Raw genomic sequence first — 72,089 nt, forward strand, 5'->3', positions numbered from 1 at the left:
AAAGACTAAAATGCTTAAGGTCTGACAGAGGTGGTGAATTCATTTCTCATGAGTTCAATAACTTTTGCATTGAAAGAGGAATCAAAAGACAAGTTTTAGCACCTAACTCCTGAACAAAATGGAATAGCAGAAAGAAGGAATAGATCCATCATGGATTGTGCAAGAAACTTAATGATTGAGAAAGACATTGCTATCAAATACTGGAAGGAAGCTATCAGCACTGTAGTTCATACCTTGAACTGAGTACAGCTGAAAAAGGACTCATTCAAAACAACCTATGAGTTGTGGTATGGCTACAAACCCAATGTAAGTTATCTAAAAGTATTTGGAAGAAAATGTTACATTTTGAAAGAATCTAGAAAAGGTAAATTTGATGTAAAAAGTGATGAAGGAATATTTTTGGGATACTCTTGCAAAAGAAAAGCATATAGATGTTTGAACTTATCTACTCACAAAGTCATAGAAAGTGCACATGTAAAAGTTGATGAGTTTGTAGAAAGAACAGAAGAAGAAAGCAAAAAAGAACCTGAAGACTATAGAAGATTTGTTTACATTGAACCTGATACAATGCCAAGTATACCTATTAATCGAGAATTCTCAACTCCAGAGTCTTCATTAACTAAGTCACAAGAAGTTCAAACTAAGTCAGTACCTACCGAGCTATAAGAACCCAAGTTGCAAACAGAAGCTATTGAGTTAGCATCTATTGAGCTTAAGCAACTAGAATCGGAACCAGAAGTTGAGACATAAAAGGATAACAATGCAAGTCATTCAAAAGGAAAGGAGCCCGTGTTAGCCAAGTATGTCATAAAGCATTATGCACCAGATCAGATCATTGGAGATAAATCAAAAAGAACAATGACAAGAATTAAATTTAAAAGGCACTTGTTTACTTGCTGATTTTGAACCTAGAAATGTCAAAGATGCACTAGACAATGAAAGTTGGATTGAAGATATGAATGAAGAGATAGAACAGATAGAGAAAAAAAAAATATGGGCTCTTGTACCTAGACCCAAAGATAAAAATGTGATTGGAACAAAGTGGGTATTTAGAAACAAACTAAATGAAGATGGTAAGGTATCAAAGAACAAAGCTAGACTAGTATGCAAAGGATACTCTCAAGAAGAAGGTGTAGACTATGGAGAAAATTTTTCTCCTATTGAAAGACTGGAAGGTGTCAGAACCTTACTTGCATATGCTACATTCAAAGGATTCAAAGTTTATCAGATGGATGTCAAGTCAGCATTTCTCAATGGCATATTGGATGAAGAGGTTTACATTGAACAACTTGAAGGTTTTGTTGATCTAGATAAGAAGGACATGGTCTGCAAATTGCATAAAGCATTATATGGTCTGAAATAGGCCCCTAGAGCATGGTATGAAAGATTGCATAACTATCTTATTCAGATTGGTTTTCAAAGAACTAATGACAATAGTAGTTTGTACATAAAGGAAGGATCATATAATAAGACTATTTTGGCAGAAATATTTGTAGATGATACTCTGTTCATAGGAAATGATGATCTTTGCAAAGGATTTTTAGAACAAATGAACAAAGAATTTGAAATGTCAATGTTTGGTGAAATCAAATTCTTTGTTGGTCTTCAAATTCAATAAAATAAGAATGGAATCTACATTAGTCAATCTAAATACATCAAGGAGATACTAAAAAAGTTTGGTATGGAAGACTGCAAACTAGTTGAGACTCCTATGTGTACTAGATTAAAACTTACCAAGGATGGTGAATCAAAAGAAGTAGATTAGACATTGTATAGATCTATGATTGGAAAGTTGCAATATGTACTGCACACAAGACTAGACATTGCCCTTGTAGTAGGAATTGTAGCAAGATTCTCAACAAAACCAAAAGAAAATCACATGATGGAAGTAAAAAAGATCATTAGATACTTAAAAGGAATTGAAGAATATGGATTATGGTATAAACTTGGAAGAAAACTAGATTTAAAGGTGTTCACTGATGCAGATTGGGTAGCAAATATTGATGACAGGAAGAGCACAAGTGGAGGAGCTTTCTTTCTTGGAAAAAGGTTGGTTTCTTGGACAAGCAAAAAGAAAAATTGTACATCTCAATCCATAGCAGAGGCTAAATATGTTGTAGCAGCAGTAAATTGCTCAAACATTGTATGGTTTAAACAATTATTGAAAGGTATGAAGCAAGAAATCAAAGAAATTGTTGTTATGTTTTGTGATAACAAAAGTGCAATTAACATCTCCAAGAATCTAGTGATACATTCAAAAACCAAACATATTGCCATAAAAGTATCACTTTGTTAGAGAATTGGTCCAAGAAAAAGAAATAAGATTAGAATATGTCCATACAAAGGAACAAATTGCTGACATATTCACAAAGCCTTTACCTAAGGATGCATTCTTGTATTAAGAGGTAAGTTAGGGGTCATTCCCCTATCTGAAGCTCACTAAAATATAGTTCTAGTGATGCGTCAACAGAAACAAAATTGAAAATCTATTAGTTGATGCAACACACCAATGAAGACATTCAATATGAATTAGTACATCAGGTACAATGCTATTCAGTTGTTTTGAGTTGTCTTTGGCATGTGTTATCAAAGAGGGAGAATATATTGTCATATCTTTCTAAAATTTGCAAAATAATAAGAGTTTGTGCAAGAGGGAGAGATTATTATGAAAGAGTGAGTTTGCTATATTTGAAGAAGAAAGTGAAGTATTCTGTTAGTAAAAGACTTATTTTCAAATTTCATTCTACTATGACATGTTGTGTTGCCATCAATGCCAAAGAGGGAGATTGTTGGATACAATTGTTCAATTGTGTGTTGTCTTTGATGTCACACAAATGTCATATTAGTCATCAGATAGTGTCTATTGAGCTTAGAAGGTCAGCAAGGCAAAGGACAATGTCTACCGCTCATAAGGTCAGCAAGGCAAATGACAGTGTCTACCGAGCTCAGAAGGTCAACAAGGAAAAGGAAAAAATCTACTGAGCCCAGGAGGTTAGTAAAGAAAACTTGCAGTATCTACTGAGTAAACAATTCTTACCAAGCTAACTTAGTCATCAAAGGAAATGTGGCAGAAACAGTTCTTATCGAGCTCACTCGGTCATCAAAGGAAATGTGGCAACAATAGTTTTTACCAAGCTCACTCGGTCATCAAAGGAAATGTGGAAGAAGCAATTCTTATCAAGCTCTCATGAAGGAATTCAGTTCTTATCAAATAAACTCGGTAGCCAAAGGATTTTATGGATATTGCAATGTTAACCGATTCAAGAAGGTTAACTTAGGAAATTTTTGGAAGCAACATTTATCGAGTAGGGTCGACTAGTAAAGGATTTCATTGTTTTATGAAATAATGTTTATTTGTTTAGAGTAATATTTGTAGTTGACTGATGTATGGTTTATTGGTAAATGTAACATGTAAATGGGCCGACTTGACAATCTGAATGGTATAAGTAAGAGGTCATTTTGCAAATTCTAAGAGTGTGGAAGTGTGTGGAATGAATGTAATATGAAGACTGATTATTGTGGAAGCAAATTGGAAGGATGATCAGAGATCATTGAGGAACAACAAAGCTATATTTGATCAAAGAGGATCTAATGATGCTAAATAGAGACCTATAGCCAACAAATTTAGTTGCATCTTATTTAGGTCATTTCATTGTTGCTTTCTAACCATTGTAGCAGTGATTTCAAATCTCTTAGCAGAGTTAGTTTAACAGCCATTTTTTAAATCTTCTAACAAGCTGACAGTTTAGTTGAATTGTTCTAAAGACCTCTAGCAAGGCCACTCCTAATAGGGTGATTAAATCCTCTAACAAGATCACACCTAACAGTGTGTATTGTAACCTTTAACAAGGTTGGCTCCTAATAGGGCTCACTTTAGAAGAGTGAAAAATTAGTGACTAGTTACTTGGTGGTTTTTCCCATATTGGGTTTCCATGTTAAATCTGTTGTCTCTTGTGTTCGTTTTGTTTTCAATTACATGCATGTTTGCTGGAAGATAAGTAATAGTGTTATTTATCGAGTTACAACATTTTTGTTTTGTTTATCGAGTATCAACAATAATTGAATCTTTAAGACATCTAAGGGATTTGTGGATGAATTTTTGTAACTAATTCACCTCCCTCTTAGTTACTCTACCTTTAATTCCAACAAGTCCATCCATTCTTGGAGATTTTTCATTGGCCATAGCTTTGATAGCCTCTTAAATCTCTTCTAGAGAGATTTTTCTACTTAACTTATCAATTTCACTATCAGAAACCTTCTTAGGGATCATCTTCAAACATTCTCCTAGTTGCTCATACTGTTCTTGATCAAATTCCAAAGAGAACAATTTAGAGTAAAAACTGTAAAATGCTTCCTTAATAACCTTTTGGTCATTAGTTTTACCACCCTCAGTTTGAATATTATTAATCTTTTCTGCCTTTTGTTTAGCGCTAATAATGTTAAAAAATTATTTGGACACTATATCACCATCTCTAAGCCAATTCATTTTTACCTAAATCCTTTACCCTTGAATCTTATATCTATGAAGAAATCCTAGTTTATGCTTGATGGAAACCAAAATTTTCAACAACATTGGGTCATCTGGATAATTTTGAAGAGCAAATTCAGCTTCATTAAGATTGAATTGAAGATCATTCTTTTCTTCATTCTTAATCTTTGGCTACTTTTTTCCCAATAATTTGATAACTTTTTTTCCAAGATTCCACTAGATGGCACCACTATTTAACTAGTCTTACAGACTGATTACATAATTTGGATAAAAAAGTCACCACTCTAATAGCCTCTTTATTATCAGGGTCTTTCAGCAAAGAGGTATTTAACTTAAAACTTTTTCCTTTTTTGCTCTCTCTATTAACATTATCAACCTTATTAATCAACATCTTTACAGAAAGAAGAGAATGATCTGACATTGTAGCAGGAGACACAGTAATAGGAGAATGACCCTCTTCAGTCTGGAAGGAGAAAAAGGAAGAATCACAGTATATCCTCTCCAATCTACAATATACTCTATTCTGCCCCCCTTGACTATTGCACCAAGTGAACCAAATGTCATTAAAGTTCTCTCTATTATTCTCCAATGGATTAATCAAGTTACATCTTTTAAATTTACACCAAAAAAATTGCTCATTGCCTTTCTATTGATGCTTTAGACCTCATTGTTTATCACATCTAGGTTCCACCATGTTAAAATCTCCTACAAATATCCAAGATGCTTTTGGAAAGTTAGAAGAACACCAATCCCATAACACAATTCTCTCCCTATAATCATTTGGGGCATAAATGTTACATACCCCAATTATATCCTCCTCAAATTTAAATTTCACCTAAAGTGCCCTTTGACATCTTGAGTATCCATGTTGCATGATGGATTCAACCCATTTGGGCCCAATTAACATGGCCACTTCACTTTTCCTTTCTCATGCTTAGAATGAAACCCTAGAGCTTTATCCCATAAAAAATAATTAATACAAGATGCTTGAAAACTGACAACTTTAATTTCTTGCAAACATACAATATCCTTATCTTTTAACTTATTACACCACTTCCCAACAATATATTTCCTATCAGTCATTTCTAGACCTCTAACATTCAAGCTATGAATGTTTAACATCATGAAGGGGGTTGAATAGAGGGAGTCTTCAAAGCTTTATAGAGCCTATTGAAACAATTTAGGATGACATTCTTACCACTAGAACTACCTGAAATAGACCTTTTCTTATATGTTTACTTTTTCTTTTTAACAACATCAATGAATTGTCCCCCTGCCTCTACATCAAGAGTTTTTTGAACCAAAAGTGAGGGAGAACTGATCTCTTTATGGATACCAACATTATTATTAATAACCTTTGCCTTTTCTTTAATGGATATGATAGAAAGTTGTTGAGCATTCAATCTGGTAGGGATCTCACCAATACTAGCCTCAGCCACCTCTGGTGTTAAAAAAACTTGGGCCATGGGATGAACTTCACCAGGAATATGACTGGCATGTATAGCTGGAATCACCTCAAACTATTTATCATATAAAGGATTATCTAAAGAGACAAACCCACCACATTCCAAAGAATTAGCTTCAAAAGGGATTTTTGACAGCATGGACTGATTAGACATACTGCCATCCAATTTTCCCTTTGGAGTAGATGGTAAACCATCCTTGTCTGATACTTCAACAAAATTAACCCTCTCCAAGATTTTTTTGTTGGTATTATCAACATTCACCTTAGCTTTCTCAAAATACATATTGCAAGTCAGACAATTTTTCTTAATGCGACCATTAAGTTTACAATGAAAACATGCATGTAAATTACCTAATAGAGAAACTTCCCAAGAGAATTTATCTTCTTCTAAAATTAGGGAGATAATATTAGGAAGAATCACATCTGGGTCTAGGGCCACAAGAACATGCACATTTAAATGTGGAAGAGTAACCCTAGACTCTTCAATTTGCAAAACTGACCCAAGGCATTTCAAAATATGAGAAACAAATGGCCAATATTTGGCTTGGAGATTTTTAATTTCCACCCAATAAGGCATGGATTTTTTTATATAAATTCATCAAAATTACCATTAGATGACCAAGGATATGCTCTAAATAAAGAATGACCAACATTCCAAAAACCCTTTTTAAATATTCTTTCCTACATATTATGGGATTTTAAAAAATAATAAAGATCCCTTTTTGAATCATTCTATAGAAGTTAACATGTAACCAAATTTTGTTTCCCCACGTATAATTTAACCAATCATCAATAAATTTACCTGAAGGCAAAGCATTAACATCTAAACAAACAAAGAATATGGCAATATTTCTTAAACTAGTCTAGTATGCTCTAACAACTTTAACCATATCTTCATTGGGAGACAAGGTTAGGGTTTTCAAACCATCAGAAGGGCTCCTACCATCTTCATGTTCATGAATGGATCCTCCACCATCTTCGGCATCTCATCTATCTCCATGGGTTGTGGTCCTCCCACTTCCATTTGAACACTCAAAAATTGGAATCCTTTCAAACCTACTCTCAAAACAAGTCATCTCAGGGCAAATTGGCACATAAGTCTACGTAAGGACTACCTTATATGAAGGCTTTTAACTCTTATTCTCTGAACCACCATTTCCCATGATACCTTTACTAAAATCATCCTTTCCATCATTACTAGAGATCTTCAATTTATCATTGTTTGAAATATTATCAACCCTCAAACTTTCATCATTATCACACATTGGTTCACCTTATGGCTCACTTGTCATGACCACACCATTACCTTCCATCAGCCCTTGTCACACATGCAAGCCAATGTTAGAGTTGAACAAACAACTAAAACTGGCAAAGAAAAAAATGCAAAAACCACACATGAATTCTAGGATAGGGCACACAGGAAAAAAAAATGGCCTAAGGTACACAAGACCAAAAAATATGAAAAAGAACAATATAAAAAGGACACGAGAATAATTTCATGCAATAGGGCAAGCCAATAATGCCACATGATTATAATGCCCTATAATCGTACAGAGTTGTAGACTGCCCAATCTCCTCTCAATGAAAATTATTCTTTCCTTTCATCATTTCAACAATATGACGAGTCTCTTCAAAAAATTTACCTTTTCGAAGAAAGAATGAACTGTTGTTTTACTTGATGGTAGAGATAATCTTTGAATTTTTAGCACCCTTTTAGGATCAATTTTAATACCTTCCTTTGACACAATGTGTCCTAGAAGTTTTCCCTCCATCAAACCAAAAACTGACTTTTTGGTATTCAAGGACACACCATGTTGTCTACATCTTTCTAAAACTTGTCAAAGATGAAAGAAATGATCTTGACATTTCTTAGAATAAATAATCAAGTCATCCAAGTATAAAAAAATATTTTCTTTGATCAAACCATCAAAAGAGAGAGCCATTTCTCATTAAAAAGTTGTTCCAACATTGATAAGACCAAATGACACCTGACTATATGCAAAATTTCTCGAAGGGGTAGTAAATTCTATCTTATATTGATCATCTTCATGCACCTCAATTTTATTGTAACCAAAAAATCCATCTAACATAGACAACATCTTAGAACCAGTAACAACTTGTAAAACTTGATCTATGATCGGAAATAGATAATTATCCTTGAGAGGTGCTTGCTTAAGATTGTAAAAATCCACTCATATGTGAATCTCTCCATTCTTCTTTCTAACAAGAACTTTATTGGCTACCCAAGATGAATGGTGTATAGGAAAAATGATACCTTCTTCAAGCATCCTTTGAATTTCAACCAAAATAGTACCTAAGATCTTGGGATTATATTGCCTTTTCTTTTGGCAGAAAGGAGATGCACCAAACTCTAGAGGAATATCATGTTCGACTTCTTTTGGATGGAAAGACTTGAGATCTTCATAAGAATAAGATAGAACATCTTTGTATTTGTGAAGCAAAGTAATAAATTTTTCCTTCTTTTCCTCTATGCACCAATTACCAATGTTAACCAGCTTTGGGTCTTCTTTCGTTCCAATATTGTATTTCTCATACTATTCCATAGACCTGGTCCTTGTCTTTTTCTATTCTTTAATATATCTATCATGTTTGTCAAAAAGCTTTCTAAGGAAACTAAACCTTTTAGAATCTTATTCCCTTTAAGCTGAATAACTTCATGACCAATTTTAGGATCTATTTTAGAAAGAACTTCATTTGAGGTATGTTCACCTCCTCTAAAGTACATCTTATCAAAACTCTTCCCTGTTTCAAGAAAGTTGATTATCTAAGTATCATCATTAAATAATTGCCAATGTTCACAATTATTTGGAATACTTGGTCAATAGACCAATTGTATTTCATATATATTATCTTCAAAATCTTGATGTGGAAGTAGCAGAGTAGCTGAAACAACAAGTGCATCAACTCTATCATTTAGTTGTCTAGGAATCACTAAAATATTAAAAGAATCAAACAACTTGATGTAATCCCAGGGTAAATCATGCTAGTGTCTAAGTCGGTCATTTCTTACTTGATATTGACCCTTGAATTGACATACTACCAACTTGACCTCTCCTTTTACATGCAAATTCCGAATTCCTCTAGCTTGCGCCATGTTCAAACTCAATATCAATGCTTCATATTCAGCCATGTTATTGGTGTTAGGAAACTATATCTTCTAAGAAAAAGGGAAGAATTCACCATCAAGAGATATAAAAACAACTCCAACACCAAATCCCATAGAAGCACAACTAGCATCAAATTCCATAATCCAAACAGTAGTAGAACTACTTGTACTTGCACTAGAATAGTTAAGAATGATTCTCCCTTCAAGACAATCAGTGGAATCACCTTTGGAATGAATTTATTCATCTTTAAAACAACCCATAGGATCATCTTCAAAAATAGATTTTTCTTTAGGAATAACATCTTTCTCTATGGATTTGACAACATTGACAAATCTTTCATTGTTTGATAGTAGTGAGGAACTTCCATAATCAATCTAGTCTTTGGAAAATTTGGACATTTCATCAACATGTAGGTAGTAATTACCCATCCCCGCTAATTCAAAAAGAATCTAAGCATGTGGATCATTGGACTTGACTACCACATACTTCTTTTCTCTTTTAGGGTACAACTTCTACATAACACCTTTAACAGGTATTATGGCTTCCATCATATCCATATTGAGTTATCCTCCTACATCTTTGCAGAAATTATGATCAAGTAACATAATGTAGGAGGTTGGTACATTAGTGACTAAGATATTCATTTTGATCTTTTTATTTAGGAAAGATGCAAAGGCAAATTGGGCATCTTTGATCTACCCTTTCAAAGGAACTTGTTTGTTCTCTATAGAATAACAACTACCAAAAGACTTAGTTAAAGTAAAACCTAAAGCATTTGCAACCTTGGTTGGCATAACATTATCTGAGGCACCATAATTGATAACATAGTTGCTTAAAATGAAACCATTGATCAAAGAGAAAGATAAAAGGCTCAATCTTTTTTGGAACTAAGGATGGAATGGTTACCAAGCTATTTGGCATATTTTTGACTTCAAGGGCAACCAAATGAGTTTGAGTAGGCTGGGATTCTTTGACAAATTTATCAAGTCTATCTAGCTAACCCAGATAGGCTTTTAGGTATTCTACTTTAGACGTCTAAATTTTAGTTTTCTTATCATGGTCTATGATATCAAAAACTTGGAAAGAATTTGCTAAGAAAAATTGAAAATTTCAGCCTGAGTTTTAGCACTACTATTAAGCATACTAGACTTTGAAACACTAGATGCAAGGGTAGTTTGATCAAAACTTACTTGATTTATAGCTAGATAATTAGGTAGGTTGGGTAATACTATCCCTCTCTTTGCAATAGTCACAAGAATTTGAGGAATGTTCCACTTCTTTTTAGCCTCCTCTTATTGTTGAGCTAGCTTAGTTTGTAAACGTGTCATCACCGCATAAGCTTGTCCAAAATAAATTTCATTATTTTCATCATTATATTGTACGTAACCAATAGTAGAGTCTCCAACTACTTGAAAATAGTCATGGTATAGAGTATAATTATCCTTGAAAGGATATTCATCTTGATTATCATTCATTAGATTAGCTTCAAAGTAATCAGTAGTTGTGTTACTTGGTGGTGCTTTGAGTGCAAGCCTCTCTGGAGGAGGAGGAAGCTTATTTTTATTCTTAGATGCATAATTATTTGTAGCATTAGAATAGGGTCACCTTGGAATATAATTGTAAGGTGTTGCATATGAACCTTGAGATATCTGCTTCTTGAGAGCAAGAAGTTCATTTGCCAGCTTCTGAACTAGTGAATCAGATGTACCTGACGAAGAAGATTCTAGGACGGAATTGTTCTTAAATCAGTTAGCATCTTTGTGAATCTTCCTTGCAAGTATAAGATCATCTTCAATCTTAGTTGCCAAAGATTGTATGAAAGCCAACATTGCAGAAGCAACCCTTCTCAGTAAAAAGATGACTTCATGAAGTTGAGTGTTAATGAATAAACACTTCAAATTTGTGGTAGTGGGCTAAGAAGTAGTAGGAATTCTATTAGCTAATTTATTGAACTTAGCAATAAATGCCAACAGTCCATCATTTTCTCCCTTCTTCATTTGTGTGAGTTGTGCTAGGAGGGCATGCTCATCTTCTGAAGGTTTGAATCTTTCAAGCAACTTAGTATGCAAAGATGCCCAATTTGTGATGGAATTAGGTTCTAGATTATAAAACTAATCAACTGCTATACCTTGTAAAGTGTTGATAAAGATCCTTAGATATATGTATTCATGTTCAACACCAAAGAATCCCACAATAATGTAGAAGGCTTTAATGTGTTCATCTAGATGTTGCTTACCATCCTCGTATAATTTGGGAATTTTTTTTATGAGAACCTTGATGTAATGCATACAATGGTGTTGCAAGATTTAATGAACCAAAAGCTACTCCCCATGGACCAACATCCTTATTGATGACTAGAGGATTAGTACTATCAAGATGTAATTGTGTCGTAGATACAAGGGAATTGAGGAAAAATTAGGAATCTTCACTAGGTATAAACGTCTTTCTTTTAAAAGGAGGGTAGCTTGTAGAATGGGAGAGAGAAGGAATTTTGGTAAGAAAATCAAAATGAGCTTTTTGCACCCAAAATGATATAGTAGAACTTGAAGAACTATCACCCTTCTTTCTCCATGCACATGCTCAAAACTTGCCAGTGTGATAATCGGTAATGCCAATCAAAATAAGGAACTAAACTTCAAACAAAAGCAAGAGGCTTCCGAATGTGTTTGTATCCCAAATAGAGTCACCAAAAAATTGTTGCATGGATATTTTGCAACCAACTATTTTGGGTAAAAATTCAGTCACAAAATAGGATGACCAACGACAATGTGTGAGATAGAGTCTCTCCTACCTTAAAGGGAAGGCTCCCCCTTCTCATCGTTCCTTCAATCAACCCAAGGTAAGCAAGAAGTCAAGAGATTTTATAAAATGGGTGTTATCAATATCCTTTCTGCTTATCTTTCAAGAAAGAATCCACTTACGCATAGAGCGAGTAATGGGTAGAGTGAATCTCTAACTATACTTCTATCAAGAGCTAGAAATAGTGATACCAATAAAACCGTCACTAATTCAAAGGCTAGCTAAAAATGTACCAGTTTGGTTCTAAGTCCAGTCATACTTTTATATGAAAAGCTTTACAATTAGGGAAAAAAGACTCCTAAAAGTAAGAATAACTTAACTATTTTCAAATTAAGAAAGAAGTATAAGCTACAGATAAATCTTCAAGCTATACACTTCCACAATTGCTTCTGATCAAAGCTCTGGCTCCAATTGCTTCTTAACTCTTTAATATTAAATTCATGAGATAAAATTACCAAGAACACAAGATAACTTAGATGAATTATATAGAAAGCTTATAACTCATACAAGTAATAATCTCACTTAATCAAAGTTAAGTCTCAAATGCTACTTTGTATTCACTTTTCTCTCAAAATAATGCTACAAAAACAAAGTCCCGCTGGCACAATTTCTCCAGAGCTCTCTTGCATAAAGACAAAGATGATTTTTAAAATGAGGGGGCACTTCTTTATATAGGCACATGAGTTGATAAAAAGGCGGAGGAAAAATTGGGAGCAACTCAACCAACTTTGACCTAGTCAAATTAGAAGAGAAATTATAGGGTTACATACAACTGCACGTGTAGCTCACATTACCTGCAATTACACATGTAAGTCATATTACATGTAGTTATGAATTTCTATGTAATACATTCTCTTCAATTAAAAATATGAAAGAAGAAGAAGAAGAAAGATAGAAGAGAATTGAAACAATCCTAGGGATTTTCCTAAAAGGCCTTGTACTTGGTGATGTTATCCTAGATGATAACAGGATCGAGAGTTGCTATATTTTCTCTCACTGCATTCACCTTGATAGCCATGGTCTTGCATCTTTTGATAACCTCCAATTCTCTTTTATGAATTTTTAGTTGTCATTTGAAATCTTGATGTGATCAAACTTTTTCTCATTCAAGTTGTGATGAATTCTCCTTTGCAGATTGGCACATTCTAGATTCTTCGACTCTTTGAAAACCATCTTGATGATGTCCAGATGTAAACTCAAAATAAATTTCCATCAGAAACTTTAACTCTTTTTTTTAAAAAGTTAAGTTCTTGGAACATGGGAAAGCATGCAAATGAATATTGCTGATTTTCAAATGTGACTTAGGGTTTTCAAGATGTTATTGCATGAAAAATGACTACATGTAAGTGAAACATGCAAAGGGGAATAAAAAGTGAGACGAGATGTGAATGTAGATGGAGGATGCACTTTACATGCAAGTGCGATGGAAGATGAGATGTGAAGCATGGAAAGATGTGGAAACATGCATTTTCTCATGAAGGCATGAATGCAATTGGAGATATGGAAATGGAAAATGGAAGAGGGACAATGATCTTGTAGTAATCTTTGGTGAAAAGACAAAGTCAAAGTACATGAAAAATGAAAATGACATCTTATTGACTTTTCAAAAAGTGACTTTAAGTCAAAATCGAGCTTTTGATATGCTATTACACGTAAGGCTTTTGAAGTAATCATGTCGTACGAGTGAACGTGAAAAGTGAGATGAGTGAGCATAGAAGTGGAAAATGGGATTACATGCATGTGCATATAGTGAATGAGATGGAAAACATGTAATCACATTTTTCGGATGAGATGTGAAGTGTTGTGACATGGAAGATGGAAGTGAAACGTGATGATGCTTTCGCGTGAAGTGAAACAACAAGAAGTTCTTAGGAAAGAACTTGTAACTTCTCCAAAGTGGAGAAAATTGGAAAGCAAGCACAAAACAAAAAAAATCAAAAAAAAAAAAAACTTTTGGAAAGTGACTCAAATATATCATTATGCAAAACACTTCAACACAAAATTTCAAATTTAGAGTTTGGGAAAAAACCAAAAACTTGAAAATGAACAATTTCTTCATTTTAAAAGGAAAAATGCACTTTTCATGGTATTGATTCCAACAAGTGGCGATATTCAAGAAATAATGTGCACAAAATCAACAAGAGAAGCACAAATTAAACAACAAGAAAGAATAAGTCCACTTACATGAAGATTAAGTGCCAAAAATAGTGGAAAAAGATGCTCCAAAGTTGAAAAAATTTTCAAAAAATTTGAATCTTTCAAAATTTTGCAAATTTAAATGGGATAAGGTAGAAAACAAGGTGTTTTAGATGGAAGATGCCAAAACATGCCCTATTCTTGCTCCAAGATCCAACATTTTTGGAATGCATGCATATGGGACATTTTTGTGAAAAACATTTTTCACCAAGGCACATGATCAAAATTTTTTGATCATTAAACACCAAAATAAGTTCCAAGATGTAATGCAAACACTAAAGGAGACCAAATTGACTCCTCTTGGAACAAAAGAGTGGGCAAAAAATGAATCTGTTTAGAGTTTTCACCAAAAATGTGCTCTAGGATAGAGCTCAGAAAAATGTATTTTTGCTAGATGAATCCATTTTTGATGTTAGAAAATCTATTTCCAAGCAAAAAAACCCTATTCAAGAAATTATCATGCAAAACCATCAAGTGAATCTCTCATAATCTCCAAAATCGGGTTCTTAAAGGCCCATTACATGTGTTCTTCCAAAATCATACTTTTTAGGAGGCACAACATACTTTAAAATATGCACAAGGTTGAAATTGGATCTTTTAGGGAGGAATGCATATTTTAAGTGAATGCTCATGTTTTTGATGCAATGACACATTTCAAGTGAAAGCTCACATTTTTGGTGTAATGACACCAAAATGGTCAACTTTTGATAGTCTTATATTTTTAAGTTGAACTTTATATGCAGTGACATGTAAAATGTCCACTTTTGATAACTTAAAGTTATTTAACAAATATATATCAATTTAAATTCATTAAAATGTTACTTTAATGGGACATTAACCATATTTAATGCCGATAGGCATTCTACAATGGTAGAATGGGGGAGTGAGATGGTGTGAGGGTGTTAATGTCAACTTTTATTCTTCTAGGTTAAATTTGACAACCATCTACATGTCAAAAATTAAAATCTTATTATAAATAGAATATACTTTTAAAAACAATTTAATAAACACCAAATAAAAGATCCATTTAAATTATAATAATTGGAGATATAAATCATCCATTTTTTAAGAAATAAAAATAAAAAGCTTAAGTTAGTATAAAACTAAATAAATGGAGATAAAGGGAATATAAATAATTTAAGATGTAGTAAATTAAATTATAATTATTTTGTAGTGGATATCTATCAACATTTCTTTAGATAGATTTATTTAAGATATCTATACTAGTTATATATCATATTAAAAATATAACATATAAATATCATTTAAAAAGTAACATTTAAATGAGCATTTGATTTAAATGTCAAAAATTAAACTAAAACTATATAGTTAATATAGTCACTTTAAGTGAAAAATCAAAAAGTAACTCAAATTAAAATTATAACATAAAGTGCACTATAGTTACTTTAAGTGAAAATTTTAATGATAAAGTAACTTAAAAACATAAGATAAAATGAATTTAAGTTATATTAAAAAAAAAGTGAATGTCAAATTAAAAATATAACATGATATTTTTAATTTGCGGTGTTGCATAAAAAAGGTCCATTTTTGAGGCACTAAAACAACCATAACTCTTGACTGACAACTCTGATTACGCTCTCAGTTAGACCAAATCAAAGGGGAAATTGAAAACCATGACATAGAAAAACTAAATGACTAAAAACCAAAAAACACAAACTCAGAAACAAAGAAAATGACAATGAAGGCTTCAAAAAATCAAGCAAAGACTCGATAGAGAGAAAAATGAAAAAGATTTGACGAAAGCCTTTAGTAAAAAAAATTGAAATATGAATTGGAGTTGATTGATCGATCAATATTGAGTAATTGAATACAAAATTCAACTTAGCGATACGCAAAACTAGCTTGAAAAAGTTTTGTGTTGTTACCAACATTTTGCGGTGACAAAATGCATGACAACAATAGTCAAGTCAACATCAAGATACGCAGCTAATTTAAAAGGAAATGCATTGGTTGTGCCTATGATAGGGACCTCTCTTGCATCCATAGCTCTAAATCTACCTTGTTTGGTATCTGCTTTCATACCAAGGGCTTCCATAATTTTGAAAGGCATGACATTATTTGATGCTTTTGAGTTAATCATACAATTTTAATTTTTTTTTTACCATTTATGACCAGGCTAAGAAGGGGTCAATGTTTTCTATATAAGCTATGGATGAATTATCCAAATATATCTGAGGTATTTGGGACTCCTTTGCCTTCATTTTCTTTTATTACAAATGGCATCTCATGCCCTAATGGTGACTCCTGTTTAACAACATTACTACTTCCTATTCCTCCTAACCAAGAGAGGGCCTTGTTTTTGTGTTCTTCTATCCTAAACATCTGAAATAGGGGAACTTTAACAGTGATTTGTGACAACATGAAAATCATGTCAACAAGATCATACACAATAGGCTTAGAAAGATTACCTCTAATTGCTTGTGCTTGAACAATAGGCTCTTCCACTTATTTAATGACATTAGGATTTGTTTTCTTCTCTTGTACATTGACCTTGATTGTCTCTACACCTTAGAATTGAACTTTCTTTTTTGGTTCCCATCTTTTACTCTTACAGTTTTTGATTTTAAGTATCACTGGATTGTCCTCCTTATTTCCATCATCCATTTTATAAGTGATATCTTTGATGAAAATACTAGATGCTTTTCCAACATAATTATTCACTATTCTAGTTCTAAGATTGTAAGTGCTATGAACTTGAGCTACCATCTCAATAGTTATTCTATCTATTACTTCATTAGATGGTTTACCAAATTCATATGCTTGACCTCTAATACCATATTGCATGTCTTATCTTCATCTTGATTCTCATCATCTAAAAATACCTACTGATGATGTAACTAATATATATTTCTTTGATTGTAAACATCAATCTCTAAATCTTCCAAGTTAGAATCTTCACTATTGTCATATAGATTAATCATATTGCATGCCACATCCTCATGGTTCTTTTATTCCTCTCCTTCTTCATTCTAGGCTTTTTGGTTTGCTAAAAATGACTGGGCAATAACACAATAATCAAGAGAATGAGGGGATTAGCATATAAAACATGCCAAGGCATATCTTCCATCACATTTACATAATTTCTTTGTAATGGATCTAGTGTACCTTGGGTAGGATTAGGGATGGGTTTACCATCTTTCTGCTATGTAGTGTAAGGATAATTTTGCATTCTGGTCTACTTATTATAACTATTATTGAATTGGGGCTTCTTACCAGTATTTGGCTTGTGTGCATGATGTGTCGATGGATTTAGTTTTTTAAGAAAACTTAAAAATTGATCCATTTTATCATCCTCAGGTTTCTTAGTTACAACAAGCTTGTCAACTTCTTTCCTATTACCTCTTGGATTGAACAACTTTGGATCATCTATTCTCCCTAGCTTACCAGATACTTTTCTATTATTTTTAATGTTTACACCCATCTTATAGGCATCCCTCAATGTTCTAGGATCCTTATCTCTTAAGAATGTAGCCATCTTACTGTCAAAGACATTGAAATAAGTTGTAAGACATACATATCTCCTAACCTCATCACTTGGAACAACTTGTACATTCCCTTCAAAAATCTTACATTGAAGTCAAATGTTGGTTCATTTGAATTCTTTTTTATGTTATTGAACTCATTTAGCACAAAAATTACATTGGTGTTATCACTGTACTGTTCCTTAAAAAGATTTTCCAAATCATTCCATGAGCTAATACTGTCATCAAGTAACCTCCTAAACCCATCTCTAGAATCTTTTGTAAGAAAATGTACAAATAGTTTCATAACTACATCCTCATGTTCTACCATATAGTCATTCAACATGTCAATAAATTTCCTAAGATGCTCTTTACTAGTTATAGCATTGTTGCTAGAAAAGTTGATGAGTTTGTCTCTTAAATCATTAGAAATGGGATGAGGAAAATTAGGTATGCCTATAAAAGACATTTGCTTATATTTTTCCATAGAAATAGGTCTTCTATGAAAACCTACAACATTTGAAGTGCTTGGTCCAGCCCCTTGGGTTTTCATAGGGATTTGAGCTTGTTGGGCAAGAGGTATTTGGCATATTGTTGTGGAATAAGAAGAAGGTGTTGACTGAGACAAGTTTTGACTAGTTGTTGTAGGTCCACATAGAGGAACAAAAGGCATAGCTTGTGAAGGCTAGTTTGGCCAAGATGCTAGGGAAAAAATGGATTTAATAAAGTGTATTTTCCTTTTGGTTTCTACAACCTAAGCTTCATTTTCAACCTTTCAAGCTCCTTAGCTAAATCTTCTTTTTCCTTTTTTTCCTTTTCTAACTCTAAGTCAAGTTTAGACATAATAGGCTTATTAGAAGGCATTTGGGATTCATTAATTTGGATTCCTACTAATTTTTGTTTCCCTTTATCCAGATCCATCATAGTCAAATCTATTGTATCCTTCTTAATAGGTTTGTAAGGTTGGATTTGAGAAATAACAAACCCTTCCTTCTCTTTTAGAAGGTGTTCTTGTTCTTCAATATTGGATCTCAAATCTTCAACATCTCCAAAGATATCAAAATGTAAAGTAGAGGATCTTTCTTCAATCTTTCTATTCTATTATTTCAAGGCCTCCATCCTTCTAAGTAGAGCTTCCCTTTCTATTATAACATTCATTTTGATGGTTGCATTCTCTTTTTCTAAACAAATTCGTTTAGTATCCTCTTCTACAACCTTCTTCCCAAGAGTCTCAATTTCAAACACTAACTCATTTGGGTCTGTAGAAGTATTTTCTGAATCAACTGAGTCATCTAAGTCTATGAAATTTCTCTCAAAATATGGGATTTTCCTAGGATTAAATCCAACATCCAGAGTATCTTTATATCCCCACCTATGGTTCACTTTTCTTGCCATGTTAGGCCTAAGAGAGATGTCTCCTATAGAAGAAACAATTTTATCTTGGTACATCCTCTATTTTGGTAATGGGGTGGTGAATATCTCTCCCAAAAGTCTAGTAGTCTCTAATTCAAAATTTAGGGAAGAGGATTCTCTTTCTACCGCAGGCTGGTATTGTGAATGGACTGAAACACTACCCATAGGCTTCCATGTAGGGTTAAGATCTTCTTTCTTTTTTTCTTGGTTCTTCCTACCCACACGAGGTAAGTCTATATATAGAGGCACTTCCAAATTATCTTTTGTGAATGCTCTTGTATTATTCCTTTCATCCACCATTTTCAAAAGTGAGAAAACTTAGAATGTATAGCACTAGCTACAAAAAATTTGATTGAGTCACCACCCAATAAAGGGAAAATACTTTTAAATGGCTTTGAGATAGACAAATATCATGGGAAAAGAAAATGATTAAAGACATATATGACATAAAACACCCAATCACAAAGAAAATTTAATAGTGTATATTTTGGGAAATGTAACTCTACTTTGCAGACAAGGCACCATTTTAGGCATAAAACCTACATCATGTTTTTCCCATTGATTTGGAATTTTCTCTTTAAATTCTCAAGGTTTTTTACTAGAAAAGAACTAGTACAATGACGAGAAACACACAAGAGACTGTAATGATCTAGAACATGAATTTTTTCAAACAATTCCCCAGAAGAGTCACCATTTTGTTGGCTCTTGATTTGATAGAATTTAAACTACCTTTTATGATATCAAAAAACCTAAGAATTAGATAGAAACCATAATGGGTGTTCTGAAAACAAAATAAAAGAACCAACTGACAAGACATTAGAGTCTTCTACACTTTGAACTTTGTAAGATTCAGGTGAGTTTACCTTAGGAATTCAATCTCATTTACTTTAGACTAAAATTCTCAACATGACCTCTAAAAATAACATATTACTTATCCCTCTTTTGTCTAATTCAATGGCAATGAAGATATGATAACTAACTATTTTACCAAACCCTAGACACCATGAATCAAGTATAGGTTGGAAATTATTACTCATACAAAAAAAATTAAAAGATGATTGAGTATAATTTTTTTGCATTGTACAAAACATTTTGATCAAATCAATTCACAAGGATGGCTAGTGCCTTATCCATTGGGCTATAACTCATAGAGATTACATAGTTACTTTTGAATCTTAGCTTAACACTTTGTGTTAAGATTCATCTATATTCATTTCCAGATCTGATACTTATCACATATTTTCTTAAAATAATAAGGGTCTTTCAATTTACATCAAGCATTTACACAATCCATTAGGTTATCATTTTTTTTTTGAAATATAACTCAAAATGAATTACAATTGAGACTTAATAAACTTTTCTATCACACCTCAAAAAATAAAATAGAGAGAAGCAAAGAGACAAGATCTAGGATGAAATCAGTTCTCTTTGTATTTGTATTAATGCTTTTGAAATTGTATACAATTTTAGTGACCATCTCTACTAGAAATAACACACATAGACTAGCAACTATAAATTTTGTATTTAATTCTGGAATCAATTTATAGTATGTGTGGACTGACTCAAAATTTACATAGACTCATGCAACAAAAGAAACTTAGACCCTCCTCTAGCCTTGGGAACTCACTTGCATAGTATGAGTTGCAACAAGCTTAAGGCTTAGAGGGAAAGGACAACTATCCTTAAAATAAAAAGAATTACAAAAGGACAAAACTATCACCATCAAAATTTGCATGAGAAGAAACAAAATTTTTGGTCTTTTGCTTAGTAACAAAATAATTCCTTGATTGGTCACTTTGTGGTGGGGCCAATTCTATTGTAGCATTTTCTTGCACATCCACTACACCTGATGATTGATCTTCCTCCTTTTGTTGTTCTTTTGGTTGTGGGACCACTTACTCTTCTTCTTTCATGCTAGGATATGACATTTGGACATCTATTACATGTCATTGATTATCTCCCAAATCATCAGTTTGGGTGGCTATATCAATTGTTGCATTTTGTTGATATGTTTCTATGTCATCTATTTGAACAACTTCATCAATTAACTATATTTTCTCTATGATTATTTCATTTCCCATAACTCTCTCTTCAGTTTCCATATGCAACAATATATTGCTAGAGAGTATTTTTCCATCCACTTGTTGAAAAGTGTGTCATCTGGCCATTTATAGCTCAATATTTCTTTCTCTATTTTCAAAATGTCTTTCCCTAATTTCTTTATCTCAAAAAAAATCTCGTTTGAAAGAATAGAAAAAAATTGGACTAGTACAACTTCTTTAGTGGTTCTTGCAAATCAGATGTAATTCTCTTTATTTACTACATTATCCATTCTTACACTCATTAATTCCTTCAATACATCTCCCCGTTCCTCTTTAATTTTTATAATAACGAAGCCTTTGAGTGCATGGGGGAAAAGATCAAAATCTTTACTAAGATATTTAGAGAGACAAATTTTTAGTCTTCTCTACAATAAGTCCCTTTTATGATCAAAATTTAGAAGATCACTAGCCTAATCAAAAGTCTTCTCTATCTAGTCATCAAAGTTGTCAATGACGGAGAAACACAAGGCAGTGATAACATTATCTTTGTTGATCCATTTATTCAAAATTGGTCTCAAGGTGGCTTCATTATTCTTCAACTCTTTTCATATATCTACCAACATTGGTAATTCTAAATGAAAGAGAGGCCAATTGATTCTATCCACTACAAAAATTATTGTATCTCTAATCCTATCCTCATGTGGGATTCCCAACTCCACATGTAGTGACTAGATTTTGATTTTTCTCTCATTTAGCTCATCAGTTGTATAGAACTCTGGTTATTAATGTGTGCTTAGAATTTCCACAATAGGACAATGACTAAAAGGTGGCAATGGAATAGGAGCAACTACAATTCTAAGGTGGCTAGACTCCATACCTACTTTCCTCTTTCCAAATTGTTTTTCTATATTTGCAATCTTGTTGTCCAATTGGTTGATTCTTTTGCCCCTTTCATCATAGCCTTCTAACACCTTCTAAAACTTTTCATTCAGCTCTAGGAATTTATTTTTATCTTTAGCAACAACCACTACACCAAAATCTGCTACCTCTTTATTCATTAGAGCTACCTTTTCATTGTCTATTTCCTCCCCCCTATACACCATGAGGTTTCATGTATGTTCAGAATCTGAAATGTCCTAGATTCTATCCTCATCTCTTTTCTAGATTGACCACATGACTATGATTAATGGATACCACTGTATTTTACCCCTTTATGGGGTTGCATTACTTCATCTTTAGTCCTAAATTTAGTTTCTTTCTCCTTTCTCACTTCATCAAAAATCATTGCATTAGCAATGTCCCATTTTGGCAGTATCATGACTCTCAAATCTTTCAGTAAGTGTCTTCTCCCTATAGGGGTTATTTGATTGAACTCTTCCATAAGGTTAGCTTTAAATTCCTCTTTAATATCAGAGTCATGTCTAGAAGGTTGCTCTACTTTTATTTTCTTGCACTTAGCCTCAAAATTTTCAATGTTGTTCCTCCACAAAATTTGAATAAATGCCCTAGATTTTACAAAAAAAATTATCATCTAGAAACTTCTTTGTTTCTTGCTCCACAATAGGATCAATCTCCTTCCCTCTAAAATCCTCCACTGTGAGGGCTAGGAGTGGTATAGGGGGCTCTTCAGGTGCTCTTTCCTCCCACCTCTGCTACAATTATTACAATATCACATTGGCCTCCCATTTGTTTTAGCTGCTCCCTCAAGGAGTCTTCATCATCAATATGAATGGGGTATGTGAGGGGGAGTACTCCTCACCTCTAGATTAAGAGCCCCATTTTAACTTCTTCCTTTTAGTACTTGGTGCTGAGGGATGGCTTAATGAAAGTTGCCTCTTGTATAAAGGGATAGGTTGTATATTCACACTTTTGGCCACAACATAGCATGCCTTCCTTTGTAAGGTGTATTGAACCGGGCTTATGATGACTCTATTTGTTAGCCTCTTCTCAATTTCTATGGCCTGGTCTAGGTAGACTTGTATCAAAATTATCATTTTCTCATATAGGGTTTACATGAACCCAACAAAATTAGCCATAAGATCATTGATCTTATCTCCCCAATACTTAATATTAGCTAAGGGATCATAATTCTTATCTAAAGCATTAATAAAATAAAAAATCCTACTATACACTTTTTATTTTTTCTTTTTTACTTCTTGTTCTTGCAATGAAAATTCATTTCTAATAATGTCCTGAGGAAAGTAAACAAAATGCTCATATGATCTAGCTTTGGTTCTATCTTTGAACATATCGTAAAAACCTTCAAGATCAATGAAACATTAATGAGATTGAGCTATTTGGTATCTATCCAAAAACTTACCTAGATGCCTCCAACTTCCTTTCATAGGCACAAAATTATGGATGATAGTGAAGTTTGGGAAAAGTCTACCTCTAGACCTACCCACCAACTCCTTCTAATTCTCCTATTTTCCATAAGAATTCTGCAATTCCAACCTTCAATAGCACTTGATATAGAAGGACATGTGGCTTCCCTTAGAAGCCATACACTTTGAAGACAATGGATACTAATTATTGGATGATATCCCCCTAGTTGCAGCTCACTTTCAATCCCTTGGAATGATCTTTGGGCTTGATTAGCTCTAGTAAAGGATGGGGCATTCTTAGATTATCTCCTACTAGCAAAATCCTCAGCTTTAGGCAAAGTATCTGTCAACTCTAACAAAATTAGCATCAATGACCTCCCAAGTCATGCCAGTTCTCCATAGTTGAATTGGTAATTTTTTCCCATCCTTCTCCAATTCTAGTTTCTTCTCCTTAGAGAAAGAAGAAATGCTTTATGTAGACACATGTACATCAACATTGGATACCAACATAAGGGCTTCTCAAATTTGGCCTTACTTATACCAATTAATCCATTATGAATTTCTTCTACAAGATATGAGGAAAAATAAAAAATGTAACTCATACCATATTGTAATGTCTAGGCAATAATGAAAACTATGGATTCCTAGATGTGATCTTGTTCATCAATCCCAAAAAGTTTGCAAAGGGAGAAGTACAACGCATGTGCCCTTGGGTTAAAGTATTTCTTTAACAATGGCTCTAGGGTATTAGCTGTCACTAATGATAGATGCCCTATCTTCACAAAATGTTATTGCAGTGACCCTCTCCATAGGTATACCCTCTAAGCATCATATCATGCTTGTAAATCATCTAGGTCAATATTTTCATGTAAAGCATGGTTAGGGTTTAACATGAAGACCTCCCTAATTACCTTAGGTGTAACCCTAAAGAGGTTTTCTCCCGCATGATTCTTCACTACCCTCAGTACTAGATCATACCTCTTTGCTATCATTTTTAACAAATCATCTTCAAAGAAGACACCAGGAACAATCAATTTTCCAATGTCAAATTGCCAAACATTACTTAAATGAGTATCATGCTTCCTCTCAGAAAACCATTTTCTAAATAGCTTCAAACCACCAGTAGATGTTTGAGCATCCCTCAACCAATTTATCGTAAAAACCAATGTAACTCCAGTACTTCAGTATGTTGAGACAAGGGGATGTTGGGACAAGTTTTTGGGATGGGGGAAAAATGAGCCTCATTTTTAGGATGACAGGGGGACAACCAGGGGATGCCGATAAGGGGAGAACATGGTAGGGAGGAGTGTTGTATAGTATACATATAGAACTTGAAATGCTTGTTATGAAATGATGTTTTCGTAGAACATACCAAATTAAAATACTTGAACATAGAAAAATTGCAACATGAACTAGAACCATTGAACATTCAAAATAGTAATATATTACATACCCAATAGTAACATTCAAAAATCAAAAGTCAAATAGAAATCCAAGTCCCCATACTAGTGGCAACATGGTTGCAAAATGACAAAGGTGGGGGTACTTGGGTATGCGAGTACCCAGTGTGGGGATGTTTTAGAGACATGTACATCAAGGTTTGGGAGGGGGTGCAAGTCCCTGTGTAACATTGGGAAAAACCCTCACTAATCAACAATCTAGGATTTTTGGGGACTAATTCTTTTCCCTTAGCTACTTTATTAGTGGAAAGAGGCAATTGTTCTAGAAAATCATTCTGCACATTCCTCTATTGGTAATCCACTTTCTTGAAAAAATCTCTTCGTGTAGGCATCTTAGTAATTAAACACAATTGATACTAGAAATTCTCAGTTAATCAAGAGTTTCAAGTACTTACCCACAAATTTCTTTCTTTGCAATAATTCGTTATGTGAGGAAATCAAACTCTGAGCTCTGGTTCTTTATGCTTGAAATTTCTTTCACTTGGTAACTGATTATGAATTAAATTGCAAGTTTTATGCAAATTTCCTTCACACGAGCTCACATGGATACACCATTAATGCTTTAATAGTCAGATTATGTGTTGCACCAAAAATTTAAAATTTGGATGTTGACTTGGGCACGATTGAATGGTGTTATTTTAAACTTTAATGACTACATCACTTTTTGGCAAGTTGGACATGTGTCACATCCTCATATTCTTTCTTTGGCTAAACAACAAGTACTGTCATAATGTGAGAATATGACTTCCATTGATCCATTTGCATCCTACGATCATGAAACATCTTAGCTATTTTTGCATTTCTTTTAAGACCCAAGCCAACTAAACCATGTGGCATCTTCTCGCAACATCACTTTGGTTAAAGGTTGATCACTTCTATTTTGCAAGGTTATGACAACCATTGATCTTCTAAAGATCTACGACTATAAAGATGTGTTGTTTTATGACTCTTTAGAACATTGCATGGTCCCACATGTACAATTGTCAACATGTTGTATTGTTGCACTTTTTGACCACCTTGCATCTTGAATCTGCCAAAATACAAGAACCCTTGATCTATAACCCAATCAATGGTTGGGAAGCATTCTTCTTATTACATGCTTTGGGGACCCAAAAGACAGGTGTCTATCTATCATATTTTCACACCTTTTATTTAGTGAGTAACTTCAATATGCAACTATATGACAACCTTTGATTATGATCTAGATTAATGATTAGGAAGAACACATTTTGGCTTTAGAAACAATCTAGATATGACAATTGAAATATTTCAAAGCAATACTTTACGGACCCCACCAGGACACATGTCAGTATGTTACATCTTCATACTTTTTAAACAAAAATCAACTTCACTTTGTGAGGATGCGACATTCATTGATATGAAAGGAGATCAATGACTGTTATGAAACAAAGAACTTCTGCACTTCCTTGGTTCCCACTGGATAAGTGTCATGTTGTCACTTTCTTGCTTTAGTTAAACATTTTGCATCTTCAATTTGGGAGAAAGCGACATTTGTATATTTAGGAAGAGATCAAGAACTCAAAAAGTAACTCATCCAAAGGTTTTCAAACAAGGAAAAACAACACGCGGGCTAATGAGAACTCAACTTTGGGGTTAAAAGATGGGTTATGAGCTAGGGCAAAATGGAACTTATGCGAGAAATTTTGAAAAGATTGTAAAGATAACCTTATAAAAAAGAAATTTCAGAATGTATCAAGGCTTTTTCTTATCTCTTGCGTAAAATTCAAAAATAATGCTAAAAATTTTCAAAAAAAACCTAAGGCATAAATGATATTAGGGTATAACAATTAGGCATTTTCTAGGGCACAATTAATCAAGAGACATACACACCCTAATCATAAAAGGACAACTGGATTTTTTACAATGAATTTTAAGGGTTATTACTAGTTGAAAAAATTAGGCCAACACCTATTGTGTTCGAGCTCCTTTTACCTTTGGGCTTTTGAAATCCAAGGATCCTGTAATGCCTTTGTCATTTGTCACCACTATTCATATACAAAAAAGCTTGGCTTCTGTATAGAAGGATGCAACATGGTTGGAAAGGGTATCATGAATTCACAATCAATAATCAACTCTAAATCTATTTGACTAAAGACCCGAAGACATACTATTGATTCCATTTATTCAACCTATTACATGCGTATGGATGTAATATTTAAGACATGTATTCAATTGGGTGTTATAATATTATAATAATAATCACATCAATTATATTTATAATTATATATTTCTGTATGGCTTATTTGAGTATTTGTGAACCATCAGTTAGCATTTAATATTTACCTCAAATATTATATTATAAAATGATATAATTTTGTATATTTCTTACATTTCTTTATATATATAAGCACACCCAAAACCTCTAAATTTTTTTTTATGCCATGGGATTCTCATACTTGCATCCGCATGTGCACTCGAACTTTGATTAAATATATATTCCTTTTGGTAAACTCTTTATTATATGACCTTTTGTTGATTGCTAGTGTCTCATTTTAATTAGCCTAAGTTATACTTTAAGGGCCGTGATCATGATTTAATAGTGACTAAGTTTTTTTTTGTCATTTTTGTGATGTACTTTCATCAGAGCTATAATCTAATAGACTTTTTTGGTGGGGCATGGCACAACATGTACATGAGCTCCCAATTGTTCAAATGAATCTCTTTACTTGAAATAAATTTAGTGTGAACTACTTTAATTTCTTTTACATTTTGATACATGACCCCTAACTCAGAAATTGATATGGAAAATGTTGTCATTTTGGTGCTTGCATTCCATAAATATTCCACTTTTAGTTTAAAGAAACAGGTGTCCCATTTGGCCACACAACTACTAATTGGTAAGTGTTTAAAGTTGATTTATGATTTCATTTTGGTGCTTGTATTCCATAAACACTCCACTTTTATTTTAAAGAAATAGGTGTCCCATTTGGCCACAAGATTGCTAATTATTATGTTTTTTAAGTTGATTTCCTTGAGTTGTTGTGTGAAAATTTATTGCAAGGGATGCTTCTAGATGCAACCTCTCAGTGGTTTCATAAAAATTTGGTGAGTTCCTAGGCCCCATAGTTTTAAAAAAATCCTATAATCTAGACTTCAAATTACATGCGATTTCATGCAAAAGGCTATGTATGATCTTTCATCTCGGACATTATATTTCCATTTTTCATTGTAATAATTTTTAACACTGTTAAATGTACTTGCATTTCCTTTTTCATCCATGAAAAGTATGTAAGCAATATGTTCACTCATTAATAAGGCTCTGACAGCATTTCCCCAAAAAAGTTGTTCTGTAAATGACACCTTTCATGTTATTCTCTTCACAACTTTTATACAAGAAGAGTTTTACCCACTTGACGCTACAAAGGACATTTTCAGGTATTCTTTATTTCTAATTTCTCTCTTAAAGTGATGCATAAGTGGAGACTCATGTTGTTAGCCCTCAAAAACTTCTTGGGTGCATGTATTGCATGAATACTCAATGTAAAGGGATGATTACTATGAAGTATGTGGTTAGATTACTCAAAATTTCTTTGCAAAGACAATGACTGGCCAATGGATCCAATGAACTATTAGGAACATTGTGACGGTCATTTCCCAACCCAAGCTGATGCAAGAGCATCTTGGGTTTTCTTGCAATCTTGCATGTTTGAGAGGGATTTTGGTTAATGGTCTAGGAGCTCGGCATGGTCTTGGGAGCTCAGCATGGTCTTGGTTACTCGGCATGGTCTTTTGCTGCTTGGCATGGTTTGGAAATTTGGTTCCTGTTGCAAGTTGTGTAACTAATTTTCTATAATGATTTAGAGGATTAAAATTTCAATAATTAGAGAGAGCCTAGATTTTTATCTATGGTTCAAAGCACAAGTTCTAATTCATCTATAGCTAGGAGATATCACAATTTTACTAAGACATTGATTTTGGGAATTTAATTGTTGTAGGAGGCCAACTTTGGCATTTAATTTATGTATTTGTATTTAATTTCTGTTCTGCACCAACCTGTGGCTTAGATTGGTATAAGTAGGGGTTGTGGGGAAGTCTTTAGGCATAATCATTTAGAAGGAGAAGTAGAGGAGATTAGAAGAACAAATTTTGAGAAGGGCTAGTAGCCAGGATTTGGGATTGGATCTTGAGGGATCTTGCAGAACTATTACTTGCTTTGTATTTGGCCATAATCGGGAAGGCCTTATAGCTCGACACATTGCATGTAATTAGTTATATTTAATTAATATATTATTATGATTTGGTATCAGATCTTGCATTATTGCTCCTTGTCCTTGCATTGTTGCTTCTTGTTATTATCTTTTTGATGCATGGTTGTATAGCTAGGAGCTAGGACATCTCCTTTGGGGATTCTCCTCCCTTGCACTGTGTCAGGTGGTATCAGAGTAAAGGTTGTTCCTGAGTGTGTGGACAGATTGCCGAAGTTGAGGCAATTTGCACCAGGACTTGGGTTGAAGAGGTAGTATCCCGATTCACAGGTCTATGAAACTGCAAGCAGGGTTGCTAGGGATGGACACATATTTAAAAAGTGTGAACTCATGGTCACCAAACTTAAGACTAAATTGAAGGTAGCTTATAGTCAACCTGTCTTTGCTTGCTACAGGTAGCTTTGCATCCTATCTCACCTCTATCTGTACAAAGCTTAGTTGCTGATTTGTGAAACAAATTCTATTCAGGTACGTGAATCAGATCCGTGGATTCAAGTTTTTTTTTTTTTCAATAATGATCCATGGAGGATTCATATATATACACACACAAAAAAAAAAAAAACTAGGAGAAATCATTTCATAGTATGAATCTATGAATCTAGTATACTTGATAATTGATCTATTTTCATGATTAAAGAAAATCACCACATTCACATTCATGATTTTATGTTTTTTTTCCTTGTATTGCCATGGATTCATGCTTGGATGCTTGAGGATCCTAGCAAGGTCCTTGATTAGATCCACAGGCAGAATCAAGGATCCCACCTAGATCCTCAAGGATCCCAAATCCAAATCTAGATCCGACCTATCCGGCACGAATCCCGCTACTAAGGTACAAAGTCATAACACCCTATAAAATGGAATATTTAGGTTTGACATATAGAATTTGGTGAAAATGAATTTTCCCTTTGTATGTTTTGTCCTCTATTTTTTCATCATCATTGAAATTGCTAAAAATCCTAAAAAAAAATCCTATATTATTGTAGTCTATATTGATGGGAGTTTTGATTTGTAAAAAAGTTTTTAAAATTCATTGGGCTCATGTTTTTGGAAAAAGAAAAGTAATTTTACAAACAATAATAACCACAAGTTTACAGCTCAACCTCCAATAATATATCATCACATTGCTTTGTTAAACTCAGTATTAAAAGTGAATGCCACAAAAGAATAGAAGAAAGACTTCTGCAAATCCCACCCTTTTGCTCATACTAGTTAAATATGTAATCTAAATCTGATTTATGTGAACAGAATGTAATCAATAGTACTAACTTATCTAAAATTTATTAACTTTGCAGGTTTTAGGAAGCAGAACAATCAATAATTTTGCAGTTAACAGTTGGATGGGAAAAGATGAAAAATAATATATTGGAAAATGTCTTCTTTTTATGCTATAAAAAAAAAACTTACCAATTTTGTACTTATGAGGGACATGTAAATATATAATTTGCAACTATTGCCAAATCTCAACTAAAAAATCAATTCTGTTGTCAAGATGTTTATTTATATACTGAATTTTCAATTGAGTTCTTCAATATTAATTTCTTTTCATCATACATGTAAAGATGGATTTTGCAAATTTTGGACTATATTAGAATAATAAATCACTATTCCAGGCAATGTTACATTCAAATTGACAAAAAGCTACGAAGCAGTGCTCCATGGGGATGCATCCCCGACCTTTTTTGGCCCAATCGCATCCTAGGAATGGATTTTTCCCATCTCCGATGCCATCCCCAATTGGCCTTTGTTGGAAATAGTTTTTGAAATGACATTTTGAACTTAGCAGGAAATGGCAAAACACATCGCTGTATCGGGTACAGAAACCCTTTCCCTCGCCCATCCCCGAGATGGAATGTTGTCCTTGATTTCCTAGCAGGGATGGGATGGCATCAAAATGCCAAAATTTTTTTTTTTTAAATTATTTTATTTCATAGCCAACCCCACATTGTTTCTAGAGGTTTCTAAAATATGTGAAACCCTATTGTGACCTTCAAAACACTAACATTTCAACTTCTTCTCATTTGTAGTTTTGACAAATTTGCTAAGAGGAAGAGGAAAGCATATAGCAACAATAATAGTGAGCTAAGATTATAGTTTGAAGTTGCAAAGGGAGGTTTTGCATTCATTCTAGGTATGTATTTCATTTTCCTTTTGCTTTTTTCAAACTATGTAGCTATTTGTTTATCATTTTCCAAAATTTTCATCTCAAAAAGAGGACATTTTGAAGGAAACACACACACACATATATATATATATATTTTAATGACTTGCAGCATTACATCACATTGCAAAATCTAAAAATATGAGCAATAGTAGTGGGAGTGATTATGAGGGAATCAGTGCTAGTCATAGCCTAGAAGTTATGGAAGAAACTCATAGATCACAAAGAAAAACTAAAAGATCTAGGGCAGCCATAGGGGCTTCAATTAATGTGGGTGATCATCCAACAACAACCTCAAATCCAAATGCATAAGCTCTCAAAACATATGTCACAAGCCCATTTGACCCAAAGAAACCTCTCCTACAATTAGCCACAAAAGTGGACAAGGATAAGAAGAAAAATATTGGGGTAGTAGGGAATGGGAGTGCAATATATGTCACACACATTATTTTGGGAGTTACACTAGAGTGTATTGCCACTTTTTATGGATAGGTGGACAAGGGATGAAAGGATGCAAATTGATCACATGAGGAAAAAAAATGAGGCCATTAGATTGCACATTGAGTGGGAGGGACTAAAAATGGGGAGTCCAAGAAAGAATGTGCAAGCCACATACCTATGAGTAGGACAACCCCCATGGGCACAACAACTAACACTACTGGAGGAAAGGGAAAGAAGAGTAAAAGAGAGACTAATGTTGCTGATTTGTTTAATGTGGCTGCAAAAGAGAAGGCTAAAGAATCTATTGGTAGGTTCCTTGTTGCTCATGGCACACCATACCATGTTAATCACTCATTTTATAAAAAAATGTGCAAAGATATATATGTGGCTGGTTCATCATTTATACCACTCGATGAGACAAAAATACGCACCACTATCCTTGATAAAGTAATGAAAAGTAAGTATTTCAATGGTGGAAATGAGACAAATATGGATGACTGATGGATGCTCTATCATCATGGATGGCTGGACCGATATCAAACATCAGCCAATCATCAATATTATTGTCACTAGCATAATAAACTCTCATTTTTTAGAGCTATTGATTGTTCAAGGAAAAATAATGATGCATCCTTTCAATTTAAGATTTTGAAGGATACTATAGAAGAGGTTGGACCTCAAAATGTTGTGCAAGTAGTCACTGATTCAGCTCAAGTGTGTCAGCTAGTTTGATGGTGGAGAGTACTTATAGACGTATTTTTTGGAGCCCATGTGTGCATGTATTGAATAACAACTTGAAAGACATTGGTAAAATTGATTGGATTAAGGCTTTGGTATGTGAGGCTAGAGCTACGTAAATGTTTGAATGCAATCATCACACATCTTTTGCATTATTTAGAATATTTTCAAAGAAAGAATTTCTCAAGCCCATGGAGACTAGATATATTATCTACTTTATTTTGTTGGAGAGGATGCTTGAGGTCCAAGAGGCCTTACAATCCATGGTGGTCAATGCAGAGTAGAATGGGTGGCATGAATTAAGCACCTCAGATGGAAAAAGTGTGAAACAAAAAATCTTGGATGAAAATTGGTAGACCACAATGAGGTAAGAAGCATAGATAAATTAATATTAATAATTGTTATTATCTAATTTGATAAAAATTAAAATTATTTCTGATTTTAGCATTTTCTGATTTTATTATTTATGATGTTTCTCAAATGTAATTTACTAATCACTAATTAATTGCATTTTTAGTTACATTTGCTCCTCCATTCAGCCTATTGTAGAAATCTTTAGATTTGTTGATACTAACTCTCCCGACCTTGGAAAGATTTATGAGACATTTGATAGCATGCTTGGGCAGAACAAGCATGTTATTCATGCCAAGGACCCCAATTTGTTGTTTTATGAGGAACAACTTAAGCCCATTGTGATGAAGAGGTCGAGCATAATGAACACTCCACTTTATATGGAAGCCTATACAGTCAATCCTAAATGGTATGCACCAAGTCCCGAGAGAGTGCCTCCATCTAGGGATGAGGAGGTGAGTCTCTTTTATAAAATCTAAAGTATTTAGTTTTAGTTTTTAATTTAAATTTAAATTTCTAATTGCTTTAGTTGACATTTGGTAATTTTACTAATGTAATATGTTTTTTATTTGTTCAACATAGGTGAAGGAGGGCATCTTCAAGACCCTAACAAAAATGTTTAATGACACTGATGCTAGTATTCTTTGGGAGCAGTGGCTTGACTTCACCAATCTTTGTGGTCCAACATTTGGCAGGCCTAAGGCCAAGATAGATAGAGCTACATTAGCTCAAAGGGACCCTATTGGATGGTAGTCGTAACATGATAGAGATACACCTGAACTAAGGGTTTTTACCATTCATCTTCTTTCACAGGTTGCAAGTTCCTCTACTGTTGATAGGTATTGGTCTACATATAGCTTTATCCAATCAGTATAGAGGAGCAACCTTTCCTCTATATGATTAGAGAAGTTAGTGACTGTTTATAGTGTCTTGCACCTATGTGATCAAAAAACTCGTCAGTATCATTAGACTCCAGTACTATGTTGGGATGTTAATCCCGGGGATGCTATGCAAATTAAGGAGGATGGCCCACACCTCCATGATTGGTTGGGGTTCCATTAGATGAGGACCCTCTGCTATAGCTACCTATGACTTAGAGGATGATGATGCTAATTTAAATTTAGACATAGATTTAGATTCGTAGAGGATAGCCTATAAGCTGCCATATATTTGGAAATGGAATTTATTATTTGACATTTGCAAATACATTATGGACTTTATTTTTGATTTCATGAGACATCATATTAGTTATTACTAATTACTATTTTTTAGTGTTTATCATTTATTTCATGCATGATACTTGGTGCCTTTGGGAATTTTTGCTACATTTACACCATATATATTGATATGATTTATGATTTATGAGGGACTTTGTTAGAATATACAATCCACCAATATAACTAAGAGCTAGGGGAGGGGGGGGTGGTTGGTTGAATCAGCTATCCAACTATTATTACAATTATCAACCTTATTAAACCTTAACCATATGAGCAATATAATTAGCAACCATAGCAAGATACTCATACACAATAACACCAGATATGTTAACTAGGGAAACCCTTAATCAGAGGGAAAACCCCAGTGGGGATGGTACCCACAAGATGATGTACTAAAATAAATATTCCTTTATAGAGTATGGACCCTATTAGGAGTCTATGAAATACATTTAGTACATATCAGCCCTTGTTATGAGACTTTGAATCCCTGTTAGGAGATTCCAACTCTGTTAGGAGTTGTGCCAACCCTGTTAGGAGTTGTAGAAGGCAAATGGATCCACTATCCAAATAGCTTCAATGAAAAGATAAATTAACCCACTACCCAAATGATCTCTGTATTATTCGTTGCAGAATAATAGAATAGAATTGTACTTCTCCTTCCTCTTCCTCTATCCTGTCAACCAGACTCCTGCTCCTTCTGACCTTGAAACTAGATCACCAACTTTGCATTCAATAACCCCTTGGATCACTTACTTGCATTTAAAAAACAATAATCTTTTTTGCACTTCCTTGATTACATTCACATATAATCCTCTTTTCCAAACAAGGAAAACATCTTTCTTTCTTATACTATGTCCTCAAAACAATGCCTTGAGGCTTTCCCAATTAATTATACAAGGACCACATTAAAATAATTAAATATTTCACAATCACACAATACTATCAGCTCACAATCTTTATAACTTTTCACATGTGCAACTCCAAACCTTGTGTACTTAGTGATGTCATCATCAAACTATCCTATATCTGTATAACTTTGCATACTCTGATTTTATCTCGGTTAGGAGATATAATACAAACATTAGAAGCTTCTTTTCAAGTACTTTATTTTTATGCTGCTCTCTATAAATTAAACAGATCTTCTGTACGTCTTTGACTTATGTTACATACACTTAACTTGATCATCAGGACATAATGTAGAACATGTCCTTAACTGTGCTTCTCTTGAACATCAATCCTCTATCCATATGACCATGATATCTATCTACTACTTTTTTGGTCTTCAATTAATTACTGCTATGTTGACATCAATGAAAAACACAATCATGAATGTAACATGTCAATACTGCCACATGCTGTCCAATACTTAGGATACTCATCCAAAGGAATATCATCAATATTCATGCTAGCAATCTCCCCCTTTGGCATTGATGACAACATATATGAAAAACATCCAAGCTCTAAGAATACCAAAACAACACTCTACTGCAACCACTATTGTACTCATCTTTTCAAATCCTCCTCATCAATCAAATCTAAAATCCTCTAGAACACTACTCTGTTCTACATCTTCTTAGGATTGAAATTAGTTGTTCACATGCTAAACAACTCTCATATTCTCTCCCATACACCAATTTGTACTTATCTTTCCCTTTAGGCATTAATAACTTTTCATGCTATTTATCTTCCCCATAGAGATATTCCTTCTTATTGTTTACACGAATCTTACTAAATTTGCCTATTATACATCTCCCTCATTGGTATACATAGATATTTTTTTTCATGTACACATCTCCCCCATTGACATCAATGACAAGGCCTCATTATGTCAACATCTGCTCCAAGTCTTCAACCAGCTCAAGTGTCCAAAGACATAGTTCAAGACCAATTACCAAGATTGCTTAGTGACTCTGCTCATCAAAAATACTCTCCCATATAGGAAGTATTAACATTCAGTCTAGTAAAAGAAATGGTGCTCTGTACTCTTGGACTGATGCAATCTCTACATCATCTACTCTGAAGTAGGCAAGGGCATAACCCCAAACATACCTCTCAAGTACTCAAATGTATCTTTAGGCAAGGGCTTTGTAAAGATATCTACAATCTAATCTTTAGTACTAACATACTCTAATCTAATATCTTAAAAAATGATACTTAATAGACATATGCTTAGTCTTAGAATGCAACATTGGATTCTTAGACATACTCACTGTACTTGTGTTATCACAATATATGATAACAGGTTCTGAAAGTTCAATCACAATATCTTTTAGTATTTGCTTCATCCATATGACTCGATTACAATTGTTTGTTGCTGCTACATACTGTGCTTCAACTGTAATCTATGAAATACAATCTTGTTTCTTGCTTAGCCAAGAAACCAATCTTCCTCCAAGAAAAAATGCTCCACCACTGGTGCTCATTCTGTTATTCATACTGCCTACCCAATCCACATCAATATAAGCACATAAAGTGAAATCACTTGATCTATCATACCGTATCGCATAATTAGATGTTCCATTCAAATACTTGAATATCCTCTTTATTGTTGCATAATGATACTCCTAAGGATCATCTTGAAATCTAACTACAATCCCAACTACATTTGCTATATTTGGTCTAGTGTGAGTGAGATATCACAAACCTCCAATGATGGATCTGTACTTCTTCTGCTCAACTGTAGGTGTCTCATCCTTGCTAGATAACTTATGACCAGTCATTATTGGTGTACTGACAAGCTTACAATTTTCCAAGTCATATATTTTAAACAAGTCTTTCAAATACTTAGCTTGTGCAATGAAAATGCCATCAATGTTTTGCACAATCTGCAAACCTAGAAAGAACTCCATCTCACCAATCATGCTTATCTCAAACTCATTCTTCATTTCTTCAGCAAACTTATCACTTGCTTCATCATTACCTCAAAAAATGATGTCATCAAAAAACATCACTATTATTAGCAAACCATTCTCAATTTATTTCAATTATAAGTTACTATTTGTCGTACCTTTAGCAAATCCAAGCTTTCGCAAATACTTGTCCAACCTTGCATACCAAGTTCTAGGTGCTTGCTTTAGACCATATAGAGCTTTCTTCAATCTACATACCATATCTTTGTCTTCTATCAGAGGGAAACCTTCATGTTGCTCAATATAAACCCCTTCTTCAAGTTTTCCATTCAAGAAGGCTAATTTGACATCCATCTGATACACCTTCAGTTTTTTATTTATTGCATAGGCCAACAATATTCTCACTACTTGCATTCTGGCTATAGAGGCATATAGTCCCTTATAATCTATTCCTTCTTGCTATGAATAACCTTTACATACTAGTCTAGCTTTATTTCTTACAACATCACCTTGTTCATTCATCTTATTTTTGAATACCTATTTATTTCCTATAACATTCTTGTCTTTAGGCCTGGGAACCAATCCCATGTCTCATTCTTCACATTCTAATCTAGTTCTTCCTTCATTTCTTGAATCCAATAATCATCTTTGCATGCTGCATCTGCACTTATAGGTTCAACTTGAGAAATCAAACATAATTCATCATTTACTCTATTTTTGATCATCATTCTTTTGTCTTTTCTTCCAATTATCTTCTCTAGAGGGTGATTCTTTGTCAGGTTCCTGTTAGAGGTAGGAGTTTCTAACTCAACTCTTATCTCATCTCTTGGTTCAAATCTATGTTCTCCTCTTTGCACAATAATTTACACATTATTATGTAAGTCATTGTTAGTCTTAAAGAAAACTTTCACATTTTCATGGTTAAACTTTGGATCAACAATAGTCACCAAAGCTATCTCTTCCTCTTTCTTAACCAATTTAGGCTTATTATCTTTATCATCATTATTATTTAAGAATCTTTCCATACTTGCTTTAAATTCTTCTTCATCATCAGAAAAAAAATTCTTTCTAGATTTTTTTAATTCTCTTAGGACACATGGATGAAAAAATGACCAAACTTTTTATATGTCCAACGAAAGAAAAATTTCATACTTTTTGGCTCCCCTTTCATAGGTAGATGAATACCTTCTTTGATCTTCTTGTCTTCTTTAGATCTAGATTTATCTTTACTTGTGCTTCTATTCCTTTGAATACAATAGAAGGATTCTGGATTAGGAAACTCGATACTCTATTCTTTACATAAATTTTCTAACTCACCAAGAAGCTCTATCTTTTGGGTGTCGAAATTTCCTTTATCAAACTTGAGATTTTATTTTCTAAAGTGACTCCCCATTGATCTCCCAAAGTTGTTAATTTTTCTCTTCAAAGATCTGAAGCTTTGATACCAATTGTTAGAATATATAGTCCACCAATATATCTACGAAGGGGGAGGGGGTAAATCAATTATCCAACTATTATTACAATTTTCAACCTTATTAAATCTTAACCATATGAGCAATATAATCAGCAACCATAACAAGACACTCATACACAATAACACTAGATATGTTAACTAGGGAAACCTTTAATTAGAGGGAAAACCCTAGCAGGGATGGTACCCACAAGATGATGTACTAATATAAATATTCCTTGTTAGAGGATGGACCATGTTAGGAGTCTATGCAATACATTAAGTACATATCTATTCTTGTTAGGAGATTTTGAATCCCTGACAAGAGATTCTAAATCTATTAGGAGTTGTGCCAACCCTATTAGGAGTTGTAGAAGGCAGATAGACCCATTGTCCAAATAGATTTAGGGGCACAAATGATCTCTATATTATTCCTTTTAGAATAATAGAATAGAATTGTACCTATCTTTCCTCCTCCTCTATAATATCAACCAAAATTTTTCTCCTTCTGATCTTGATAATAGATCACCAATTTCACATTCAATAATCCCTTGGATCACTTACATTTACCAAACACTCTTCTCTTTTTCACACTTCCTTGATCACATTCACATCTAATATTCTTTTCCAAACAAGGAAAACATTTTACTTTTGTACCATGTCCTCAAAACAATTCCTTGAGTCGAGCTTGAGGCTTTTCCAATTAATTATAATAGGACCACATTAAGATACTTAAATATGTCACAATCACACAACACTGTCAGCTCACAATCTTTATAACTTTTCACACATGCAACTCTACACCTTTCACACTCGGTTGCATTATTATCAAACTATCCTCTATAATTATATAACTTTGGGTACTTTGATTCTATCTCAGTTAGGAGATACAATTCAAACATCAAAAACTTCTCTTTAGGTACTATATTTCTATGTTGCTCTCTGTAAATCAAACATATCTTATGTACGTCTTTGACTTATGTTAAGTGCACTTAACCTTATCATCAAGAAACATTGTAGAACATGTCCTTAACCACACTTCTCTTGAACATCAATCCTCTATTCATACAACCATGATCTTTGTTTGCTAATCTGCTAGTCTTCACAAAATTACTGCTATGTTGACATCAATGACAAACGCAGTGATGAATGCAACATGTAAATATTGCCACATGCTCTCCAATACTTGGGATACTCCCCCAAAGGAATATCTTCAAAATTCATGTTACCATACTTAGTATTTTTATTTTTTTAATTGCAATTTGTTAAATTTATGTTACATGTGCATTGTAATTGTATCAATGTATTGAGCTTCTAACTTTTTAAATGTCTATGATGAATGGTATATCAATGTTATTTTATGCATATTTGAGTCATTTTTCTATATATAAAACCTCCTATATTTTTTATAGTTGTCCCCTAAGGTCTTGTCCCCTAAATTTTGGCTTTGACCTCGTACCTAAACTGGAAACCCATCCCCATCCCCCAAAACCATCCATGTCCTAGAAACTCCATGGAGCATAACTGTGAAGTATTAATGTTATTATAAATAAATGGAAAAAATTTAACATCTGGCACCTCTTGTTCCTAGATTTAGTAAACATTGGATTGAAATTTCTCTGATAAAGGAAAGGTTCATTTTGCTGAGAGATGTAAAGGCATTTTCGGCAATGATTTTTATAACCAGTTGGTATGTTATTTTCAAGCATTAGCATTGAAAATTATTATGCATGACATTACAAATCATTATCTAGAGGCTCAAAGCATGTCAAATAGTACACAAAACATATAGTGTAACACCCCACCAAGGGATCCAAAGAATTAACCTAAAATTCCACTAAGTTTGGTAGCATTTAAAAAAAAAAAAAAAAAACTTGAAAATAAATACCACTTATAACTTATACACAATAATGGAAGCAATAACAATAACCATCTAAAAGTAAACATAACATACATAAAAATTTACATTCTTTAAGGATCCCTTAACATTGAATTACATCTAAATCAATTAACATTATTGAATCCATCTAATACAACAACCACATGAAATGATAATGATAAGTCCAATGTTCATAAATTACATTTTTGAATGCTCAATCATCTAGTGTACATGTCATAGGGTATGATAGGATTAAAAGAATATACATATGTTAAACCATACATCATACATGATACATCATCATAAGAGATAACCATTAGTAATTAACATAAATTTCTAAGTGCACGGTTCCTCCCAACCGTAAATAGCATCATTAGACCATCGTGAGTCCTAGCCATCCCTCCGTGCATAACATTCCAAACTACCAAAGAGATCATTGGTATTAACATAATAGGAATGTCACACCTAAATCATACTACATCATATGCAGAAAGTAATCTAACATGCAAAGTAAAGCATAAGATATCATCATCTACATATGCAAACCATCAATATAAGGATAAATATCGATCATCATATTCCAAGAATGCATCAGCTACGGTGTCACAAATGGATCTCAAATGATAAGAGTGGAAAAAAATACCACTTGACTGCATGGAACCTAAGTGATCCACTCCCACCACACTGAGGAGATAATCCCAAGTCCCAAACAGGTTAACAAAATCACATAGCATAAATCTCTATAAGTCTAGGAATCCTAAAAGTATACTAACTCAAAGGTTCCAATCACAAAACCGACATCTAATCCCAGAGGCACAACAAAGGCATGTAGGAAACCTACTATGCAAGTGGGAAAGTGTCCTTGCATATATCATGTAGAAGTTACCCTGGCAGTTAGCTAATACTCCATGGGTCCCTACTGATCCTCATGTGGCCACTAGTACCCTTTCATACTAACAAGGCATACTATGGAATGCAAGGTCACAACCAAGTGTTCTCTCTACTCCCATCTTAGTCTGTACAAGCACTCGAGGCATGGGAAAGAACAAAACAATTATCTTTTTAGGTTCATTTAGTTAGTATTAGGTGTGAATGTTTTCACTTATTAAAACAACTTACAATGAGTTACCCTAGCAGCCTCTTAAGGCCTTGACCACCATTGCAAGCCACTTCCCAACACTACAAGTAGATCATTACCTACCATGAGCTCATGGAATCATAAATCACCCCAATCCTATACAAGTGATTTGAAAGAAATATTAAAAGATAAGAACATCAAATATCCATAATAAAAGCATCAAATCTCCATGAGCAACTGAAAAACATCCATAGAAAATCATGACCTCAACAGTTCTCTATTGGCAACTAAAGGTATCACTGATAATCGAAAGTATTCATTGGTTCTCAATAACCAAAATATATCTCAGAATAATATTGATCGAAGATTCCAAAATGGTTGAGTCTAAACATGTCACATCATGACATCATAAATCAACATTTTTGTCCCATCATGGCGACTGAAAAATAAACCAAGGATAATTGATCGATGACTCAAAAATGGTTAAGTCAAATGTCTCATACATATGAATCTCAGCTTCTCACAATAACAATCAGAAATTACAAATATTTCATAGAGCATTTCACCACATAACTATGGTTGGGTTTATAAAGATTGGAAATAAAACATCATCATGACATCACAATCATAACCCTGAGCCTTTGGTAGACGTCCTATAACTGGTCAACACTAGTCAACCCAAAACCCAAAACAAATAGCATGGAGAAAACACAATGCAAGCACATGTTTTGGTTTTGCTAAAATTGCATCATTGAATTAAGTGTGGAGGTATCAGTTTTAGTTTCCAATTTTAGATATTGAATGGAGGAATGTTTTGTACATTTATCCTAATCCATGTATAGGTTTGGTGAATAAAGGTTTCCCTTTATAACTTTAAAAACCGATCTCCCAATGATTGAAATTTTGTTTATATAAACATTGTTTGAAAATGACCCCTATCAATAATCAATTAGCAATTCTAATGATCCCAATATTATCAAAACAATAACTGCATAACTCAAAACTTCGATTTTATAATATATTCCATTGATTAACCTTAATTAAACTAAGTTTAATTAAGTTAATTATTAATATCTCTCCACTTTTAATAATAATTGACAAGCTATTATTAATACCTTAGACCATTTATCTTTTAAAAGAATGATCCATTAACTCAAATCTTTTAAATATAATAATTATTTATAATTAATAATATATACATATATATATATTTACATATATATATATATATATATATATATATATTTTATTATAACAAAATTAATATTAATTGATGAATAATATTCCATAACATATACAATGCTAAACTTTACATGATATATAACATTTTATAAAAAAACTTATAACATTACTACCAAAGCCAAAGGTGAATTTTAATAAGTCGTCGCCAATCTCATAATGTTGATGCGTGACCACAAATCAATAATCCATCACGGGTACTCTGCATACGCAGGTACCCTATGACCACTACATTTAGTGCAACACTTTGTCGTTGGTACACTGCGTATGCAGGTACCCTGTGACCTCTTTAATACAAAGAATAGTAGGGAGGTGGGGGGGGGGGTACGGGGTATAACCCACCCCTCCACAATTTATAATATATTTATTTTAATAACATTTTTTAAAATGTTTTTCGAAATAGTTTCAACTGCATTTTAGATTTAATATAAATACTTCCCTCTACAATTTTCAGATTTTCATTGATACATATATATATATGTATGTATGTATATATGCAGATCTGAAATATGTATATAAACATGTATATTTTACAACGAACATATACACAAATTTTAAAGGCTTTCAATTTTAAAAAAGGATCCATAAAATATTGGTTCTCCAAATTTACTCAATAAAATTTTCTAATGGATTTGGTTATAATTTAAACCCTAGCCCCGTAATCTCTTCAGATCTATGCATATAAGGTTTTCTCAAATAAATTTTAACTACCCATATTGAGAATGCATACAACCAAAATAGGAAAACCCTCAAAAAACATATGGAAGACACGAAGAAGACAGGAAGTGCGAGATGCAAAAATAACATAAGAAAAATCACAAGAGTCTACCTAGATTCTGATGCTAATTCGCTTCTCCTCAGAAACTGTAGAGCAAGCTCCTTCCTTCTCCCATGTTCCCAAGTCCTCCAATGCTCCAAAAATGCTCTCCCTAAGCCTCTAGGAGTGCTCGAATATAAAGGCCTCTCAGAAAGCACCCAGAATGTCTCTAGAAACAACTAGAAGGTGTTGACAACTAAGCATGAGTCTATTCCAACCTTCTAGATGAGTCATAAGGTGGTAGACACCATGTGCTTAATTGGTGCACTAACTCCTATGTTGTTGATATATGAGAAATAAAAAGGTGTGTTAACTCCTAGGCAAGCTTATAATTTTTATTTAATTTTTTTATAACTTTCATTTTAATTTTTATAACTTTTATTATTATTATTTATTTATTACATTATTATTATTTTATAATTATTATTAATTTTAATTTCTAATTCCTTTTATTTAAGTCTTTTCTCAATTAATTCTCATTTAATTAATTATAATCAAAATATCAAAGATCATGATATTATATTAATTTTTTCCAAATAATTAATTTATTAATTAAATCTATTTATTAAGACTTAATTAATAGAAAATTCACCATAGACCTCCAAGATCAAATATGAAAACCCATCATAGAACAATTCATACAAAATTAGTCTAAAGGGTTAAAAATCACGAATTATGTCATCTGACACATTTGGTGGGTGAAATATCCAGATACTTGTCCTATCTTTCTAGGACAATGGTTTAAGGGTTTGGGATTTGGACTTGAGAATTTATCTCCCTTCTCTTATCATTGAGATAGTGTAATAGGGTACGCTCATCCTGGCAATTCAAGAAAGTTGATACTCGGTACCTGCAACCTACATAAAAACCATGCATGTACATACAATATATATAATGCTAAGCTAAACAGACAATGGCAGAAAGTGGTGCATCCTGTAGATCCCGACTAGCACGTGACTACGACTCCCTTCCTTAACCACATTAGAAATGCCATACAATAAGAACAGACACACACACCATACACATGCAAGTATGGGGTAAGTATCCATAATAAAACACATGAGATAATAAACCATCTAACTAATCATCATCAATAACTGAAAGCAATGTAATGATCATCATGCATAAATGAAATGTAAAATCTAAATAATCTCATCATATATCAACTAAATCCATAACATAATGTTTGATAGTCTCAAAACAATACCACTAATCCATCAACATAAAACTAGTCTAACATAGTCTGATAATAATAGCAACAATGTGTCCAGAAAAAGGTAAAAGAGGGCAGGCACTACATCCACCCCCCCTTGGATTAGGCTTACTCCTGGAAGCCTACAAACAAGTAGGGATATAACTCTCGTAATCTAGCTGCATCCTCCCATGTAGCTAAAGAATCATTAGTAGGATCCCATTGGAGCCTCACCTGCTCGATGGTTCGACCCCTAAGGGTTAACTCCCGCTGCTCCAAAATATGAACCGACTCCAAAGACAACTACCCATCCTCTACCTGCAACACATTCCAATCAAGAACATGTACAACATTAGGAATATATTTCCTAAGTACTAAAACATAGAAAACATCGTGAATACGAGCTAGGCTAGGCAGTAGAGCAAGGCGGTAAGCAACTGGGCCAATCTCTAGAATCTCAAATGGTCCCACAAAGTGAGGTGCTAGCTTAGAACCCTTTTCGTATCGGATTAGACTCTTTCACAGATGCACTCTCAAGAAAACCTTATCTCCCACAACAAACTACTTATCTATCCTATGAGCATCAGCATACTTTTTCTACCAATGTTGTGCCGTAGTCAAGTGCTCACGGATATGCACTACCTCTTCCTCCATATCATGAAGCATTTTAGGACCCAACAGGATGCGATCCTCAAGACTGTCCCAACTCAAGGGTGTATGACAAGGACATCCATATAAAACCTGAAATGGTGCCATGCCAATAGAACTATGATACCCATTGTTGTAAGCAAACTCCACTAGGTAGAGATAGTCCTCCCAATGTGTCTACCTATCCATCACATACATCCTTAACATATCTTCCAAAACCTGATTCACCCTTTCTATCTAACCATCTTTCTTTGGATGATATGCTAAACTAAGATTCAATTGCACTCCAAGCTCATGCTACAACGATGTCTAGAATGTGGATGTGAATACAGGATCCCTGTCAGAAATGATCTTTCAAGGAATACCATGTAATCTCACAATGTCACGCATGAAGACATTAGCTACAAAAGCTGCTGTGTAGGAAGATCTGATTGGTGAAAAATGTGCAACCTTAGTCAACCGATCAACAATGACCATGATAGCATCATGACGATGAATAGTCATAGGTAATCCTAATATGAAATCCATGGAGATGATATCCCACTTCCATGAAGGAATGAGATTAGGTTGCAAAAGTCCAGTAGGGTGCTGGTGTTCTGCCTTAACTCTTTGACACTCAAGACATCTGGCCACAAAATCAGCAATGTCTCACTTCATCCCAGACCAAAAGAATAAATGCCTCAAATCAGCATGCATCTTCTTGACACCTAGATGTGCTGAGTAAGGTTTACAATGTGCCTCTACTAGAATCAAGGTGCAAAGCTCATCTAGTAATGGCACATAAATCCTCCCCAAATGTCTCAAAAGACCATCTGACTCTCGAATGTAGCCTACAAACTTACCTTCCAAAGTTCTTCCTGAATCTATCTCTCTGCACACTTCCTGATACCAAGAATCTGTAGGAAGTGCCTGAAGAATCTGACTCCTCAAATCCACATTAAGAGTCATAGATGATATCAGATGTCTCATTGTGACTCAAAGCATCTGCCACCATATTCTCCTTTCCCTGAATGTACTTTACCTCAAAATTATACTCACATAGAAATTCCATCCATCACCTCTGCTGAACATTCAAATTAGGCTGAGTGAAAATGTACTGAAGACTGCAATGATCACTGTGTAGGTCAAATCTGTGCCCCAACAAGAAATGTCTCCACCTTGTCAAAGCATTAACTACTGCTGCTAACTCAAGATCATGTGTAGGGTAATTTAGCTCATGATCCTTGAGCTTGCGTGATTCATACGCAATCACCTGTCTATTTTGCATCAAAACTACCCCAATCCCTTCTAGGGAAGCATTTGTAAACACCATGAAATCACCTTCTAAATCAAGTACTGCTAAGATCAGTGTACTAGTCAAAAGCTCCTTGAGCTTCTGAAATGCTTCCTCACATTTCTCTATCCAAATAAACTTCTTTACTTTCCTTTGAAGAGAAGTGATAGGATGTGCTATTCTAGAGAAGTTTTGGACAAATCTGCGATAATAACTAGCTAGACCCATGAAACTATGAATCTCTGACACATTAGTTGGTGTAGGCCAATCTATTATGGCCTGAATCTTTGCCAGGTCTACTAAAATACCATCACCTAAAATGACATGCCCTAAATACTGAATCTCTAATTTGAAGAATTCACACTTAGCTGCATTGGCATAAAGCCAATTGTCCCTTAAACACTGTAAAAGCAATTGCAAGTGTTCCTCATGCTCCTTTTGAGACTTAGAATATATCAATATGTCATCAAGAAACACAAGTACAAACCTATCCAAATAAGATCGAAACACTCCATTCATCAAACTCATGAAAATTGATGGAGCATTAGTCAACCCAAAAGGTACTACTGTGAACTCATAACGCCCATAGCGAGTTTGAAAAGTGGTCTTGTGAATATCGGCTTCCTTAATGCGAAGCTGGTGGTATCCTGACTTAAGGTCAATCTTGGAGAATATTGTAGCTCCCTTGATCTGATCAAATAAGTCATCAATCCTAGGTAGAGGATACTTGTTCTTAATAGTCACCTTATTCAATTGTCTATAATCAATACAAAGGTGAAAAGAATTGTCTTTCTTCTTCACAAAGAGCACTGGAGCTCCCCATGGTGATACACTAGGTTGAATGCTCCCTTTAGCTAGAAGTTCCTCTAGCTAAAGACGTAACTCACCCAATTCCTGTGTTGTCATATGATAAGGAGCTTTAGAGATAGGCTCCGCTCCAGGAATTAGATCAATGCTAAAATCAATGTCCGTCTTCAGAGGCATGCCAAAAATATCACTTAGAAAGACATCTGCGTACTCTTGTAAAATTGGGTGATCTAAAATCTTCCTCACATGATCTTCCTCATCAAGATCATTTACCATAACAACGAATATCTAACATCCCTTATGGAAACTTCACTTCAATTGCATAGCAGAAATCATCCGTAAAGATATAGGCCTTGGTATACCCACAATCTTCACATCATTCCCTTGGTCATCTTGGCACATTATAATCTTCTTTCTGCAATCTATACTAGCTGTATGAGATCCGAGCTAGTCCATACCCAAAACTACATTGTAGGAACCAAGGGGTATAACCCGAAGGTCAACTATAGTATCAAATCCTCCTAGACTAAGCCCACACTTATGAACTATAGAATCTGTGGAGACCTTAATGCCTGAGGCTAGTTCCACTTGCCAACCATGATCTTGCTTCACCGCATCTAGCTTACACTTAGAAACTATAGATGGTGAAATAAATAAATCTGTAGCTCTTGAATCAAACAATACTGAAAGAGATATACCTCAAATAGTACCTATGGTCTCAACCACTATTTCCTGATGATCTTCCTGATGGTGATCTACTACTATAAACACTCTATGAGCTCTACCTGCATCACCAACTGTAGGCTCTAAAACTATAGGCCTAGGTCTTGAAAATTGAGGTGCTCACTATGGACATTGAGCTGCATAATGTCCAATTTGTTCGCATGAAAAACATCCTGTATTTATGCCAGATCCTTTACCCATAGGTGGTGCATTTGATTGTTGATGACTATTCTTGCTAACAAAAGACTGACTGCTCTGAGCTGGCTGATTGGGTTGATTCCATTTACTACACTGAGTATTGCAGTTGCTCTTGGAATTTGTCATGCCCAAAATTAATAGTTAAAAAACACAAATTTTTTTTTATTTTTTTTATTTTTATAAATGAACTATTGAGTTAAAGATATACTACATTGGATTAATCTAATATCAACATCTACTAACACAATTTATTAGTTTCCATACCTTCAATCCCATAACATATTATAATAGATTTCTTTCCTAACATATACAAGTAACTTTTAATAACATCATAATCCCTCAAAAATTTCATTTACTAAGATATTTACTATCACTTATCTTTAATAATACTCAATCCATTACATTACCCAAAAATTTACTACTACTCAATATACTTATTTAACTATTTTCCACTAATTTGCTTAACAACATATCTCAATTTATTCTCTTTCTACCAATAAGGTTCTAACCTTTTCAAAAATAATATTATGTATTATGTATTACCATACATTGAATGACCTATATAGATTCAAAATGTTAACGATGTGTCGAATTTAATAAATTAATTTTATAAATATCATTCATTAACCAATCTAACCTAGTTGTTGTATAATACTACTTAACACTCTTAAAATTTATACTCAAAACAAATAAAACATTTTAATTGTAACAATATATCATCCTATTTCAAATCTATTCATTTATTATTATTATTATTATTGTTGTTGTTATTATTTTGAAGAAGATAAATAAATAATTATTAACACCTTACATATTCATACACTTATATTCCTTTGTAGACAACATTACATAATATATTATGATGTATCCTATTTTTATCATTTATTAATATTATTCCCTTATTTCTCTAATTACATATAATTAGAAAAATATGTATCTTATTCCTAAATCCATTACCCCCAAACTGAATTCTCACTTACTACATCCCATTAGCTTAACCACCCGTCTACTCAGGCAAGGCCCCTAGACTGGTCAAGACTTTTAATTTTCTTCATTAGAAAAATACTAAGTATTACAATAGAAACTAAACTAATTAATGATAACAACCCCTTAAATCTTAACAAAGTTTCCCACTAAATCTTTTTACCACTACCCCATGTCTTATGATGTAATTCCAACTATTGCCATATTTCTTATTTGTTAAGATGATTTGGAGATTCCAAGAAAAAAAAAACTTTCCCTTCTTGACAGGTGCCCATCTTTTCTTACATAGTTCCCCTACTTTCTTTTTTTTTGTTTCCTTGCAACTACCCATCATCCTATGGCACTAAGACCAAGGTGGGCAACTTGGGCAAGGCATGATCTAAAAACATTATAACATCCCTTGTGTTTTGCATTGGAAAAAAAAACTCCTTTAAGATTGAGTGCCTAGGATGGGACCACCAACCTATTTTCATGATTATCAACTAATGCATGCTTCCTCCCTTAAATAACTAGTACCTAGAGCAGCGGGTCTGACATAAAGTCAGAATGGTGCCCCACATATATTTCAAAGCCCTAGAAAAATAGGCAATTGGGCTAGTGGAAATAAAGAGTTTAAATTTTATTTATTGTGTTAGCTTGATTTCATTGGTTGGAATGGTGATGCTTTCGAGGGTAGCACCTAGTATTATGGGAATGGGTGACTTAGGTGCTATAATAGTCTTGGCCTAGTTTTAGAACATATCTCAATGCATTTTAATTAAGGAAGATGTGATAGAGGTCACATGACCCATACGAGCCTTTACTTACAAACTTATGATTTAAGTATTAGTTGCTCTTAAAAGTTCTATATAATAAGCTATTATTATTTAAGGTACTATACTCTTGGGAATATTCTTCTTATTGTTTTAATGGTATTTAATCTTGAGTGAATTACTTTTCCTTGCTCCATACAAATTCCAGAAAGAAAATGTGCATCTACAACCAACCTTTCTTGTAGAATTTTAAGCTAAGTCCAATAAGGAGGTATTTCCTTCTATGTCATCAAGGTGATGAATCAATAAGTTTTCTATTATCGATATAGGCTAGGGATTCATTGTTTTAGATTAATTAAATACACCCAAATGTTTATATTCCATTATTAATCTTCCAAAGGATAAAAACATTCTCATGAGAGGTTAACTTTCTATTAAGCAAGATATATCTCCATCTAAGCATATATATATGAACCATTCAGAACTTGATTCTTCCATTGCATCACAATTCATAATAGTGAATCATAAAATTTAATCACCCTAGCTTACAATGATCCTTCTCATTTATACCCCTTTTCATTAAGATTCCACAAGATTTAGTTGTGATTTCAATACATGAAAAATAGGATGAAATAGGAGATATAATGTATGGTTCAAACTCTTACATGAAATGATTCTTTCTTACCTAACTATGATTGTATTACAATATTTCTCTTGCAAGCCAATCTACATATACTTCTTATACAAATTCAACCATATACATTGAAAGACAATTAACTTCTTACATGAGAAACCATAAATTGAATGCATGTTAAAACTATTATTCAAAATATAATTATGACTATTTCTAAACATGAAAGTCTCTCATATATGACTGAGAAGATAAATAGCTCTTTTTATTCCAATTGAAAACTATGCACATATAAATAGAGTCTTACAATACAATGCAATTAGTTATGAGAACCTCCAAATTACTTTCTTTTCTTTTCAAACATCTATGAATAGGATACCATCTTCTATTTATGTACATCACATTGAAACTCAGCTTACACATTCACCTTAATAAAAATAGGATGAGAATTCCTCTCATAATATAGGAAACCCACAATGGATATTTTTCCATCATAACTTGTTAAAACTAACATGAAGGAAGGATTGCTCCATACATATTGGCATTTCTTACATTACAACAATGCATGCTGACAAGTTTTAACTTTAAGAAACATTTCAAGATGATCCTTCCAAGCTTTTCTACTGCCCCTTTGAACACCAAGCCTGCATTTACATCACAAAAAAAAACAACAAGGACCATGGGTGCTTTCCACCCAACCATAGGCCTCAAAGAAACCACCCCCGCGCTAGGGGAACAAGGCTCAAACCGGGTTTCACACATACATCACAAAATTTTGCATGAAGACACAACACAAAACACAATGAACACCCTCCCATGGCTTGCACAATGATTCACCATTGGAATCATAAAATGTTGGGTGCAGGTGGGCTCTTCAAGGAGGAGAAATTCTAACATCATAAGTATCATATTGCCAATGCATTTTGCCTCTCAAGGCCACCACAAAATAAACAACATATTGCCACTACATTGCCTCTCAAGGCCTTCAAAACAACCATCTTCTCCTCATCCACCAAACCTCCTTGTACCTCCCAAATAAAAAGATCCATGGCCATGATGGAGCCCATGCTCCATGATAATAACAACCTCATCATGAGGTAAAAAAAACATTTTCTTTCTCACCTGCAATGTCAAGCCCAACTTATGCCCTTCACCCAAGGCTTCTCTGCCCTCCCAAGGGTGAGTGAAGCCTTCACACCCATAATCACAATCAACACTCACATTCAACAAGAACAACAACAAAACAAACGAAGAACAAAAAACACAACCAAGAAAGGATCTCCAAAAAGCACAAAACACATGCACTTCTTCCCAACAAAATGACAAGCTCACAACACAAGATTGATAATGAAAATGCATACTCCATTGATAAACTCCACACTTGCAGATTTGCTTAACCATGCTAAAAGAAATAAATGGAAAAGAAGCAATTTTGAGATACCAACCTTGGTCCAAGATAGGGTAAGGATAGTTGTAGTAGAGCTCCCTTAATCTCCCTCCAAAACCTAACAGTCTCTAAAATTAGAGAATGGGTAGACACCCTACTAGTTTGGCCAAGACCCTCTAATAAAGCCTTCCCACTAACTATTTTTAGCAAAAACACTAAGCCACCTCCTCTTACAAACTTGTCTCCCCTAATTTTTTCTATTTTTTTGACTTAGTGAAAAACATGAGAAAAGATAGATATGACAACTCCAAATTCGAATTGATGGAAGAATGCATAGGTAAAAGGGCCCTCTAGGCTGTCTAGGTACTCACATGATCAAAATTAGGCCCCTAACTTGCTATACTATCATATGGGCAGCTTATTCTCTCATAAAAGACACTTTGGGACCACCTAATGACCCCTAAAAACCCTAGACAAGTCCAAATTCGAATTTCCTTTGATTGAGACTCCTCATGGCATTTTTTTTTCTATGTGAGGTTAACTTGGGTTCTTCATTGGGGTTAGGTTTAGGTTAGGTTGCTTCTTGACAAACCCTGAATGACATGGCATCTCCACAAGGACAACACAAATGTCAAGTGATACACACAAAATATCACATTACATTAAAAATGACTTATTTTACAATAATACATGAACTAGGCTACTATGCACACATACAATTCATATATATGAAATAAAACACATTACAATGAGGTTTGAATCTTTTCCATTGATTCAACCTTGGCTATGTCATGTTTGTAGTAGTTTGAGCCTTAATTTCCCTTTAAACCCATGGTCAAATTCTTGCACACTAAACTCAAGTGTCAGTAGTCCAAGAAAATCATAATACTATATCTAAAATAAATCATTATCTCATTCAACATTAGGCTTGCATATATTTCATCATCTCAAATTAACTTTCCCTTTCTTACATATCACATTTGACATTTGAGTTCCATACTTCATTCCTTTTAATTAAATTACTTTTTCTAATAATTTCCATGTAAAATGATCAAATTACTATAACATCAAACTTTACTTATCAACATAACATGGTAAATTTAATATTCTAAATAGCTTCATAGTCTATTTTTATCATTGCAACAAGATGCTGACTCCACAACTATTGAATCCCTAGGTATGCAGGTTAGGTCTCAATGCATAACCAAATTTATCTTTTAACTCTATTTTCCACTATAACATTACCTTCTTACATTACAAGCATTTCTACCATTCAATTTCTATTAAAGCAATGTCAATAGCTTAAAGCATGAATAGAATCATTAAATGCATCAATTAGGTCATAATATGCAGAAGTAATTGTGAATCATCAAAATGCAGATATTAAAATGACATAACCCTATAGTCTCAAAAGTGTATCAAAACATAGGATTAAAATAATCATAATGCAATTATCTCATTGGTACTATGACAGATCGGGTGAGGCCTCATAGAATTAGAACCTCTGCCACCACCTTGAGCCTGAGAATTCAATCCCTTCTACTGTTGCATCTGTTGAGACTGTTGCTGATACTATTTCCCTTTAGAAAAGGAAGGCTTCCTATTACCATAGTTGCCTTTAGATCCAGATGCTGCTAGTGCTCCTACAAAACCTCCCTGACCAAGGTTGACACTTTGTTCAACAAGGATGGCTCGTCATACTGCATCCTTGAGGGTTTTTAGCTCAAATACCTTGATACCCCCATTTATATGGTTATTCAAACCTCTAATAAAGTGCTGTGTCAACTGGGCTGAATTTTCACTGAATCTTGAAAAGGACATGAGCTCATAAAATTCACGCTCATACTTGGTCACTATCATAGTATATTGCCTGAGATTATGAAACTCAGCTGCCCTTTGCTGCTTCCATTCCTCTGGTAGGAATCGTTTGCAGAAACTCTCTAAGAATAGCTCCCAAGTGACACTGCTCATATCAATACCCAGCTTCTTTTCCTCAATTGTCCACCAAGTGGCCCCAAAATTCTCCAAATTAGTGATCGCAAATCTTGCCTTAACATTGCTATCAAAATCTTGCATGGCAAAAACCCTGTCAAGGGAAATAAACCACTGTTCGGCCACATAACCAGAACCTTGCTGATTGAAAGGCTTGACCTTGGATCTCGAAAGATCCTTCATCTGAGTGGACACAATGGACCTCTGTCAATCCTTCCGAGGGCTCCTGGACTTGGGTCTATGCTCTTGTTTAGTCTGATGTGCTTTAGGCTATTCATGAGTAGGAGGTAGACGATCAAGAATGGTCTACATCATCTGTCTCGAATTAACCTCCTCAGACTCAGCTTGGTCCTCTCTATGGCTCTGATACCAAATGTAACGCCCCACCAAGGGATCCAAAGAATTAACCTAAAATTCCACTAAGTTTGGTAGCATTTAAAAAAAAAAAAAACAAACTTGAAAGTAAATACCACTTATAACTTATACACAATAACGGAAGCAATAGCAATAACCATCTAAAAGTAAACATAACATACATAACACATTACATTCTTTAAGGATCCCTTAACATTGAATTACATCTAAATCAACTAACATTATTGAATCCATCTAATACAACAACCACATGAAATGATAATGATAAGTCTAATGTTCATAAATTACATTTTCGAATGCTCAATCATCCATTGTACATGTCCAAGGGTATGATAGGCTTAAAAGAATATACATATGTGAAACCATACATCATACATGATACATCATCATAAGAGATAACCATAAGTAATCAACATAAACATCTAAGTGCACGATTCCTCCCAATCATAAATAGCATCATTAGACCATCGTGGGTCCTAGCCATCCCTCCATGCATAACATTCTAAACTACCAAAGAGATCATCGGTATTAACATAATAGGAATGTCACACCTAAATCATACTACATCATATGCATAAAGTAATCTAACATACAAAGTAAAGCATAAGATATCATCATCTACATATGAAAACCATCAATATAAGGATAAATATCCATCATCATATTCCAAGAATGCATTAGCTACAGTGTCACAAAAGGATCTCAAATGATAAGAGTGGAAAAACACTACCACCCGACTGCATGGAACCTAAGTGGTCCACTCCTACCACGTAGAGGAGATAATCCCAAGTCCCAAACAGGTTAACAAAATCACATAGCATAAATAACTATAAGTCCAAGAATCCTAAAAGTATACTAACTCAAAGGTTCCAATCACAAAACTGACATCTAATCCCAGAGGCACAACAAAGACATGTAGGAAACCTACTATGCAAGCGGGAAAGTGTCATCGCATATATCATGTAGAAGTTACCCTGGCAATTAGCTAATACTCCATGGGTCCCTACTGATCCTCATGCGGCCACTAGTATCCTCTCATATTGACAAGGCATACTATGGAATGCAAGGTCGCAACCAAGCGTTCTCTCTACTCCCATCCTAGTCTTTACAAGCACTCGAGGCATGGGCGAGAAAAAAACAATTATCTTTTTAGGTTCATTTAGTTAGTATTAGGTGCGAATGTTTTCACTTATTAAAACAACTTACAATGAGTTACCTTGGCAGCCTCTTAGGGCCCCGGCCCCCATTCCCAGCCATTTCCCAACACTACAAGCAGATTACGTACCCTAAGCTCATGGAATCATAAATCACTCCAGTCCTATACAAGCGACTGGAAAGAAATATCAAAAGATAAGAACATCAAATATCCATAAGAAAAGCATCAAATCTCCATGAGCAACTGAAAAGCATCCATAGAAAATCATGACCTCAACAGTTCTCTATTGGCAACTGAAGGTATCACTGATAATCAAAAGTATTCATTGGTTCTCAATAACCAAAATATATCTTAAAATCATATTGATCGAAGACTCCAAAATGGTTGAGTCTAAACATGTCACATCATGACATCATAAATCAACATTTCAGTCCCATCGTGGCGACTGGAAATAAACCAAGGATAACTGATCGATGACTCAAAAATGGTTAAGTCAAATGTTTCATACATATGAATCTCAGCTTCTCACAATAACAATCAGCAATTATAAACATTTCATAGAGCATTCCACCACATAACTATGGTTTGGTTTATAAAGATCAAAAATAAGACATCATGACAACACAATCATAACTTCAAGCCTCTGGTAGATGTCCTATAATTGGTCAACACTAGTCAACCCAAAACCCAAAAAAAATAGCATGGAGAAAACACAATGCAAGCACATGTTTTGGTTTTGCTAAAATTGCATCATTGAATTAAGTGTGGAGGTATCAGTTTCGGTTTTCAATTTTAGATATTGAATGGAGGAATGTTTTGTACATTTATCCTAATCCATGTATAGGTTTGGTGAATAAAGGTTTCCCTTTATAACTTTAAAAATCGATCTTCCAATGATTAAAATTTTGTTTATATAAACATTGTTTGAAAATGACCCCTATCAATAATCAATTAGCAATTCTAATGATCCCAATATTATCAAAACAATAATTGCATAACTCAAAACTTTGATTTATAATATATTCCATTGATTAACCTTAATTAAACTAAGTTTAATTAAGTTAATTATTAATATCTTTCCACTTTTAATAAAAATTAACAAGCTATTATTAATACCTTAGACCATTTATCTTTTAAAAGAATGATCCATTAATTCAAATCTTTTAAATATAATAATTATTTATAATTAATAATATATCTACATATATATACTTATATATATATATATATATATATATATATATATATATATATATATATATATATATATATATATATATATATATATATATATATATATATAATAACAAAATTAATATTAATTGATGAATAATATTCCATAACATATACAATGCTAAACTTTACATAATATATAACATTTTATAAAAAAACTTATAACATTACTACCAAAGCCAAAGGCAAATTTTAATAAGTCGCCGCTGATATCATAATGCTGACGTGCAACCACAAATCAATAATTCGTTGCGGGTAGTTTGCATATGCAAGTACCCTATGACCACTGCATTTACTGTAGTACTTTGTCATAGGCATACTGCGTATGTAGGTACCTTGCGACCTCTTTAATACAAAGAATAGTGGGGAGGTGGGTGGGGGTACGTGGTATAACCCGCCCCTCCACAATTTATAATATATTTATTTTAATAACATTTTTAAAAACGTTTTTCAAAATGGTTTCAATTGCATTTCGAATTTAATATAAATACTTCCCTTTGTGATTAACATTCGATTTTCAATTTTTTTTATATATATATATATATATATGCAGATCTGAAATATGTATATAAACAATTATATTTTACAATGAACATATACACAAATTTTAAAGGCTTTCAATTTTTAAAAAAATCCATAAACTATTGGTTCTCCAAATTTACTCGGTAAAATTTTCTAATGGATTTGGTTATAATTTAAACCCTAGCCCTGTAATCTCTTCAGATCTATGCATATAAGGTTTTCTCAAATAAATTTTAACTACCCATATTGAGAATGCATACAACCAAAATAGGAAAACTCTCAAAAAACATATGGAAGACATGAAGAAGACAGGAAGTGTGGGATGCGGAAATAACATAAGCAAAATCACAAGAGTCTACCTGAATTCTGATGCTAATTCACTTCTCCTCAAAAACTGTAGAGCAAGCTCCTTCCTTCTCTCATGTTCCCAAGTCCTCCAATGCTCCAACAACGCTCTCCCTAAGCCTCTAGGAGTGCTCGAATATAAAGGCCTCTCAAGAAGCACCTAGAATGTCTCTAGAAACAACTAGAAGGTGTTGACAACTAAGCATGAGTCTATTCCAACCTTCTAGATGAGTCATAAGGTGGTAGACACCATGTGCTTAATTGGTGCACTAACTCCTGTGTTGTTGACATATGAGAAATAAAAAGGTGAGTTAACTCCTAGGCAAGCTTATAACTTTTATTTAATTTTTTTATAACTTTCATTTAAATTTTTATAACTTTAATTATTATTATTTATTTATTACATTATTATTATTTTATAATTATTATTAATTTTAATTTCTAATTCCTTTTATTTGATTCTTTTCTCAATTAATTCATATTTAATTAATTATAATCAAAATATCAAAGATCATGATATTATATTAATTTTTTCCAAATAATTAATTTATTAATTAAATCTATTTATTAAGACTTAATTAATAGAAAATTCACCATAGACCTCCAAGATCAAATATGAAAACCCATCATAGAACAATTCATACAAAATCAGTCTAAAGGGTTAAAAATCATGAATTATGTCATCTGACACATTTGGTGGGTGAAATATCCAGATACTTGTCCTATCTTTCTAGGACAATGGTTTAAGGGTTTCAGATTTGGACTTGAGAGTTTATCTCCATTCTCTTATCATTGAGATAGTGTAATAGGGTACGCTCATCTTGGCAATTCAGGGAAGTCGATACCCAGTACCTACAACCTACATAAAAACTATGCATGTACATACTATATATATAATGCTAAGCTAAACAGACAATGGCAGGAAGTGGTGCATTGTGTAGATCTCAACTAGCAAGTGACTATGACTCGCTTCCTTAACCACATCAGAAATGCCATACAATAAGAACAAACACGCACACCATACACATGCAAGTATGGGGTAAGTATCCATAATAAAACACATGAGATAATAAACCATCTAACTAATCATCATCAATAATGGAAAGCAATGTAATGATCATCATGCATACATGAAATGTAGAATCTAAATAATCTCATCATATATCAACTGAATCCATAACATAATGTCTGATAGTCTCAAAACAATACCACTAATCCATCAACATAAACCTAGTCTAACATAGTCTAATAATAATAGCAACAATGTGTCCAGAAAAAGGTAAACGAGGGCAGGGACTACATCCACCCCCCCTTGGATTAAGCTTACTCCTAGAAGCCTACAAACAAGTAGGGATATAACTCCCATAATCTAGCTGCATCCTCCCATGTAGCTAAAGAATCATTAGTAGGATCCCATTGGACCCTTACCTGCTCGATGGTTCGACCCTTGAGGGTCAACTCCCACTGCTCCAGAATACGAACTGGCTCTAAAGCTAGCTACCCGTCTTCTACCTGCAACACATTCCAATCAAGAAGATGTACAATAATAGGGATATATTGCCGAAGTACTGAAACATGGAAAACATCATGAATGCGAGCTAGGCTGGGTGGTAGAGCAAGGCGGTAAGCAACTGGGCCAACCCTCTCTAGAATCTCGAATGGTCCCACAAAGCGAGGTGCTAGCTTAGAACCCTTTTCGTATTGGATCAGACTATTTGGCGGATGCACTCTCAAGAAAACATTATCTCCCACAACAAACTACTTATCTGTTCTATGAGCATCATCATACTTTTTTTGCCTATCTTGTGCTCTAGTCAAGTGCTCACAGATACACACTACCTCTTGCTCCATATCAGAAAGCATTTCAGGACCCAACAGGATGCGATCTTCAAGACTGTCCCAACTCAAGGGTGTATGACAAGGACATCTGTATAAGGCTTGAAATGGTGCCATGCCAATAGAACTATGATACCCGTTGTTGTAAGCAAACTCCACAAGGTAGAGATAGTCCTCCCAATGTGTCTACCTGTCCATCACATACATCCTTAACATATCTTCCAAAACCTGATTCACCCTTTCTATCTGACCATCTGTCTCTGGATGATCAAAATTTCTTTTGATCATTTGTGGTTATTTTTCTACTATGTATGTCTAGTTAATTAGGGTTTCTCCATTTTCTTTGTACATTTGGTTTGGTCAGGGTTTCTTTATTTATTTTGGTCTTTGTTCCTTTTCCTTTAAAATTTCTCATTTCATATGATATATAGTAATTTTCTTTTCAAATTATTGTCATGTTTTACAACATTAGTGCATGTATATATGGTTTGAAAAGCTGTCAATTATCATTTGTCAAATTAAATGAGAATTTTCATGTAACAGATATAATATTATATTCTCCACATGCATGACCTAATAATATAAAGCTAAAAAAATTATTCTCATGAAATGCAACTTCTCATCTAATTTTGTTAAAGCTATTTGAGAATTATTCAAAGCCATATGTATGTTTGTCAACACTCTTAAGTTGAAATCAATCTTTTTCCAAGAAATATGTGTGAAGGCCTGAAAAACTCTTCCTTTTTCAGTCAAATCTTGTATACAAAATTTTCTTGTCAAACGAATGTCATGCTTTCTAAGTATAGGACAAACATATATGTTTGCAATAGTATATTTCTTGGTTTTAGTAAATAAATTGAGGAAGAAATTAACTAAATTGAGGAAGAAATTAGAAATTAACTAAATTGAGGAAGAAATTAACTCATTACATGCAAATTGTCTTCTATTTTTCTTAATGCCCTATTAATTTATTTTGATTTCTAGTGTTTTTTCTTTTCTTTTCTTTGTATATGTAGTTGAGCTAGTGTTTCTCAATTTGCTCTCTATAATTTGACTAGGGTTTCTTCTTTTATTTTGATATATGTTATTTTTCCCTTTATTTTTTCAATCTCATCTACTTTTCTTTTAAAACTATTGTCACATTTCTAGGTATAGGACATACATATACGTTTGAAAAAATCTCAATTACCATTTGTCAAATTAAATGAGAATTTTTGTCTAATAGATGCAATAATATTTATTCCATGTGCAAGAACTAATAATATAGAGCTAAAATGCAGTATACTCATCAATTGTAATTTGTCATCTAGTTTTCTTAATGCTATTTGAAAAATCATTCAAAGCAAGACCTCTCAATTGAAATCACTAACTTTTCAAGAACTATGTGTGTCAAGGTCCTTTTTCTATATTGTGTTAAATGCACATTTATACTATATGGGCTATTCAAGAAATAAAAAAGTATAGTGATTCTAGATTGTATAGATATTCGAGACAACACAGTTGACTGCTTGTAGTAGATTGTTCTCTATATAGTACAAACTATTTCATATAATTAGTCTGATATAATTAAAAAAACTTTGTGGTGCTCATAATTTAGTTTGTAAAAAATGTTGTTGCATTTTGGATATCTGAATTTTATAAAAATGTATTCTCAGGTATCTATAACAATTAAGTAGTGTACAATAATGTTTGCAAGAATTTTAGAGGTTAGTATTTCTTGTAGGGTAAAATTTTGCACAATGACTTTATGTTAGCTAGAATTTTGGATTGAAATAACTATTTATCGTGTAACCTAAAAGTATGTGTTGAACAACATAAGGATATGTTGTCATGTCCCGCCCTGACCATCATAGCACTATTGACATTTTGTTTCTTTTGGACTTTGATAGTTAGACTCTAGATGACACATTATTACCCACTATGGACATTGATATTTTGATCCTTAGACTATTTGATTTCATGTTATGTTATTGGGACATTGATACCTATATTATTAGGCTATATGATGATTCCTTATGATGTTACTAGGACACTAATATTCTAAGTAGTTTTTATGATGTTATTCAGATATGCTTACTTACTTTCTTGATGATCCATATGTCATGATTAAATCTTATGTTATACTCAAGTGAATGTTTGATTTTTGAATTGTGGTCTCCATATGGTGCTAGATTATCATGTCTTAGCATATTTAGAGTAACATTAAGAATTCATGTATCATTTGAATAAACTAGAATTGTATACTTATATTATATTTGATGCATTGCTTAAGGTAGATTAATTTCATAATTTTCTGTAAGAATAAATGATCATAATGTTTTACTATCTAGATTAGAGAATTGCTACAAATGTGAAGTGTGTAATGTGATATGAATGGAAATACATATTTCATATTAGTTATGTTATTCATTGATGATAGAATCTATGTGATTTATATTTACATTATCATTTTATCACCTTATTCTTGGACTACTGATATTTGCAATAAGTATGCAGGAAAGAAGCCCATGGATTTATGGAGAACCTTGCTAGGTGTTTGGAAAAACCAAGGTTAACCCTAAGGAGGGTATAACCTTTTTACCCTTGTATTTTATTTTTAAAACCAATTTGTGTGTATTATTGTGATTCTATAAAGTAAATTTGTTTTTCTTGATGGCTTGCCAAGTGTGTTGTGTGTATTGTGGTGTCACTTGACACATGTTCTCCTTTGCAGCATGCTTAGTGGGATGGTAGGTGGTTGAGTGAACCAAGGAGTGGTTTGGTAGGATTTCCTTTCCCTAGGTGTATTTATGGGTCCAAGAGGGATTCTTTCCATGCTAGGTCGAATGCACACCTTTTGTGAATTTCTAGGAGGTTTACACCATCCCTAGGGGTAGTTTGAGGTCTTATTTTAAAGCCCATATGATATACCTAGGGGGTAGGGGCATTTTTAAGTATTATAAGCTTCCCTAAGCATTGAAAAGAGCACCCAAAAATTGTGGATTCCCAAGTTGGCCGAATTTGGAAACTTAAGCATCAAAAGAAAACATTCTTTAGAGAGAGTGGGTTGAAGAGTTCTTAGGGGGAGAATTTTTGGATAGATCTGGAAAAAGAATCTAAGTGGGGTAAATTTTGGAAAAGAAAAAAATAAACAAGGAGAAGAAGATAGCTTAGGAGGAGGATTGCTAGTAAAAAAGAGAGGGAGCTTAAATTTTCTCGGAAACCAGGTTGGTAACCTTATGTACCCTTGCTATGAAAGTTTGTTGTTAAGTAGATTATTTTTATTGTGTTATGCATGTGAGTTTTCTATAATGTGGTTGCAATATGGTGTGTTGTAATGTTGTGTTGTGTAAGGTTGAGGGATCATGTTTCAGTTTTGGTGTATGTGTGTATTGTGATTTACTTTGTGTTGTGAATTCATATGTTCTTGTTGCAGTTTTTTGTTTTCGGTGTGACAAGGTGAGTCTCATCTCTTGGGAAGGAAAGAGAGCCTTGTGAGGGTAAGGGGTGCATAGGGAATGTGTTGGGTGAGAGTCTCTCCTTGAGTAGGAGAGGGATGCCATATGGGTGTTATGGGCCCCATATGCCACCTTGGTGGAGTTATAAGTATTGTAAAGATGCCATGTGAGGGCATGTATGTGGTGTTGGGTTGCCTTGTGAAGGCATGTGTATAAAGTGTATAGCCTAATGAAGGCATAGTTGCAGGTGGAGTCTCCTCAACATTCATTTTCCACCCTTACCCCTTGAGATGGATCTACATGTGATCCTAAGTGGTCTACCTTGGTTGGGAATTTTTGTGGTTTTATTTGTCAACTGTAAAATGTGTGAACAGTTTTGTAATGTGAACATTGTGTTGTAAATGGTTGTTAGTAATGTATGTCCACCTAGTCAAGGTTCTCCCTGCTCGGGGGTGGCCTTTAAAAGGCCTAAGGTTGGGAGGAGAGTACCATGGGCTTGTTTGTGTGTGTTGTACTGCAGGTTGTGATCTATGGATTGAAGACTTGAAGAGAAGAAGGATGTTGTCTTATTTTCATGTGCAACAAAAACATACTTCCAAGTGAATTCTTATTGTATTAGGGAGAGTCACCCTTGGGTAACTCCCAATATTGTGTTTTATGATAGCTTGTAAGCTGGAAAATTGTATAAGTGGACTGTATAAGTGGACTGTACTTGTTGATATGTTGCTACATTCAGTGATTTAAGAAATGTATATATCATGCACTATCCTATAGTATATAGAAATGAGTAAAGTTGTTATGTTTTTATTTCTAAAATGATTCTAAGAGAAAATGTGTGTCTCCATTTGAAATTGATACATTTGGTTATAAAGACATTTTGTTAGAATTTCAAATAATGTTCTGGTTGGAAGGAACTAAAGTGGTTAGTGAAGTTAGTTAAATGTATTGTAGTAATGTACATCAATATTGTAGATCAAGGAAAATAAATATAAACAAATAAAATAAAATAAAAATGCTTTCATTGAAAAAGAAAAATATATTTATATTTGCTGGTTCCTTTGACTGTAATATTGGTGCACTACATATGTGTTGTATAAAGGTATTTACTATTGAATAATGTTATATTGTGTCGATTTCAAGTGAACTATATATGTGTATCATGATTCAACACTAAAAATATCCTTGTGGTTGCGTGTTATAGCTTATAAACTTATGCATATTTTAAAATTCTGAAAAATACTACTTATCTATGTTTCTATTGATTGTGTGGGGAAAGATCAATGAAAAAAGTTGAGTTTGTATACTTTATGTAGATGCTTGTGACTACCAAAACTACATTAGTGACTCTAAAGCTTAAATATTTTAAATTAAAATTAAGTTTCCTTGTACCTTACAGGGTTAAATGCCATGAATGCAAGGCTTAACATTCATTAAAGTTTCTTTACCACATTTATTAATATTAGCAATTGCACCTTGGTGAAGGTGCAATGGGTACGCCAAATATATATGAAAAGTGAATCAAGAAAGTTTGGGTCTATTTGTAAATACATTTGCATAGTAAATGAGGTTTTTTTTGCAATAAAGTTATCATTAATGAACTAAAATGTTGAAGTATGGATCCAAACATAACTAGGAAAAACTTTTGCACGAGGAAGATAATTAGGCTTCATTATCAACAATCATGTTATGTTTACAATAGGGAGACATACAAGATATTAAGTGTTATATATAGAGGTCAGAGAGGGAGATATGTAAGGTAGAAAGAGATTAAGTGATATCAAAATAGAGATGAAGAGAAAGATAAAATAAGAAATAAGGAGGGATAGTGAGAACGAGGCATATGTGTGTGTGTGTGTGTGTATTATATATATATATATATATATATATATATATATATATATATATATATATATATATATATATGTATGTATGTATGTATATATGTATGTATGTATGTATGTATGTATGTATGTATGTATGTATGTATGTATGTATGTATGTATGTATGTATATATATGTAAATATGTATGTATATATGTATATGTATATATATATATGTATATTTATTTATATGTCTATATATGTGTATATATGTATATGTATATATAGATATATATACATATATATTTGTAAATGTATATATATACATATAAACATAGATATATATATATATGTATATACACACACACACACATATATGTATATATATGTGTGTGTGTGTATACATATATATACGACTACCAAAATTACATTAGCGACTCTAAAGCTTAAATATTTTAAATTAAAATTAAGTTTCCCTGTACCTTACAGGGTTAAATGCCATGAATGCAAGACTTAACATTCATTAAAGTTTCTTTACCACATTTATTAATATTAGCAATTGCACCTTGGTGAAGGTGCAATGGGTACACTGAATATATATGAAAAGTGAATCAAGAAAGTTTGGGTCTATTTGTAAATACATTTGCATAGTAAATGAGGTTGTTTTTGCAATAAAGTTATCATTAATGAACTAAAATGTTGAAGTATGGATCCAAACATAACTAGGAAAAACTTTTGCACGAGGAAGATAATTAGGCTTCATTATCAACAATCATGTTATGTTTACAATAGGGAGATGTACAAGATATTAAGTGTTATATATAGAGGTCAGAGAGGGAGATATGTAAGGTAGAAAGAGATTAAGTGATATCAAAATAGAGATGAAGAGAAAGATAAAATAAGAAATAAGGAGGGATAGTGAGAATGAGGCATATGTGTGTGTGTGTGTGTGTGTATTATGTATATATATATATATATATATATATATATGTATATGTATGTATGCATGTATGTATGTATGTATGTATGTATATATGTATATATATGTATATATGTATATATATATATGTATATATGTATGTATATATGTATATATATATATATGTCTATATATGTGTATATATGTATATGTATATATAGATATATATACATATATATGTGTATATGTATATATATACATATAGACATACATATATATATATATGTATATATGCATACACACACACATATATGTATATATATGTGTGTGTGTATACATATATATACACATATGTATATATGTACATATATATATACATATGTATATATATGTGTGTATATATACATATGTATATATATACACATATATATACATATGTATATATACACACATATGTATACAAATGTATATATACACACATATATATACATATGTATACACACACACACATATGGAGGCATAGGTAGAGGGAGAAGAGAGAAAAAGAGATAAGTATAGATGGAGAGGTATAGAGGAAGAGAAAGGGAGAGAGATGTAAAGATAGAGAGGAGATATATAGAAAGAGAGAGGAAGAAGAGAAAAGGTAGGAGAGAAGAAGAGAGATATGTAGAGAGGGAGAGGGACATATCACTTTGTCTAGATGCAACAATTTCTAATAAACCTTGAATATTGAATTAGAAAGAGATAACGAGGCTTTTATAAGGCTCCTATGTAAGTTAGTTGATATAATTATATTGAATAGGAATAAAATCACCCATCTTTTAAATTGAAGTCTATTAGTATTCATATTGAATGCTAATCAAATCACCCATCTTCTAAATTGAAATCTATTTAAATAATGATTTTCTTAACAAGATACACACTGTATCCATCTTATCAGCTACATAATATACTAGTTGATGCTTGGGGAAAAATGGCTCTGCCATTTGTGGATGGTTCTCTTTCTTTGAAGGGTTCCTCACTGCATACCATCTGTGTGGCAGATCTCTTTGGGCATTGGAATGGCGAGTAATGTGGCTGTGAGGATGGTTGAGTCATCTGGGATTGATGAAGAATTTTCTCCTATATATTTCATAATCACCTACAATATACCAGTTGTCAACGACTCTTCCTCCCATAGTGACGAGCTAGACATTAAATCTCCCCTTGCTAGGAAGAAAATATAGTGCAAAAAATAACAAGAAGTGTATAGAAGATGCTCAAGAAATGGTTCTAACTTCAATTAAATCTTACCTAACTCATTCCAAGGGAGAAACCTCCCTTGAAGGGATTCTCTATTTGTCACTCTAAGTTTTAGGGGTGTAATCACCACTATGTAATGCCCCGCCAAGGGATCCAAAAGAATTAACCTAAAGTTTCACTAAGTTTGCTAAACATTTTTTTTTTTTCAAAGTAAGAAAGTATGACATACACATCAAACACATAGTAGCGGAAGCAATAACATGTAATCATCGACAAACATACATTGCAAGTTACATTTCTTAAAGATCCCAAGACGTTGAGTCACGTTTAAATTTAATTAATTCTAAGTCTAACAACTATCACATACATATAAAAGAATAATCAGAAACTCCAATGTCCTTAATATACATTTGTTCCGAATGCTCCTTGGCAAATTAATTCGGAATGCTCAATCATCCACTGTACATGTCACAGGGTATGAAAGGCTTAAAAGAATATACATATGTAAAGATAAAGATACAACATCCTCAAATCCATGATACAAAGTACAGTGAAAATATATATGAAATTATTCCCATACATGATACATCCATACATCCATAATGATAACACATCTATCATAAAATCTAACCATCCATCATAATAATCCAAGAACATAGTGAAGGTAAATGCCAATCACGAAATCTCCAGCCACGGTGACCACGGAACGGATCTCAATGGTAAGAGTAAAAGCACTACCACCCGACCGCGTGGAACCTAAATGGTCCACTCCCACCGCGCTGAGGAGATAGTCTCAAGTCCCAAATAGGATAACAAAACCTATAATCATAAATACTCTCTAAGTTCAAGAAGTCCTATAAGTATGCTAACTCAAGGGTTCCTAAAAAGATCGACATCTAAATCCCAGAGGTACCACAAGACACATAGGAAACCTAATATGCAAGCGGGAAAGTGTCATCGCAAAAGTCATGTAGAAGTTACCCAAGCAATCCCTTAGGAATCCCAGGTCCCTACTGATCCTGCGGCCACTAGTATCCTCTCGTACTGACGAGGCATACTATGGAATGCAAGGTCGTAACCAAGCATTCTCTCTACCCCATCCTAGTCTGTACTAGCACTCATGGCATGGGAGAGAACATACAATTATCTTGTTAGGTTCATTTTCTCTCATTTAGTGTAAATGTTTTCACTTATTAAAAATGACTTACAATGGGTTTCTCAAGGCAGCCTCTTAGGGCTCCGACCCCCATTGCAAGCCACTTCCCGACTCTACACATAGATAACCTACCCTAGCTCATGAACTCGTAAATCAAAGAATCATAATAAAACCACCTCAGTCCTATACGAGCAACTGAAAAACATCATAAAAAGATAATCCCTAAAATTACATCAGTTCTTCATGAGCAACTGATAACATCAAATAGTAATCATGTGATCACGACAGTTCTCTATCAGCAACTGAAGGCATCAATGATAAGTCACAAAATCCAATGGTTCTCTAATGAGCAACCAGAAAGTATCCCAATAGTAAATTACAATACTGATCAAAGACTCAAAATTGGTTAACAAATATAACTGATCGAGACTCAAAAATGGTTAAGTTAGGTATTCTCAAACACATACACCTCAACTTCACACAAGGAAATCGGAAAGCAATAACAACCAGTAAATACATCTCACATAGAGCATACAGTCACATTATCTTGGTTGGTTTGAAAAGATCGAGAAGAAATCATCATTACATCACATTCACAAACCCGGGCCTCTGGTAACAACCTAAACTGGTTAATACTAGAACATCCCAAAACACGGATAGTATAACAAAACAATATAATATGATTCAGTTCATAGTTCGGGTTTGTTTCCATAATACACCCTAAGGTTTTAAGTTTGAAAATTCCCAGTTTGAGTTTCAACGAACGTTTTCCTTTTTCTTTTCTTTTTATTTTAAAATATTAATAAAAATATATATATATATATAAAATTAAAAAGAATTAATAATAAAAAAAAAAAATTATTATTAATATTTATTAAAAATTTAAATTATTAAAACATTGTTGAAAATAAAATAAAAATAAACATTTATTAAAAAAAGAACCCCCCAATGAAGAGCCGTGCGGCCCTGTCATAGGGTACCGCCGGCTATTGAGAGCCGTGCGGCCCTGTCATAGGGTACTGCCGGCTTTGAGAGCCATGCGGCCCTATCACAGGGTACCGCCAGCTTTGAGAGCCGTGCGGCCCTGTCACAGGGTACCGCCAGCTTTTCAAAAGCCGCGCGGTCCCCTGCTGACGCAGGTCACCGCTGGCGATACACAGTGCTGGGGGGGAAAAAGTAAGACCCCTCCCCATTAGAATTTTTTTATATTTATTATTATATATTTTTTTTTTAATACAATTTGTTTATAATAAAATTTTAATGATAAACCAATTTAACTATATATATATATATTTATAAAGATATTATAATAATTTCTTTATTATATATATATATTGAAAAATTGATTCTTTCTTTATATGGATATAGAAAATATAGTCAATCATTGAAACATTTAAATTTAAAATTTCAGTCTAAGATACAACCCTTCTCATTTAAATTTTGTATACAGAAGTTTATAGACCAGCATCTAATAAAATCTAATATCGTAATGTTTAAACGTTCATCATAGAGAATTCAGATTTATAAACCCCAGACACGAAGAAGACAGGAAAGGATAATTTGCGTATTTAATCGATAATAAAAACCACAAGACCCTACCTGATCCTGATGCTATTAAGAAATCCTCAGGAACTGCAAGAGAATTCGCTCCTCTCAATAACCTTCTCCTGGAAAACTTTCTTGGTATCAGCCTTCTGAAATTTGCTACCAAAAATTGTCTCCCCCAAAAATTCTCATCCAAATTCGTCTCCCCCAAAAATGAACCCCCAAAGTTGTGATAAGCAATTTCTCCTCAATTCGGGGCACTAATTGTACGTTTACCCGAGAAGACTCTTTGCACAACTCAGTTAAATCCCATTTAACTTTTATTATCTTTTCTTATTCTTTTGCATTCAACTTTCATGCACATTAAGTTGAATTATTAAATAACTTTATTTAAAATTTCACTTGACTTCAATTCTTAATTAATTTATTACTTTAAATCTTATGTGCAATTTTAAGAAATTAAAATAACATTATTAATTTTTATAATTTAATCTTTTAATTTAATTCTTATATTTAACTCATGTTTAGATCATGCGATCTAGAATTCTTAATAAATTAATATCTTTCAACTTTTTAATTTATTTTAGAACTTAATTGATAACATATTTAATTAATTTAAATAATAATAATATTTAGCATTTATTTAAAAATGAACTCCAAATATATTATTATTATTAAATTAAATAAATATTATCCTGTTCTAAATTTATCTTTGAACTTTAATCTTCAAATTTAATTCTTTTATTAATTAATTAATTAATTAAAAATATAAAGATATCATATTAATTCTCTATTAAATTAAATCATTAATTAATCTTTTTTTTTTTTTAGATTTAATTAATAGAAAATACACCAAGGACTCATAAAGCAACATACGAAAACCCATCATAGAGAAATACATACCAAAACAATAAAAAGGGTTATAATCACGAAATTACATCATTTGATGCATTCAGAGGGTACTTAACTTAGATACTTGTCCTAATTATCAATTAGGACAATTGGCTAAAGGGTTTAGGATTTGGACTTAAGAGTTTATCTCCCCTCTCTTACCATTGAGACAGTGCGATAGGGTACGCTCATCCTGACAATTCAGGGAAGTCGATACCCGGTACCTGCAACCTACATAAAATCCACGCATGTACAAACACAATATTCTAAGCTAAACAGACAATGGCAGGAAGCGGTGCATCGTGTAGATCCCGACTAGCAGGTGACTACGACTCCCTTCCTTAACCATATCAGAAACACCATACATAAATAAAACAACAAGCACACCATACACATGCAGTATGGGGTAAGTATCCATAAGAAGCACATGAAATAATAAACCATCTAACTAATCATCATCGATAACTAAAACCATTGAATAATCATCATACATGCATGAAATATAGAGTTCCAAGTAATCTCATCATATAATAAACTGAGTGTAAACATCATCTAATAATCTCTAAAATAATAATACTACTCATCAAACATAAATTGGCCTAAAAGAGTTTGGCAATCATATCATAAATGTAGCTTGAAAATGTAAACTAGGGGCAGGCACTGCAGCCACCCCCCCTAGACTTAGGCTTACTCCTGGAAGCCTATAAACAAATAGGGATATAAATCCCGTAATCTAGATGCATCCTCGCATGTAGCTAAAGAGTCATCAGTAGGGTCCCATTGGACCCTTACTTGCTCTATGGTTCGACCCCTGAGGGTCAACTCCCGCTGCTCTTGAATACTTATTGGCTCCAAAGCCAGCTGCCCGTCCTCTACCTGAAATGCATTCCAATCAAGAATATGTACAACGTCAGGAATATACTAAGTACTAAAACATGGAAAACATCGTGAATGCGAGCAAGGCTAGGCGGCAAAGCAAGACGATAGGCAACTGTACCAATCCTCTCAAGGATATCGAATGGTCCCACAAAGTGAGGTGCTAGCTTCGAGCCCTTTCCATAATGGATTAGACTCTTCCACGGACGCACTCTCAAGAAAACCTTCTCTCCCACAGCAAACTGCTTATCTGACCTATGTGCATCAGCATACTTCTTTTGCCTATCCTGTGCCGTTGTCGAGTGCTCTCAGATACACACCACCTGTTGCTCCATGTCACGAAGCATCTCTGGGCCCAACAGGATGCGATCCTCAAGGCTATCCCAACTCAAAGGTGTACGACAAGGGCGTCCATATAAGGCTTGGAAAGGTGGCATGCCAATAGAACTGTGATACCCATTGTTGTAAGCAAACTCCACTAGGTAGAGATAGTCCTCCCAATGAGTTTGCCTATCCATCACGTACATCCTCAACATATCTTCGAGAACCTGATTCACTCTCTCTGTCTGCCCATCTGTCTCTGGGTGATATGCTGAACTGATATTCAACTGCGCTCCAAGATCATGCTGTAGTGATGTCCAAAATGCGGAAGTGAAAACATGATCCCTATCAGAAATGATCTTTCGGGGAATACCATGTAGTCTCACAATATCACGCATGAAGACATTAGCTACTAAAGCTGCAGTGTAGGAAGACCTAATTGGTGCAAAATGTGCCACCTTGGTCAACCGGTCAACGGTGACCATGATAGCATCATGACGACGAAGAGTCATAGGTAATCCTACTATGAAATCCATAGAGATGATGTCCCACTTCCATGAAGGAACGAGATTCGGTTGCAAAA

The sequence above is a fragment of the Cupressus sempervirens genome, chromosome 6 (genome assembly GCF_028749045.1).
Source record: "Cupressus sempervirens isolate cs-2001-9-10 chromosome 6, ASM2874904v1, whole genome shotgun sequence".
Classification (NCBI taxonomy): domain Eukaryota; kingdom Viridiplantae; phylum Streptophyta; class Pinopsida; order Cupressales; family Cupressaceae; genus Cupressus; species Cupressus sempervirens.